This window comes from Cetorhinus maximus, chromosome 5 (assembly GCF_964194155.1).
Source record: "Cetorhinus maximus chromosome 5, sCetMax3.hap1.1, whole genome shotgun sequence".
In the NCBI taxonomy this organism is placed as follows: domain Eukaryota; kingdom Metazoa; phylum Chordata; class Chondrichthyes; order Lamniformes; family Cetorhinidae; genus Cetorhinus; species Cetorhinus maximus.
In genome coordinates, this window is record NC_135883.1 from 159035276 (window position 1) to 159107364 (window position 72089).

The 72089-nt window shown below is 44.5% G+C and overlaps 1 protein-coding gene across 1 annotated transcript; it reads right to left on the reverse strand.

Moving 5' to 3' along the window:
• Positions 1 to 30902: 30902 nt before the first annotated feature.
• LOC144680389 (heme-binding protein 2-like) lies at positions 30903 to 59243 on the reverse strand. Its single transcript, XM_078541358.1, has 4 exons — positions 59121 to 59243; positions 46205 to 46334; positions 37840 to 38014; positions 30903 to 31059 (listed from the first exon to the last, which is right to left on the reverse strand). Exons 1-4 carry the CDS (start codon positions 59241 to 59243, stop codon positions 30903 to 30905), a joined length of 585 nt encoding a protein of 194 aa, XP_078397484.1.
• Between the last annotated feature and the right edge of the window lie 12846 nt (positions 59244 to 72089).

Genomic DNA, 72089 nt, shown 5'->3' on the forward strand with positions numbered 1-72089 from the left:
TCCATGGGGCAGCCGGATATCCTGCTCCATGATGATCATTCCCAGGAAGCAACCACTGAATTCAAGGGTGAATCCCAGAGGTTGGGAACTGGGATTCTGACAATTTTGTTTATAGTGTAGCCTCCGACAGGGTCAAAACTGGGTCAGGATGAAGTGAATTATGATCCTAGCCCCTCTTTGGGCTGTTCCGGATCAGTCGCACTCCTTGGAAGATCACTCTCACTTCAGGTTGAGAGAAACAGGCCTCACAGATATTTAGAGCTGATCTAACTCTCCCTGAAAGAAAGGAACTACCAGAAAATGTTGCTGTCCTCCAGATTGCATTTTTAACAAGTATAAACTAGATTATAAGAACCCAGATATTATTGAGGCTTGGGCATCTCTGCATTATAACTCTCCATTGAAAGCAGTACAGAGATGTGTTTCTGGATTTGGATATAGAAGGTGATATGAGACAATACACTTTCTAAATCATATAAATTTATTCAGGAACTGATCATGGTAAATCCATCACAAATCAATTTTTATGGTAAATCAATCACAAATTGACAGTTTTAGGGAAACAGTATAATCTTCTTTCTAATAGAGAATCCAGTATTATCAATATTACAATATTGGTAGTTGGGAACATGACTATAGCTGAAAACAGAGATATGTCAAAGCTTTTCATCTTACACTCATTCAGGAGACTTGTCAAGAATACCAATATAAGTGGAAGACAATAATTTATACTGTATGAGAAGAGAGTGCTGATTGGTTGGCAAGTGGACTCTGGTGCACGAACAGGGAGAGAGCACATCCTGAGTGGGCACAGCCAGAGTGGGTATTCGGAGTTTGGTGCAAAGCGGGAATTCGGTACATAGGGCTCTTTGCATTTTTTCCTTGCTATCCAACTTCTTAAATCTTCAGAGCATGCTGCAGCAGGAGAGCCTACAAGGGAAAGGAATCATTGGTAAGTAGAGGGTAAGGTAATTACTACTTTAATCGCTGATAGTTTAAGGTTTTGTTGTGGTTTATAGTTTGTATATTCTACAGTAATGAGGATCAGGAAAGAAGGTCCCTAGAGTAATTGACTTAAAACATTTAATTTAAAGGGATAAGTCATGGCAGGAGTGCTCAAAGCCGTGGTGTGCTCCTCGTGCTCCATGTGGGAAGTCGGGGACATTTCCAGTGCCCAGGACCAGCATGTGTACAGGAAGTGTGTCCAGCTGCAGCTCCTGGACGCTTGGGTTTCAGAGCTGGAATGGCGGCTGGAGACACTGTGGAGCATCTGCGAGTCTGAGAGCATCGTGGATAGCAAGTTTAGAGAGGTGGTCACACCACAGATGAAGGGACTTCAGGAAGGAAGGGAATGGGGGACCACCAGGCAGTCCAAGAGAAACAGGCAGGTAATTCAGGAGTCCCTTGGGGCCCCGCTTGCAAATCCATATTTCGATTTGGAGGCTGATGAGGGTGTTGGTTCCTCCAGGGAGTGCGGACAGAGCCAAGCTTCTGGTACCACAAGCAGCCTGTCTGTACAGGAGAGGAGGAGGGGAGGAAGAGCAATGGTAATAGGGTAATAGGGATTCGATAGTCAGGTGAACAGATAGGCTCTACTGTGGCCATCTATGTGACTGCAGGATGGTCTGTTGCCTCCCTGGTGCCAGGCTCTGGGATGTCACTGAATGGCTGCAGGGCATCCTGAAGGAGGAGGGTGATAAGACAGAGGTCATGGTACATGTTAGTACCAATGGCATAGGTAGAAAGAGGGATGAGGTCTTGCATCAAGAATTCAGGGAGTTCGGAAGTAGACTAAAAAGCAAGGCCTCTTGGGTTGTAATGTCTGTATTACTCCCAATGCCACGTACTAGTGAGCTCAGAAACAGGAGAATAGCGCAGATGAATACGTGGCTTAAGGGTTGGTGCAGTAGGTAGGGTTTTAGATTCATGGATCACTGGGATCGTTTCTGGGAAAGGTGGGATCTGTACAAGCGGGACGGTCTACATCTGAACCAGAGTGTGACTAACATCCTTGTGGACGGGTTTGCTAGTGCTGTTGGGAGGAGTTTAAACTTATTCAGCAGGGGGAGGAGACAATGAATGTTAGCAGAATAGGGACACAACATAATGCAGTAAAACAACCAAGTCAGAGGGAGTACAGCTGCGATAAGCTTCAAGGGAGTAAGGGAAGGCTGGTTGGCCTCTACTTTAATGCCAGGGGTATTACAGGTAAAACGGATGAGTTAAGGGTAAGGATTGACACATGGAATTGTGATATAGTAGCCATCACTGAGACGTGGTTGAGGGAAGGGCAGGATTGGCAGCTCAACATTCCAGGATATAGAATCTTCAGGCGAGACAGGGGAGGTAAAAGAGGCGGAGGCATTGCATTATTAGTTAAGGAGTCAGTTACTGCAGTAAGGAGAGATGATATCTTGGAGGGGGCATCAAATGAAGCTTTGTGGGCAGAGCTTGGGAATAAAAAAGGGGCAATCGCATTATTAAGTGTTTATTATAGACCCCCAGATAGTCAGCGGGAAATTGAGGAGCAAATATGTGCACAATTTGTGGAGGTGTGTAAAAACAATAACAATAGGGAAATTATATTAGGTGATTTCAACTTTCCCAACATTATTTGGGATAGACATAGTGTCAAGGGCTTGGATGGAGTGGATTTCTTGAAATATTTACAGGAGATTTTAGTAGGTCAACATCCTGAGGGTCCAACAAGGGGCGATGCATTGCTGGACCTAATTCTGGGGAATGAAGTTGGACTGGTGGCTGAGGTGTTGGTGGGCGAGCATTTTAGCGATAGCGACCACAGCATGGTACAATTTAAAACAAAAATAAAAATAAAAACACCTGGAAAAACTCAGCAGGTCTGGCAGCATCTGCGGAGAGGAAAACAGTTTATGTTTTGGATTTGGAGAAAGTGGATTTTAGTAAAATAAGGCAGGGTCTGGCCAAGGTAGACTGGGAACAGTTATTTGTGGGGAAATCTACAGAGGAACAGTAGGCGGTGTTCAAAAAGGAAATGGGGAAGGTACAGGCTCAACATGTCCCCTCTAGGGTGATAGAAAAGAGTAACATGCCCAGAGAACCATGGATGACCAGAGATATTCAGGTTTCTATGAGAAGGAAAAGAGAGGCTTTTAGCAGGTACAAGGCAAACAAATCAGCAGAGGCATTAGTGGAGTACAGACAGTGTAGGGTGGAGCTTAAGGAAGCAATTAGGAGAGCAAGGAGAAATCTCTGGCTGCTAAAAGTAGGGAAAATTCTAAGATATTCTATTAGTATGTCAAGGGGAAGAGGATATCCAGGGAAAGAGTAGGGTCCAAAACTGACCAAGGGGGCAATCTATGGGTGGAGCCAGAGGACATCGCTAGAGTGTTGAATGATTACTTCGTGTCCATCTTCACCCAAGAGAATGAGGATGAAGGTATGGAACTCGAGGAGGAGAGACTGCGAGGTTCTTAAGCAAATTGCTATAGGGAGTGACAAGGTATTGGAGTTGTTGGAAGTCTTAAAAGTGGACAAATCTCCAGGTCCGGACAATTTGTGTCCCAGACTGCTGAGGGAGACAAAGGGGAAGATCGCAGGGGCTCTGACCCAAATTTTTAATTCCTCTCTGGCCACGGGGAAGGTGCCAGTGGACTGGAGAACAGCTAATGTGGTTATGCTGTTGAAAAAGAGTTGTAGAGATAAGCCAGGGAACTACAGGCCAGTGAGTCTCACATCAGTGGTGGGGAAACTATTGGAGAAAGTTCTGAAGGAGAGAATCGATCTCCACTAAGAGAAGCAAGGTTTGATCAGGGATAGTCAGCATGGCTTTGTCAGAGGGAGGTCATGCCTAACAAATTTGATTGAATTTTATGAGGAGGTGACCAGTTGTGTAGATGAGGGTGGTGGAGTTGACGTAGTTTATATCAATTTCAGCAAAGCCTTTGACAAGTTCCCACATGGGAGACTTATAAAGAAGGCAAATGCACATGGGATACAGGGTAAGTTGATAAGGTGGATTCAAAATTGGCTTAGTTGTAGAAGGCAGAGGATGATGACAGAAGGATGCTTTAGTGGCTGGAAGCCAGTGTCCAGTGGCGAACCACAGGGATCTGTGCTTGGTCCCCTGTTATTTGTCATTTATATAAATGTATTAGATGACTATGTGGGGGGTAGGATTAGTAAGTTTGAGGATGACACAAAGATTGGCCGGGTGGTTAACAGTGAGGTTGAGTGTCTCGGGCTACAGGAAGACATAGACGGGATGGTCAAATGGGCAGATAAGTAGCAGATGGAACTTAACCCTGAAAATTGAGAGGTGATACACTTTGGAAGGAGTAATTTGATAAGGAAGTATTCAATGAAAGGCATGGCACTAGGAAGTTCTGAGGAAAAAAGGGACCTTGGCGTGTGTGTCCTTAGATCTCTGAAGGCGGAAGGGCACATTAGTGTGAGTGGTGAAAAAGGCATATGGGATACTTGACTTTATCAATCATGGTATAGATTACAAAAGTAAGGAGGTCATGTTTGAGTTGTATTTTACCTTGGTGAGGCCACAGCTAGAGTATTGTGTGCAGTTCTGGTCGCCACATTATAGGAAGGATGTGATTGCACTGGAGGGGGTGCAGAGGAGATTCACCGGAATGCTGCCTGGGATGAAACATTTCAGGTATGAAGAGAGGTTGGATCGACTTGGATTGTTTTCGTTGGTGCAGAGAAGACTGAGGGGTAACCTGAGCGAGGTGTTCAAGATTATGAGGGTCATGGACAGGTTGGAAAGGAGCAGCGCATCCCCTTAGTTGAAGGGTCATCACAAGGAGGCATAAGTTCAAGGTGATGGGCAGGAGGTTCTGGGGGGATGTGAGGAAAAACCTTTTTACCCAGAGGGTGGTGACGGACTGGAATGTGCTGCCTGGGAGAGTGGTGGAGGTGGGTTGCCTCACATCCATTAACAAGTACCTGGTGAGCACTTGGCACATCATAACATTCAAGGCTATGGGCCAAGTGTTGGTGAATGGGATTAGGTAGGTAGGTCAGGTGTTTTTCACGTGTCAGTGAAGGCTCGATGGGCTGAAGGGCCTCTTCTGTGCTGTTATTCTGTGATTCTGGTAGAGGCGTTGTTATTACATGAATTATTATTCATTGAACTTATGAATGTGACAACTCGCGCAGTTGAGTTCAGCTTTAATGACACAATGCAAGCCCAAATAGATGGTGTTGCCATGTGCTCCACTTGAGACCCAGCTCTCACAAACATCTTTTTTGGGTTGTATGAAAACCGTGTCCTCGATGGAGTGACACCGAACCTCCTACCACTTGTTAGGAAAATATAATAATTATTATAATGGTATTGGAATTTATTGTAAGGTCGGACTTAATTGAATTAAAGATAGATGTTCTGAAGGCCTTGATGTAACAGAAGAAAAACTGGGTTTGAAATTATAAATAGTTAAACATGACTGAAGTTTTAGAATGTGAGGTGTAAAGGGTAATTTGCATTTTTGGATAAACCAGAGTCGTTTGAATTTCAAAATTGGCGTTAAAATGTTACACTTAGCCAGAAGAAACCAAACAGTGTGTTTATTTTTCCCAAAGCTTACTAATAAAATTGGTACTATGAAAGGTCTTTAAAAAAGATTTTTATTAGAAAATTAGAGTTAAAAGGCATATTGGGGCAATGGGATTTACATTAAAAAGGGAGAAACCTGTACAGAGGAGATGCGGTTATGTGTAAGAGGAGGGCATTCTAAGATCTAACAAGTGTGAAAATCCTCTTAGCCTCAAGTTACTTCTACGCGAACTGAAGTGAAGAAAACTCACTTTGAATTCTACTGTTCAGGGCATCATGTTACTTTGCCTGGGTCATTTAAAATCTGTGTTTTACTGTTGAATTAATGGAAGTGTAACTGGGAGTTAGATTAACCAGAGGATCCAGGAGCTTTCATAGTAGCAATTTGTAAACACATATTTGTGCCTAAAATCATTTTTATTAATAAAGGTTTAATTTAGTTTTGCAAGAAACCTATAAAACTTGGTGGTCCTATAAGTATTGAATTTAAAGCACGCAACTCGAAATAAATAGAAATTGTACAATAGTTGTGACAGTTGTTTCAAGTTTCCCTCTGGGATTTGAAGAGCTCAGCATTTCCCATCCGCTGCGCCATAACACCATTGCAATTTCCTGATATGTGGATGATACTTCTGCTACATTTAAGTCCTCAGCTGCATGTATTAATTTCCTTACATTTCTTAATGGGCTCCATCCTGTCCTCAAATTCACTTGAGAAATGGAGCAGTCAAATTCACTCCCCTTCCTTGATGTGCTCGATTAGAAATCTGCCATGAGTTTCTCTACGAAAGTCTACCACAAGCCTACCTGCACTGGTCAATTATGGCGTTGGGATTCTTACAGTTCCACACGCAATAAGATTGATCTTATCTGCAACCTTCTTAATAGAGCCCGAGCCATTTGCTCCCCATGCAAGCTTGATGCTGAAATAGGGCATATCAAAGATATCCTGCAGGAGAATAACTACCCTGATCAGATCAGTTCATCACGCAAACTCATGAATGGGGCTAAGGCTGTTGCTTACAGCTCTGAAAATTGCCCAGTCTACCTCTGATTACCCTGGATGGGCAAAGTACCCCAATCATTTGTGCAGCAGTAACAAGAGTGGTATTCACTAGTAGCAGGATGCTGGCATCAAGCCAAAATGTCATTCTGCCTATCACACAAACCAGTAATGTGGTATATGAATTTCAGTGCCAGTGTGATGCGAGGTATGTGGGCCGTACATGCCAAAGGCTGTCGGATCGTATCAAACAGTCTGTCCCAAACGCTGCTTAGAACGGGCAAAGTCCAGACCGTACCCGACCAGCCCGTGCTTGTAAAATTCAAAACACCGTGTCCAACATTAGATGTGATTCCGCGATTGGACAACATTTGTTAATTAATCCTCTGTGTGCTAAGAATTACACTGACAACCAATTTAAGGTTGTCAGTCGGGCTCACAGTATGGAGCATTTGTGTGTGCTGGAAGCTACATACATTAATATTAAAGGCCCTGTCCTTTGCAGACAGAAAGAGCATGTACACACATTGCACCTGTTTCAGCTAAACAAGATAAGTGACGCTATTCGCTGACTCATTCGTCAGGACAATGCCTCAACTAATCAGGTTCAAGGTGACTGGATGAGGTTTCAAACAATGTGTGGCAGTTCACTGTCAGGGCAATGTGCGCATGTGTGAAAGATCGCACTCTCCCATTTGGTGGAATCCCCCCCTCCCCCGCCTGCGCAGGAAGCGCATAGCGCTTCCCAGCGGACATCACGCTGGACGGGCCATAATTGGCCCGCTCGCGCAAAATGGCGGCGTGGCCCGTTTTGGTGGCGGTGATCAGCTACCCACCCGCTGCCAAGTCGGTCAGGCCCGCCTGCCCGTGAAGGGCAAAATTCAGCCACTAGTCTTAGACCCGTTCCTGTCATCCTAAACCTGAATGTAAAATTCAATCACATTATGGTCACTGCTATCCAGGGACACCTTCAGTAGGAGGTCGTTAATTAATCCCATCTCATTGCATAATACCAGGTTGACTCCGGAACATGCTGTTCTCAGGAACTATGCCGGAAACATTCTATGAACTCTTCACCTAGGCTCCCTTTGCCCATCTGACTTTTCCAGTCTATATGTAGATTAGAATCTCCCATGATTATCGTTGTGCCCTTCTGACAAGCTCCTATTATTTCTTCCTTTATGCTCCATCCTACCATGTGGTTACTATTAGGGGGCTTGTACCTGGCTCCCACGCCTGACTTCTTGCCTTTACTGTTTCTCATCTCTACCAAAACTATTTCCACATCCTGGTTTCCTGAACTTAGGTCATCTCTCTCTATTGCGCTAATCCCATAATTAAGTAACAGAGGCGCCCTTCCTCCTTTTCATCACTTCCAGTTCTTCCTAAATGTCTTATACCCTTTAATATTCAGGTTCCAATCCATGTCCTCCTGCTGCTATGCCTCTGTAATGGCTATCAAATCATATTTATTTATTTCTATGTGCACTCTTTCTTCATCTGTTCAGTTTCGAAAGCTTCATGCATCAGATACAGAACCTTTGGTTTCATCATTTTATTCTTTTTATAACCTCTCATCTCATCTGTTGATTTACTGTTAGATTTCTACTCTCAATCCCTTCCTGTCACTTCTGTTTTATATTTCCCGTGATAATACCTTTCTCTTTTGTCACGCCTCCACTCTTTGATTTACAACATCTTCCCAAATTTGTACTCTTGCCCCCACTACTTAAGTTAAACCCCTCAGCACCATTCATGACTCTTCAGATACTGAAGCAGTCCCTGTTCAAATGCAGCAAGACCTGGACAACATCCAGGCTTGGCCTGGCAAGTGGAAAGTAACATTCGCACCTCAGGAGTGCCAGGCAATGACCATCTCCAACCAGAGAGAATCTAACCAGCTCCCCTTGACATTCAATGGCATTGTCATTGCTAAATCCCCCACTGTAAACTTCCTGGGGGTGACCATTGTCCAGAAACTGAACTGGATGAGCCATATAAATACTGTGGCGACAAGAGCAGGTCAGAGGCTTTGAATCCGGCACCAATTATCTCACCTTCTGATTCCACAAAGCCTGTCCACCATTCACAAGGCACACGTCAGGAGTGTGGTGGAATACTCTCCACTTGCCTGGATGAGTGCAGCTCCAACAACACTCAAGGAGCTTGACACCATCCAGGAAAAAGCAGCCGCTTAATTGGCACCACATCCACAAACACTCACTCCTGAAACCACCAATGCACAGTAGCAGCAGTGTGTAACATCTACAAGATGCACTGCAGGAATTCACCAAGACTCCTTAGACAGCACCTTCCAAACCCACAACAACTAACACCTGGAAGAACAAGGGCAGCAGACACATAGGAACGTCACCACATGGAATTTCCCCTCCAAGCTACTCACCATCCTGACTTGGAAATATATTGTCGTTTATTCACTGTCGCTGGGTCAAAATCATGGAACTCCCTCCCTAACATCATGGTGGGGGTACCTTCACCAAATGGACTGCAGTGGTTGAAGAAGGCAGCTCACCGCCACCTTCTCAAGGGAAATTAAGGAATGGCAATAAATGCTGGCCTAGACAGCAATGCCCACATCCCATGCATGAATGAACAAACATGTCAAGGTGAACTGCTGGCTGCCGAATGAAGCACAGGAGACACAGCGGCCAGTCCTGTTGTTGGTCCTGAAAGCTAAGAGTCTCTGTTCAAACGTAACACGCGGCAAACAGGGGAAGATGTTCACTGGATGTCCTCGTGTTTCCGAGGATCAAGGAAAGGCGGTTTAAATTCTCCGAGATGCTGGGTGTTTACAGACGCTGTTCGTGAGGATAATTGGAGGTTTCCCATGCAGAAACAGAACAAATTCCATTGTGCTCATCAAAGGACTCACTGGAGAAGGAATTGAGATCCCTTCAGTAAAAGAAAATCACTTAATGAGTGAGCTTGTTATGGGACTGCTAATGGTGAGTGTGATCCCAAGCTTGTCTACTCGGGAATAACCTGGCTGGCTGCCCATTACTACCCAGCACATGTCCACAACAGTCCAGGGATACTGAAAAGCACCAACCGATTCTGCAGAGTTTTTGCTGAGAAAGAATTAGATGGCCTGCAGGGGGCGGCAGAACCTTTGAGGGTTGCAGTGGCTGAGAGAAAGCAAACAGAATGAACCAGGGCCAGGTTAGTGCCTTCTGTTCTGTCAGCCAATATACGATTTACCTTTTTAATGTGCAATCACTTTTCAACATGTAACTGTTACTTTATTTTGTTTACATTAATTGATGTGTGGAGTCTGTCTCATGGTGGTAACAAGGAACATCAAGGTATAAGAAGGACCCAGACTGAAGATATGTAAAGGACTGTACTGAACTGCTCTGTGGGCTCAAAACACAAAGCAAGATGGTTAATTTAATCAAGAGAAAGCCTTGCTAGAATCAGCAAGTTCTGCAAAATGATTTAACCTGTAGAAGTGCTCGGACCAGTGAAGATAAACAGACTGAGCTTCATTAAGGGACAATAAATATGCCACCTTCTCCCAGCTCTGGGGTTTGGTAACAGTGTTGGAGATAACAAAGAGAAGTCAAGCCGGTTATGGTGCCTCAAGTATGACTTTCAAAGCCAAGGGACATCTGGAGAAAGCATGGAGATGAGCAGTGATGTCATTAATAACCAATTAAATGGATGAAAAGCAGGCTTTACCTTATATGGCACAGGAACATAGCAAATAAGTTATGAAGAAAGCACCCACAGAACCATCTCTACTGCAATGGTTAGAGCAATTTGGCCAGTTGGTCAGAAGACACACACGGAGGATTCATCATTGGATTGGCCACTGAGACGGACTCCGGCTCACAGGGAAGCTAAACAACCGGTATTATTGTGAGTGTGTGGACTTGCTTAGTGGTTTAATAAAGGGGACATTTTGGTGAATTTCATCCAAGTTGTTGTGTGCTGTTGATATCCAAGACAAGAACCTTTAGACCAGGAACAGGGTCTTACAGGATTTGGCGAGTTTGCCCAGGAATCGTGAAGATGAAGAAATGGCAGAACATACTATGGATGGATTAATCACAAATTACGTGGCAGGGAAATCACCCCTTGAAAAGTGGCAGCTTCTGGTTAAAAGCAAAATACCGCAGGTGCTGGAAATCTGAAATAAAAACAGATAATGCTGGATAAACATAACGGGTCTGGCAGCATCTGTGGGGAGAGAAACAGAGTTAATGTTTTGAGTCTGTATGACTCTTCTTCAGAACCTGGAGGGGGATGAGGCAGACAAGATGCTTATTAAACAGGTTCAGACACTGCTCCCCGAATGTCTAGAGAAGGAGGAGAGGGTTCCTTTTAAAGAAGTAGCAGTTATCCAAGGACAGATGTATGAGAAAAGAGCGAGAGCTGAAAAGAGTGAAGACTTTTCGGTTCAGACACCTCACTGTCCTGAGAAATGTGACAAGTTTTTTCAGGAGTCAGATAATAAATTAAAACAATCCGTTTCTGTAAATCCCACCACATGGCAAGTAAGGTGGAGATGTAAAAGAATGTTTGGGGTTAAAGAAAATGGTTCGGGGAAAGTAAAAATTAAGCTGATAGACCTACAGTATAGTTAAGATGCTGTGTGAAAAGGCAAAATAAAAAGGAAAGACATAACTGGTGTGTGAGGAAGTATTTGCTTGAGTATTTTGTTGAGGTATAAAGCATTTTACTGCCTGAATGTGATTGACTTGTGTCTGTAAGTGCTGGATTAGTGTCGCCGAACTAAAGGATTAGTAACCCTCTGTGTTCTGCTATGCTTAACGTTTTTTATCCGTGGTTGTTTAATGTGTTTATACATTTATATAATGTTTGAGACTTTAAACTGGCTTCAACTCTAATTTGTTTTTATTCCGCTCCTCCCTGGAGTTCACGATCTGGGGATAATTTATGTTCTTTGAGTTTATCTCATTATAGTAGTTCATATTTCTAGGGGCATATGGAAATATGAAAGTGTGAATGTGACTGTTGAATGAACCTATGTCAATTTAATATAAAGTTTATTTGTGGATTTGTGGGAATTCAGTGACCAGTTAAATATGAGAATTATAAGCTTGGTCTAGAGAAATGTGCAGTTAGTTTTGGAACTTTGTTGCGCTGTCACATCTCTGCCAGATAAACGAGGAGAAATTCTGCAGGAGGTAATGATGTGTTTGGGTGAGAATAAGATTGAGATTCTGGTTCAGTGCAGAATGGGTAATGGGAATCATTTCAGAATTAGAAGTTGATTTAAACAGGAACAGGTAAGTTAAGCGAAAAAGATTGGAGAATTCTCATTTTGTATTTTGATGAAGGCATTGTGAGGTTGTAGTGTTCTGTCTTTGAAAGCCTGTGTGTAGCTGTGAGAGAATGCTGAGACTCGACTGCTTGGATTTTGCGAGCTGCGAGAAACTCTGTGATTGCTTTTCTTTTGTGTGGGAGCTTACAGGTTCCAGGTATTTTAGACTAAGGATGCTGAAAGTTTTCTTGTGAGAATTCACTGTTTCTTTAGTTATTATTAATTAATTGGAAACGCAATTGAAGAAAGAACCACAAGACCGCTGACTTCATTCATTTGTTCTCTTTTTGTTAAAGCATGTATCTTTTGTGTCTGTGTGGGGAATAAACTGATTTTTGTGTGGATGATGTTCGTGTCCCTCAAGCTTTAGTGTTTCTCTTCCCGATATTGTGATTTTTGTGGTAGTAGTTTCAGTACTTTAAGTTTAAAAGCTAACAAAAGGGAAGAGTAATTAAGAAAGTACAATTTTCAAGTTATGAACCTGGAGTCATGGTCACTGACCAGAATCATGATTCCAGAGTATTCTTATAAAATTTGTGGGGATTTTAATCCGGATACAAATTTAAACATTTGAGAACGAATTAGTTCAATCGGGTGGATTTGACTTTGGGATATTTAAAGTGACGATGACCAATACTGAGCTGGATTGATCTAGGGTTAAAAACTCTTTGCAAAGCTTCAAGGTTTGTCCCTGACACAATTGACACAAAGGGAAAGGAACATTTTGTGATTGGACTCTGCAAAGAAACAGCTTTGAGAAGATTCAGGTTTTTCCTTTCGAACACAAATTTAAAAAGGGGCCGTGACATCATTATGTCCATTTGAGAACTTTTGCTTCACCTCTTTCCAAGCCGAGAATTCACTCATTCCTGCTAGCTGCTTAAACTCATCACTGGTTCTACCTTGTTCACTCAAAATGTGTTTATATTTATATGTATTGGGCATTGCAGGTATGTTTGGATGAATTTTGCCACGACCAGAATGAATCTTTTGTGTTTTGTTTACAGGTAAGTGCAAGTGGAACAGGATTTGCAGTAGCTTCAAGGATTTGAGAATTTATCTGCAGACTTTCAATGTCACAGCATAGTCATGGACTAAAGGCTTTGTTTTATAAAAAAAACTAAGAGAAAGTTGTCTTTAACCCATTCAGTCCATCTGTAATTCCCAGAAACAAAGTGCTTGAGTATGGGAAATCTGATGTAAACACGTTGACCAATGAGTATCAGACTTTTAAAAACCACCAAGTCTGGCCACAAGAAACTGGAATTGATGAATTACTTTTAATTTATATGAGCTGGTGTTTCAAACATTTTGAGGAAAAATTACCTGAAATTCAAAGGGATTCGAGGAAAAGAAAAAAAGATATAAACACACAGACTAGGTGGTTATTATGGATAAAGATAAGGTTTCTTTTGAAGAAGTGATAAATTAAATATGAAAGAAAATCTATCAGCCCAATTGTTTGAATTTGGGGCAATTTTGAGATGTGAAAAGTGCCCTCTAATTGAGCAAGTAACTTTTGTAAAACTATGATGTCCTCTAAGATACAGAACAAAGAAGCAAAATATATTAATGCCTTGAATCAAACAGAAATGATTGATTTCTGTTTTAATCACGTTATGAGAATATTTTATTGGACTGCAAAATTTCTCCCGGGCTCATGAATGAGATAGGGTAGTAACTAGTGGGATATGTGGCATAACATTTGGGACACTGCATATGTGTGCAGGAGAAGAAGGACAAAGACAGAAGAACATGTGCGGTCCATGTGGTGTAGGTACACCCATAATGCTGTTTGGAGTGAGTTCCAGGATTTATGACCCAGCGACAGTGTAGGAACAACTGTATACTTCTAAGTAAGGATGTTGTGTGGTTTAGAGGGGAACATCCAGGTGCTGATGTTCCCATGCATCTTCTGCCCTTGTCCTTCTAGGCGAAAGAGGTCGTGGGTTTGGAAGGTACTGTCGAAGAAACCTTGGTGAGTTTCTGCGGTGCAACATATACATGGTACACACTGCTACCACTGTGTGTTGGTGGTGGAGGGAGTGTATGTTGAAGCTGGTGGATGGGGTGCCCATCAAGTGGGCTGCTTTGTCGTGGATGGTGTTGAGCCTCTTGATTGTTGTTGGAGCTGCATTAATCCAGGAAAGTGGAGGGTATTCCATTGTAAGACCCTGTTCCTGGTCTAAGTGCTCTTTTCTTGGATATCAACAGCACACAACAACTAGGATGAAATTTCACCAAAATTTCCCCTTTATTAAACCACTAAGCAAGTCCACACACTCACAATAATACCGGTTGTTTAGCTTCCCTGTGAGCCGGAGTCCGTTTCAGTGGCCAATCCAATGATGAATCCTCCGTGTGTGTCTTCTGACCAACTGGCCAAATTGCTCTAACCATTGCAGTAGAGATGGTTCTGTGGGCTCTTACTTTATATATTTTTTGCTATGTTCCTACGCCAAATAAAGTAAAGCCTGCTTTTCATCTTTTTAATTGGTTATTAATGACATCACTGTACATCTCCATGCTTTCTCCAGATGTTCCTTGGCTACGCTCCCTTTACAGCATCCACCCTTAAGTGTATAATTTCACTAGAGAACATTATTACACTTGTGACAGACTAAGTACAAGATTTGAAGACTAAATACATTACAACTCAAAGCTGTACCACTACCAGAACATACAATATTATATTCATGCAGGAACATATTACAAAAATTGCTCCAGCATCTCACCATGACGTTTCTGGGATATCTTTAATTCTCTGCAAAATCCGATGTTTGACAGGTTATATTTGATAATATGCTTTCCTGGATTTTGTCTATCTCCTCTCATAATCTAGTCAAATGCTCAGCTAGTGGGAGTATGTCATACCCAAACTTCTCCACGTACTATCTCAAAGTCCCCTTTAAATCACTGTTAAGATTTTTCCCTTTTACAACCGGTCTGTACAGTACAGCACAACCCTTGGGGCATCACTGGCTAGGCCAGCATTTCTCGTCCATCTCTAATTGCCCTTGAGAAGGTGAAGAGCCACCATCTTCAACCGCTGCAGTCCCTGTGGTAGAGGTAAATGCACCGTACTGTAGGGAGGGCGATCCAGGATTTTGATCCAGTGACAGTGAAGAAACGGTGATATATTTCCAAATCAGGATGGCGAGTGGCTTGGAGGGGAGCTTCCAGGTGGTGGTGTTCCCATCTATCTGTTGCCGTTGTCCTTCTAGATAATAGTGGTTGTGTGTTTGGAAGTTGCTGTCTAAGAAGCCTTTGTGAGTTTCTACAGTGTATCTTGTTGATGGTACACACTGCTGCTATTGTGGTCGGTGGTGGGGGCAGTGAATGGTGTGGATGTGGTGCCAATCAAGTGCGCTGCTTTGTCCTAGCTGGTGTGAAGCTTTTTGAATGTTGTTGGAGCTGCACTCACCCAGACAAATGGAGAGTATTCCATCACACTCCTGACTTGTGCCTTGTGGATGGTGCACAGGCTTTGGGAAGTCAGGGGGTGAGTTACTTGCCACAGGATTCCAAACCTCTGATCTGCTCGTGTAGCCACCATATTTATATGACTAGTCCAGTTCAGTACCTGGTCACCGGTAACCCCCAGGATGTTGATAGCGGGGGATTGAATGGCAATGCCAGTGAATGTCAGGGGCGATGGTTAGATTCTCTCTTGTTGGAGATGGTCATTACCTGACACTTCTCCGCTGTGAATGTTACTTGCCACTTGTCAGCCCAAGCCTGGATGTTGTCCAGGTCTTGCTGCATTTGAACAGGGACTGCTCCAGTATCTGAAGAGTCATGAATGGTGCTGAGGGCTTTAAACTAAGTAATGGGGGAAAGGGTACAAAATTGGGAAGATGTGGTAAATCAAAGAGTAGAAACAAAACTAAAAAGAAAGGTATTATTACCAGAAATGAAAAGCAGACTATGAGAGAAAGGGAGTTAGAGTACAAATCTAACAATAAATCAAAAGATGAGGCTCGAGCTGATAAAAAGAATAAAAGGATGAATCTAAAGGCTCTGTATCTGAATGCAGGAAGCATTGGGAATAAAACAGATGAACTGAGAGTGCACATAGAAATAAATAAATATGATTTGATAGCCATTACAGAGACATAGCTGCAGGAGGATAAGGATTGGGACCTGAATATCAAAGGGTAAAAGATATTTAGGAAGGAGAGGAAGTGAGGGAAGGTGGAAGGGTGGTTCTGTTAAAAAACAGGAACTGACCATTACATCACCTCAGCAAGGCATTGGTAGATTGTAGGATGCTACAACCTAACAATAGATAACCCTAAAGATTACTCTAAGTAACTTGTTAACTGAATCCTGGAAACTGGGTTTCGTAAAGGAGTGACCATTGTCTGCACCTCTCAGTATCATGTTTGATTTAATGATGTTGACGATAAACAAAGGATGTTGTCCAGCATGAGCGTTCAACAGGCTTCCTGCTGGTTTTGTTCATTTAGGGTATAGGCTTGTCCTGTAGAAAGTGAGTAAGTGAGTCTGGGGAATTGATCATGGAAAACCAGGAGATGGCAGCTGAATTGAACAGGTATTTTGCATCAGTCTTCACTACGAAGGATACAAGTAACATGCAGGAGGCAGCTATAAACCAGGAAATGGAAGTGAGGAAGGAATTTCACCAGAGAAGTGGTACTGAGTAAATTGTTGGAGCTGCGGCTAACAAGAACCAGGATCTTGATGGACTTCAGCCTAGGATCTCCTGAGATAGTTAATGCATTGGTTTTAATTTCCCAAAACTCCCTAGATTCGGGGAAAGTCCCATTAGATTGGAAGATAGTAAGTGTAACCCCTTTATTCAAAAAGGGAGGGATGGAGACAGTAGAGAACTACAGGCCAGGTAGCTCAATATCTGTTGTAGGGAAAATGTTAGAAACTATGCTTTTAAAAAAATGATAGCAGGGCTCTTGGATAAGCTCAAAGTCATCAGGCAGGGTCAACGTGCTTTTATGAAAGGGTAATCATGTTTAACCAACTCATTGGAGTTCTTTATGAAGTAACATGTGCTGTAGATAAAGGGGAATTGGTGATGTACTCTACTTAGATTTCCAGAAGGTATTTGATAAAGTATCACATCAAAAGAAATTGCGGAAAATAAGAGCTCATGGGATAGGGGGTGACACATTGGCATGGATAGAAGAGTGGCTGGCCAATAAGAAGCAGAGAGAAGGCATAAATGAGTCTTTTTCATGTTGGCAGGTTGTAACGAATGGTGTGCCACAGGGACCTCAGTTTACAATTTATATAAATGACTTGGATGAAGGAATTGGAGGGATGGTTGACAAATTTGCTGATGATAAAAAGATAGGTAGGAAAGTAAGCTGTGAAGAGGACATAAGGAGGCTATAAAATAAGATATAGGTAGGTTAAGTGAGTGGGCAAAGATCTGGCCAATCGAGTATAATGTGAGAAAATGTGAAATTGTCCATTTTGACAGGAAGAATAAAACAGAAGCATATTATCTAAATGGCAAGAGATTGCAGAGCTCTGAGATGCAAAGGGATCTGGGTGTCTTCATGCATGAATCGCAAGAGGCTAGAATACAGCTACAGCAAGTAATTAGGAAAGCAATTGAAATGTTATCATTTATTGTGAGGTGGATTGAATGAAAGTAGGGAGGTTATGCTTTAGTTCTACAGGGCACTAGTGAGACTACATTTGGAGCACTGTGTACAATATTGATAACCTTGTTTATGGAAAGATATAAATGTGTTGGAAGCAGTACAGAGAAGGTTTACCAGACTAATTCCTGGGAAGTGTGGGTTGTCTTATGAGGAAAGATTAGGTAAAATAAGCTTGTATCTGCTGGAGTTTGGAAGGGTAAGAGGAGACTTGATTGAAACATATAAGATTCTGAGGGGCCTTGATTGGGTGGATGTGGAGAGGATGTTTCCCCTTGAGGGAGAATCTAGATCTTAGGGTCGCTGATTAAAAAGAAGGGATCACCCATTTAAAACAGAGATGAGACAAAATGTTTTTCACTCAGAGGGTCGTGAGTTTTTGGAACTCTCTTCCTGGAAAAGTGATGGAATCAGAGTCTTTGAATATTTTTAAGGCAGAGATGGATAGATTCTTAATAAGCAAGTGGGTGATAGGTTATCGGCGGTATGTGAGATACTGATTTCAGCTTACTATCAGATCAGCCATGATCTTATTAAATTGCAGAGCAGGCTCAAGGGGCTGAATGGCCTACTCCTGTTCCTTAATTGTATGTTCGTATATATATATTGGAACGACACAGTTGGATATTTAGTTTGTTGGATTCACTCCAGCATCTCTCAAGGTGAAGGTATGCTGCTATAGCGCAGTGATGATAGTTCTCCCTTTAACTTGGATCGAGGCATCTTGTTAAACTTAAAAGCAAAAAACTGCAGATGCTGGAAATCCAAAACAAAAACAAAAATAAATATACCTGGAAAAATGCAGCAGGTCTGACAGCATCTGCTGAGAGGAACACAGTTAACGTTTCGAGTCCGTATGACTCTTCAACAGAACTAAGGAAAAATAGAAGAGAGGTGAAATATAAGCTAGTTTAAGGGGGGGTGGGACAAGTTGAGCTGGATAGAGGGCCAGTGATAGGTGGAGATTTCCAAAAGATGTCACAGACAAAAGGCCAAAGAGGTGTTGACTGTGGTGATATTATCTAAGGAATGTGCTAATAGGTGACATTAAGGGTAGAAAGCAGGACGAGCAAGGTACAGATAACCCTAGGGGGGTGATGAGGTGAGGGGAAGGGATCGAAATAGGCTAAAAGGTAGAGATAAAACAATGGATGGAAATACATTTAAAATAATGGAAATAGGTTGGAAAAGAAAAATCTATACAAATTATTGGAAAAAAGGGGGATCGGAAAGGGGGTGGGGATGGAGGAGAGAGTTCATGATCTAAAATTGTTGAACTCAATATTCAGTCCGGAAGGCTGTAAAGTGCCTAGTCGAAAGATGAGCTGCTGTTCCTCCAGTTTGCGTTGAGCTTCACTGGAAGATTGCAGCAAGCCAAGGATGGACATGTGAGCATGAGAGCAGGGTGGAGTGTTGAAATGGCAAGCGACAGGGAGGTCTGGGTCATGCTTGCGGACAGACCGAAGGTGTTCCGCAAAGTGGTCACCCAGTCTGCCCTTCGGTGTTTCCTCAGCCTGTGCCATTTTTCAGAGGACAATGGAGAGCTTATTACAGGGACTGCCTCAGGTTGTAGTCTACCTGGATGATGTACTGATAACTGGATTCACTGAAAGGGAACACGTGGTTAACTTAAAGGAAATCCTGAAGCGATTTCTAAAAGCAGGAGTGTCCAAGACACAACAGTTGAAAAAGGATATCCTCAGATCAAAATGGAAGGTCTCTCAATTATTTTTCGCATGAAAACATTACACCAATACGTGCACGGGCGACATTTCATGATAGCATCAGAACACAAACCACTTTTGGGTCTGCTTAGCGAGGAAAATCTTATACCACCCATAGCCTCTGCAAGAATACAAAGATGGGACCGAATTTTGGAGGCATATGAATGCACCTTTGTACATTGACCAGGGATTTATAAAGCAAATACCGATGCCCTAAGTCACCTTCCTTTGCAAGAGAATGATGAACATGTCCCAGTCCCACAGGAGCTCAAGTTAGTGATGAATTTTCTAGATTCCTCACCGGTCTGTGCCAGGCAGATAAGAAACTGGGTGAACCATGTTCCCGTCCTGTCTCGAGTGAGAGACCAAATGTTACAGGGATAGTCCCAGGAACCAGTCTCTGATTTTTCAACCGCAGACAGAAGATGAGCAGTCATGATGGTTTTCTATTATGGGGTGCACGGCTAGTAAATCCTGCACAAGGAAGGGAACCATTTTTAGTAGAGCTACACAGTGCCCATCCAGGGATCTCCCGAATGAAGATGAAAGCACGGAGTTATCTTTGGTGGCCATGAATGGATGGTGATATTGAGAAGGTGGTTAAACACTGTGTGCAGTGTCAACGGCTACAAAAGTTGCCCTTGGAAGCCCCATTACACCCATGGGAGTATCCTGGTAGACCCTGGGTGCAATAGCACAATGATTACGTGAGTCCTTTCCTTGGAACCTGCTTCTACAGATTATAGATGCTCATTCCAAGTGTTTAGACATTTATGAGGTAAAGTCACCAACGTCAGGCACTACTATAGAAAAACTACGCCAGAGCTTCACCATCCATGGATTGCCAGAGGTAATCGTCTCAGATAATGGTTCGGCATTTACAAGCACTGAGTTCCAACGATTTATCAGCCTCAACGGTATCAACCAAATGAAGACTGCACTGTACTATCCGTCATCAAACGCACTGGTGGAAAGGGCAGTGCAAACATTTAAGGCGGGAATGAAAGAGTTTACACCGGATTCATTGGAGACCAAACTTGCTTGTTATCTGTTTCACTACAGAACAAATCCCCCACACTACGGCAGGAGTAACACCGACAGGATTACTGATGAGGCGCCGACTTCAGACAAGACTTAGCCTAATACTTCCCAATTTGGAGGGGAAAGTGGGGAAAATCCAAGGGAATCAAAAACCGACTCATGATTTGCATCGTCTTGAGCGACGATTTACGTTTGGAGAAGCAAATTATGTAAAGATTTTTGGTGGACTACTGAAGTGGTTACCTGGTAAAGTGAGTTCTGTTACCGGATCATTGTTGTACCATGTGGAAGTGGAGGGCCGGATCACCCATAAACATGTGGATCATTTAGGAAATAGAGAGATACCCCAACAAAATGATGTTCCACTTGTAACCATTACTGAGCCAGTGTTTCCTGTTGAAGTTGCTCAATCAAGGACAGACATGCCCGAAGTCTCTGTCGGAGTGGAAGACACTGAACTGCAAGTGTCGAATGAGGTACCTGATGTTAATGCGGTTCCAGAGAATGTGTTTCCTACAAAAGAATCTGAAGTTGTGGATCTGCGACTTTCCACACGGATCAGGAAACCAGCTGAAAAACTGAACTTGTAATTTCATAACCTGTGTAAACATTGCAATGTCTTGTGATAAAAATCCTTGTAAATACAAATTGTGCAGAAAAGTTAAAAGGGGGGGAAAGTAGTAATTATAGTTTTGGGGAAATGTTGGACTGTAGCTTTAAGATTACTCCTGTGTTGTAAGATCACATGATCTGTGTAAACCAATATGTTAGCAGCGCGGGGACGCTCTGCAGTAGAGTTCTTCTTTAGTTATGGAGTTTGATGCACACGTGCAGTTGCTGCTGCTGTCTTGTATATAAAGTTAAATGTTTCCACGAAGAAAACTAGTCTGAAGATCAACTCGAAAACAAATACTGTCAAATTGAAAGAAAAAATATACAATGTGGGAAAGATTAGTGGTAAGCCAAAGGATTGGGAGAAATTTAAAACCTAAAAAGATGACCAAAACAAAATAAAGAGGGAGAAAATAAACTTTGAGGGTAAACAAGCAAGTAATATATAAATGGACTGTAAGAGCTTCTTTAAATATATAAAAAGGAAGGAAGAGGCTAAAATGAACATAGGCCCCTTGGAGAACGAGGTTAGGGAAATAATAATGGGGAACCAGGAAATAGCAGAGGAGTTGAATAAATACTTTGCATCAGTCTTCACGTTAGAAGACACTAATAGCGTTCCAAAAATACTAAATGATCAAGGGGAAAAGAGGGGAACAGGGGGAGCAGGGGAGGAAATGAATACAATAACTATCAAATCGTAATAGGAAAACTAATGGTGCTAAAGGCCTGGACCTGATGGGTTTCATCCTAGGATATTAAAGGAAATAGCTACAGAGATAATGGATGCATTGATAGCAATCTTCCAAGAATCCTTAGATTCTGGAAAAGTCCCAGAGGGTTGGAAAACTGCCAATGTAACACACTTATTCAAAAAGGGTCGGAGAGAAAAAACAGGTAACTAAAGGCCAGTTAACTTAACATCTGTCATTGGGAAAATGTTCGAGTTTATTATAAACAATGTAATAGCAGAGCATTTAGAAATGCATAATATAGTTTAGCAGAGGCGACATGGCTTCATGAAGGGGAAACCATGGCTGAAAAATTTATTGGAATTCTTTGAGGTCACAAGCAGGAGAGATAAAGGGGAATCAGTCGATGTAATCTATTTGAAATTCCAAAAGATATTTGATAAGGTACCGCACATAAGGCTGCTTAATAAGATAAGAGCCCATTGTGTTTGGGGTGGTATATTCGCATGGATAGAGGATTGGCTAACGAACAGAAGACAGAGAGTTGGGATAAGGGGGACATTTTCAGGATGACAATCTATAACTGGTGAAGTGCCACAGGGATCAGTGCTGGGGCCACAATTATTTACAATATTAATTAATGACGTGGATGAGAGAAGTGAATGTACTATCACCATGTTTACAGATGACACAATAAAATGTGGGAAGGTAAGTGGTGAGGATGACACAAAGAGTCGACAGAGGGATATGGACAGGTTAAGCGAGTGAGGAAAAACTTGGCAAATGGAATATAATGTGGGAAAATGTGAGGTTGGCAGGAAGAAGAGAGGAGCTGAATATTATTTAAATGAAGAAAGACTGCAGAAAGCTTCAGCACAGAGGGATTTGGGGGTCCTTGTGCATGAATCACAGAAAGCTAGCATACAGGTTCAGCAGGTAATAGGGAAGGCAAATGAAATGTTGGCCTTCATTTCAAAGGGATTGGAGTATAAAAATAAGGAAGTCTTGCTAAAACTATACAAGGCCCTAGTTCGACCACAACTAGAATGCCATGAACAGTTTTGGTCCCCTTATCTAAGGAAAGATATACTGGCATTGGAGGCAGCCCAGAGAAGTTCATTAAGTTGATCCCGCGTATGGAGGGATTTTCTTCTGAGGAGACGTTGAGTAGGTTGGGCCTGTGCTCATTGGAGTTTAGAAGAATGAGAGGCAAACTTATTGAAACAGATAACATTGTTAGGCGGCTTGACAGGGTAGATGCTGAGAGATTGTTTCCCCTTGTGCTAGAGTCTAGCGCCAGAAGGCCTAATCTCAGAGTAAGGGGCCACCCATATAAGAAGAAGAAGAGGAGGAATTTCTTCTCTCAGAGGCTAGTGAATCTGTGGAATTCTTTACCGCAGAGGGCTGTAGAGACTGGGTTGTTAAGTATTTTCAAGACTGAGATACACAGATATTTAATAAGTAAGGGAATCAAGAGTTATGGGGAAGAGGCAGGAACGTGGAGTTAAGGATTATCAGACCAGCCATGATCTCATTAAATGGCAGAGCAGATTCGATGTGCCAAATGGCCAACTTCTGCTCCTAAACCGTATGGTCTTATGGCCGCTTGTATGTCCAAGACTGGATATTGTGCAGGTTTTACTACAATTGGACATGGAACTGCTTCAGTATCTGAGGAGTCGTGAATGGTGATGAACGTTGTGCTATCATCAGCGAACATCCCCACTTCTGACCTTATGATGGAAGGAATGTCATAGATGAAGCAGCTGATGATGGTTGGGCAGAGGACATTACCCTGAGGAACTGCTGCAGTGATGTTCTGGAGCTGAGATTACTGACCTCCAACAACCACAACCACCTTCCTTTGTGTGAGGTAAGAATCCAACCAGTGGAGAACTTTCCCCCTGATTCCCATTGACTTCAGTTTAGCTAGGTCTCCTTGATGCCACACTAATAAAATGCTGACTTGATGTCAAGAGCAGTAATTTCCACCTCATCTCAGCAGTTCAGCTCTTTAGTCCACAACTGAATCAAGGCTCTAATGAGGTCAGGATCTGAGTGGCCCTGGAGGAACACAAACTGGGCATCAATGAGCAGGTTATTACTCGGCACGTGCTGCTTGATAGCACAGTTGAAGATCCCTTCCATTACTTTACTGATGATGGAGAGTAGACTGACGGGGCATTAATTGGCCGGGTTGGATTTGTCTTGCATACCTGGGCAATTTTCCACATTGCTGGTTAGATGCCAGCATTGGAGGTGCACTGGAACATCTTGGCTAGGGGCATGGCATATTCTTGGGCACAAGTCTTTAGTACGATGGCTGGAATATTTTCAGTGCCCACAGCCTTTGCTCTATATAGTACCTTCAGATGTGGAGTGAATCGAATTGGCTGAAGACTGGCATCTGTGAAACTGGGGCCAATAATGATCATTCGTTGGGCACTTTTGGCTGAAGGTTGTTGCAAATGCTTCAGCCTTATCTTTTGCACTGATGTGCTGGGCTCCCCCATCATTGAGGATGGGGATATTTGTGGAACCTCCTCCCCCAATGAGTTGTTGAATTGTCCACCACCATTCATGACTGGATGCACCAAGACTGCAGAGCTTAGATCTGATCCTTTGGTTGTGGGATTGCTTAGCTCTGTCTATCAATTGTTGTTTATGCTGTTTGGCACGCAAGTAGTCCTGTGTTCTAGCTTCACCAGCCTGACACCTCAGTTTTTGGCATTCCTGGTGCTGCTCCTGGCATGCCCACCTGCACAATTCATTGAACCAGGGTTGATCCCCTGTCTTGATGGTAATGGTAGAGTGGGGGATATGCCGGACCATGGAGGTTACAGATTGTGTTCTAACATGTTTCTGCAGCTGCTCTTGGATGCCTCATGGGTGCCCAGTCTTGAGTTGCGAGGTCTTTTCAAAACCTATCCCACTTGGCATTGTGGTAGTGCCACACAACATGATGGAGGGTATCCTCAATGTGAAAATGAGGCTTTGTCTCCAAAAGGTCTGTGCATTGGTCACTATTATCGATACTGTCATGGATGGATGCAGCTGTGCTGGTGAGCATCAAGTGTGTTTTTCCCATTTGTTGGTTCCCTCAACACCTGCTGCAGACCCAGTCTAGTAGGTATGTCCTTTTGGACTCGCCTAGCTCAGTCAATAGTGGTGCAACTGAGCCACTCTTGATGATGGACTTTGAAGTTTCCCACCCAGGTTACGTTCTTATCCTTTGCCACTCTCAGAACTTCCTCCAAGTGGTATTCAACACAGAGGAGCGCTGATTCATCAGCTGACGGAGGGCGGTGGGTGGTTATCAGCAGGAGGTTTCCTTGCCCATGTTTTACCTGATGCCATGAGACTTCATGGGGTCCCGAGTTGAAGTTGAGGACTCCCAGGGCAACTCCCTCCCACCTGTATACCACTGTGCCACCACCTCTGCTGCTGGTGTCTGGCACATTATCTGTAAAGTATGATTCTGTGAGTAAGAATATGTCAGGCTGTTGCTTGGCTGATGGCGACTGGTCCGTTAGTTTTCATTCCATTTTTGAGACTTTTTAGCAGTTCGATACAACTGAGTGTCTCCATTTCAGAGGGCATTTAGGAGTCAACCACATTGCTGTGGGTTTGGAATCACATGTAGGCCAGATCAGGTAAGGACGGCAGATTTCCTTCCCTCAACGGCATTAGTGAACCAGATGGTTTTTTACAACAATCGACAATGGTTTTGTGATCATCTTTAGACATTTAATTCCAGATTGTTTTTGAATTCAATTTCCACCATCTGCGCTGGCAGGTTCAAACCTGGGTCCCCAGAGCATTACCCTGGGTCTCTGGATTACTAGTTCAGTGAAAATACCACAACACCATCACCTCCCCATGTGTACATCTTCTTTCTGTCTGCAATGAGCAGGGCCCTGTGTATTAATATGTGTAGCTTCCAGTTCATGTAAAAGTGCCACACTGTGAGCTCAACTGACAATCTTCAATTGGTTGTCAGCGTCATTCTTAGCACACTGAGGATTAATTAGCAAATGTTGTCCATTCGCCGAATCACATCTAACGTTGGACACTGTGTTTTGATTTTTGCAAGAAAGGGCTGGTTGGATACGGCCTGTACCCTGCCCGTTGTGAACAGCGGCTGGGACATGCTGTTTGATGTGATCCCCTGTCTTTGGCACGTCCGGCCTACATACCTAGCATCGCACTGGCACGAGAAATCATATCCCACATCACTCATTTGTGTGAGAGGCAGAATGTCCTTTTGGCTTGATGGCAGCATCCTGCTACTAGTGAATATCACTCTTATTGCTGCTGCACAAATTATTGGGATAACTTGCCTTTTCAGGGTTATCAGAGCACTGGGTGGAGTCCATTAATATATATATGGAAATTATTATATGCAGCTGAAGATTTAAATATGGCAAACACATCATCCACGTATCAGAAATGTGTGAGAGGTAGATGATTAGGTGTCATTACATCAAAGACACATTTGTCATGGAACCCAACAAAGATGTTCATGAGAGCTGGGCCTAGAGGGGATCCTATGACAACACCATCTATTTGGGTATGCATGGCATGGTTAAAACTGAATTCAACTGCATAAGTTGCCAAGTTCATAGGTTCAATTAATGCAGATTCACATAATATCAATGCCTCTACCAAACAGAGTCCACTTGCCAATCAACCAGCACTCTCTTCTCATACAGTATAAACAGTTGTTTTTCCCTTATATTGGTATTCTTGAGGAGTGTCCTGATGAGTGCAATACGAAAAACTTTGACATGTCTCTGTTTTAGCAATGATCATGTTCTCTACTACAAAACAACTACAAATATTAATAGATATCAATTTTTTTTGTAACATGAATAAGATCTGGATTCTCTATTAGAATCAAGAATATACTTACTTCTCCTAGAACTGTCAATGTTGTGATTGATTTACCATAAAAAGTGAATTGCATTTTCAGTTCCTAAAGCAACTTTAATATAATTTCGAAAGTGTATAGTCTCATATTGTCTTCAGTATCTAACTCGAAATGCTATCTCCATACAATCTACAGTGGAGAGGTATATTGTTGAGGAGAGATGCCCAGACTCCAGTAATATCTAGGTTGTTAGAATCTAGCTTTAAACTTGTTAAAAAGGCTATGTGGAGCACGGTAATAATCTCTGTTAATTCCTTTCCTTTGGGGAGAGATAGATCAGTTCTTCAGGCACAGTTAAGTATCTGTGAGGCCTGTTTTTCTCTACCTTAAGTCAGAGTGATCATCCGAGCAGCGCGTCTGATCCAGAATAGCCCCAAAGAGGGGCTAGGATTATAATCCACTTCAGCCTAACCCAGTTTCGACCCTGTCAGAGGCTACACCATAAACACAATTGTGAGAATCCTAGCTCCCAACCTCTGGGATTCATCCTTGAATTCAGTGGATGCTTCTTGGGAAGGATCATCATGTAGCAGGATATCCAGCTGCCCCATGGATATGCTGCTGCCCCTGCCTGGAATTCCAGGATCAGGACGATTAGAATATATTGGGGCTGTGGCTGTGATTTCCTCACTAACTGGTGTGTCTGTCTGAGTGGGGTTTGGAGGGATTTCACTGTGTGATATTGTTGCTATGTAAGTGGGGCCTCTTCCCTGGAACAAAGACCCTTAAAAAAAAACACGCCTGATTTGTTTTTGCTCATCTGTTTTTGCAGCACGGAAAGTGTCCTTTAGATGGAAAGCAGGTCTCACTTCAGCCAGGATCAGACACTGGAATGCTAGTCTCCCAGTTTCCTACAGGGAGAAGCAGCTTTCACACAATGGAGGTGGAACTGACAGAAATCCCAATTGATGAGATTCTCCCTTCAGTTCAACCTCTTCCTGTCACCCCTGCAATGGAAAGTGTGGAGGGAAGGAGTTCCGGACCCTTCTTGGGTAGAAATTTGAAAAAGTGAGGAAAGGGGAATGAGACCTTTCTAGGTCCCTCCCTAGAATCCTCCCTTACCTGCCCAGATTGGGAGATTTTCCAAGAAAGAAGAATTTCACAACACCCGGCCGATGATTGATCCATGAATTGTTGTGTGTTGGACACTGTCTATCCTGGGAGTTTATCAGTGAAATCCCATTGATAGAGTTTTAAACCCTGTTCAGAGTGGAGTTTGACAGGTTGAAGTGTCAGGCTGCACGGGGTGTGAGCTGTCACCTGGAGAATATGGAGCTCACTCTCCAAGTGTCACATCTCTCAAGAAATTACTCTCTGTCTCTTCAGTCTTTCTTTTTACATCTCAATATTTTGACAGAATCATTTCACCGAAATGTGGAGAGTTTATCTAATATTTTTTATTTATTCTTTCATGGGATGTGGGTGTTGCTGGCAAGGTTCACATATTGTTGCCCATCCCTAATTGCCCTTGATCTAAGAGTCTTGCTGGGACATTTCAGAGGGCAGTAAAGAGTCAGCCACATTGCTGTGGACCTGGAGTCAGATGTAGGCCAAACTAGGTAAGGGCATTCGTGAAGCAGATGGGTTTTTACAACAATCAATGATTTTTTCAGAGTCACTATTACTGAAACTAGTATTCAATTCCAGATTTTATTAACTGAATTTCAAGTTCACCAGCTGCAATGGTGGGATTTGAACACGCGCTCCCAGAGCATTAGCCTGGGTCTCTGTATTACTAGTTCAGTGATATTATCACAAGGCCACTATCTCCTCAGAAATAGCCAATGAGTGACCCAGATTTATTTCTGAGTAAGAATCTAACGTGACACCAAAAGTTGAAATGCATCACCCTCTTTATTTCACAGTGAGAATACATTCCCAGCAGTCTGAAAAATAAAAGTCAAGCAAAGGCAAGAAAACAATGGCTAATTTACACCATGAGAGAAGCCTGTGAATGGGTCACCTGTTAACAGGGGTAATATCTGAGTAGATAATGTTCTCAATCACAGATTCAGCCTGTCGATGTTCCGACTGTGAGCGCCTAGTACGGGTGTGAGGAGATGGGAGTCTGAACTTTATTCCATGTTCAGTCTCTGGAGTCTAAATTTAGATTGGGATTCTTTCTCAGTTTTAAGCAGTTAAGTTTCCACTGAAGGTTCCTCACGATTCTAATGAAAATTTAAAGTGCTGGTGGTGTGCATGGGAGACGTGTGTGATCATGCTACGGGGAAGCTTTTCATTGGTGAATACTGTTGTCAGCTGACAATGTAGCAGGTACAGGCGGGTTATAAAAGAGTCTCCTGGACAAACAGGGACGATCTTCATCGTGACCACAACTTTCCTGCCCAGCTCCATTGCTACTAACAGGAGAATTATTGAGAACACAAAGATGGCATGCGTGTTTTTCAAATTTAAACTTCACTTGTCAGTATTGCACATTCCACCCGTACCCCCACCCCTACCAGAACCAAGATGCCAGGCCCCTCCTATTTCACCCCTCCCTGCCCCAAGTCCACCCTCTGCCCTCCTTGGATCTTTCTGTCTTTGATTACTGTTTTGAAATTGCAATCTGTACATGTTGTTCACTGGAAGCTTCCTTACAGAATTATTCCCACAGAAGGAGTCTGCAGGAAGAAGTAAAGAGTCCGAAGAAGATGTTTTAATACAAGGAGCCATGTTGCTCATGCGCTTTTAATTCTAGGTTTCTCTGGCTGTTTCTACTATCAAGCACCTCACACACTCTAACTCTTGCATGCCCCTGACCCCCGACCTAACTGCACATACCCCATCAAATCTGAGTCTCTCGTGCCGGTCCTGGGCTTCAATGCAAGCTGCCATTCTCTTGCTCTGCTCCCTGAGCTCAGGTACAATGCCAAATCTGACCACTCCATAATTTCATTTGTAACAACTTCAATTGTCTCTGCTCTGAAACACATCCCATTTTCAATGAGATATTTTCACTTCACCTTGAAACATTCTGTTCAGAATGACTGTGATAAACATAAATATAATCCATCGCTGTGTCAAGATAGAACATCCTAGAACTATGTCAGTCACCAGGACCATCTCAATCTCAGTCTGGTCATGATTCAATTAAAGCAAGATTATAGAAAAGGCAAATTACTGCAGTGATTAATCCCTGTTCCCCAGTGGAGGGCCCACTACCCATGTCCAACTGGGATTAGGCCTGTGTATGTGCAGTGCGGTGATGTTAGACTCATTTTACCTTTGCTGCCCACAGAGTTGGTTGGTCAGAAGTGAACCTGAAACATTAGCAAATAGTTTGGAATTGAAGGAGGAAACTAATTATAAACAATATGAAAAGCAATAGCAGCAGTCAGGGCTCCTCTGTCAGGGACAGTCAGATCTGCCAGGGCTGGATCCTCATGTCTGGTTAACGTGTGGGTCGAAGACCATGTGGTTTCTCCATATTTGGTTGGTTAAGTGAATGGGTAAGAATGTGGCTGACAGAATATAATTTGGGGACGTGTGAAGTCAGTCAGACATCGGAAAAATATAAAAGTTGAATATTTTGCAAGGGTGAGTGACTGGAAAATGTTGGTATTCAGAGGGGCTTGGGTGTCTTTACACATGCAGCATAGAAAGGTAATATGCAGTTACAACAAGCAATCAGGAAAACAAATGGTATCTTAGCCTTTAGTACAAAGGGAGCAAAGAGCAATGAAATCTTACTTCAGTTATTTAGGTGGGTAAAACCGTTGTTTTGCTCTCCTTACCTAAGGGATGAACTTTCCTTAGAGAGACTGCAATGCCTGTTTATTAGACAGATTATACACTCGAGGGATAGTGTGGGAAGGTGGAGTTAAGGTAGACGATCAGCTATGATCTTAATGAATGGCGGAGCAAGATTGAAAATACCCTGTTTTTAGTCGAATTTGATGAGAAACAAGAACTGTCTGTCACAGGACAATGTGGAGAGACATTGAACTGGACACCTGGAAAGATCCGTTGTTTGTAATGATGGAACTAAACAACTAAAGTAACCAGCGTATTTAAATGGGGAAGATCTGCTCACTTTTGATGCTCATGTGTTGGTATAATTTTGAATAAAGATTAAATGCAGCAGTGTGTGTGAGTCAGAATTAACTGTCACTAGAGGGCAATATTTCTAAACAGGGTCTCAGTGCTGAATGTGTCATTGGTGGAATTGTTCAAAACCCCAATACCAGCACATATATGTAATCTGTCTAATGAACAGTCATTGCATTCCCTCCAAGGTAAATATATCCTTCCTTAGGAAAGGAGACCAGAACTTTGCACAGTACTCCAGCTTAAACCCATTGTGTAATTAGTGGAAGCTTCAATCAGTTTAAGAATAGAGTTAAGCACATCTCACTGTTGATGTCTACAGAGGTGACAAAACCTACCCAAGAGGATTTTATTTCTTTCTGAAACCTATTTGCATGAGCCCACGTGTGTTATAGAAAGCAATAATAAATCTTGGATCAAATTGTCGATTGTCTTGTTGCAAGTCCTGCTGGAGTTTATTCACGAGTTCTTCATATTGTTGCTCATCAACTTTCTTGTCAAAAGTCCTGCAACAGAATTAAGAATATATAATTTTCATTTTTATTCCTCCTGACAAATCCTGTCCGAAATCCAAGTCGATTGTGAGGACAATAGGAACTGGAGTTGGTCATTCAGCCCACTGAGGACCCTCCACCATTCAGTTCATCCACAGCTGTAGTAACATAATAGATAAGCTAGCTGAATGGGCAGACAATTGCCAGATTGGATTTAATACAGAGAAATGACATTCAATGGCATTACCATCACTGAATCCCCCACTATTAGCATCGTAGCGGTCACTTTTGACCTGAAACAGTACTGGATTGGCAATATAAATATGGTGGCTACAAGAGCAGGTCAGAGGTTAGAAATCCTGCAATGAGTTACTAACCTCCTTACTCCTCAAAGCCTGTCCACCATCTACAAGGCCCACGTCAGGAGTGTGATGGAACACTCTCCACTTGCCTGCATGAGAACAGCTCCTACAACACTCAAGATGTTTGACATCATACTGGACAAAGCAGCCCACTTAATTGACACCACATCCACAAAATTTCACTCCCTCCACCACTGACACACAGTGGCAGCAGTATGTACCATCCACAAGATGCACTGCAGGAACTCACCAAGACTCCTTGGACAGTCCAAACCCACAACTACCACCAACTAGAAGGACAAGGGCAGCAGATACCTGGGAACACCAACGCCTGGAAGTTCCCCTCCAAGCCACTCACCATTCTGACGCGGAAATATAAGGCAGTTTCTTCACTATAGCTGGGTCAAAATCCTGGAACTCCCTCCCAAACAGCACTGTGGGTGTACCTACACCACATAGAGTGCCGCGGTTCAAGAAGGCAGCTCACCATCACTTTCTCAAGGTTAATTAGGAATGGGCAATAAATGCAGGCCTAGCCAGCAGCACCCACACTCCATGAATGAAACAAAAACAAAGTGAGCTGATGAATTTTGCACAAGGTGTAGAGAGAGGTAATAGAGACGGCATGGCACAATTCTAAAGAGTGTGCAGGGACAGAAGGACCTTGGGGTGCATGGATCTTTGAAGGTGAAAACACATATTGAGAAAATGTTTCGCAAACTACATAGAAACTTGGGTTTCATGGATAGAGGTGTTGAATACAAAAGCAAGGAAGTGATGCTGAACCTTTATTAAGCTATGGAGAGGCCACAACTAGAGTATTGCATCCAGTGATGGTCATCACACTTTAGGAGGGATGTGAGTCACCTTGAGGATATGCAGAGGAGACTTACTCGAATGGTTCCCCGGGTGGGGGATTTTAGCGACAGGGTTGGGTTGGAGAAGCTGGGGTTGTTCTCCTTGGGGTAAAGGAGTTTGAGGGGTGATTGGATAGAGCTGTACAAGATCCTGACTGGGTTGATGAGGTAGAAAAGGAAAAGCTGCTCTCATGAGCTGATGGTACAAGAACTAGGGGAGACAGATAGAAGACTTTGGGCAAGAGATTCAGGGGGTATCTGAGGAAAAACCTTTTTATGCAGTGTGTGGTAATGATCTGGAACTCACTGTTAATTAGGGCGGAGGAAGCAGAGATGATGAATGATTTCAGAATGGAAATTGGATGGGCATTTGAGGGGAATAAAATTGCAGGGTCACAGGGTAAAAGGGAGGGTATGGCACTGATTGGATTGCTGTATATAGCCAGCATGGTCTCAAAGGGCTGAATAGCCTCCTTATGTGCAGTCATGTTTTTATAGGCCAAATTTAATATGCTCCCTTCAGGCAAGTTTGGTCATGGACAGGGCATTTAATTGTATGTGAGGGTGGCAGGCGGGCACCCTGCTGCCCTGCTGCCTCCACCAAGGTTAAATCCAGTGCGGGGAAGCTTGTGGGCGGCCATCCCAACCCTTCCCAACCCACCATCAATGGAGGCACTTAAGTGGACAATTCATGTCAACCTAAGAGCCTTTTATCGCAGCCAAAGGCATTAACCCAGAGGCAGGAGGGCCTATCACTACTCGGGTTGTTTTCTGTGGGAGGGAGCACCTTGTTGTCGAGGGACTGGCATCGGGAAGGTGAGCAGAGCTGCAGGAAGCCTCCACGCTGCCATTTTCTCCTACACACCTCACCCCCTACCCCGTGACCCCTTTTGCTGCGATCCTCTTCCTGCCATCGGTCACCTGTTATCCTGGGATCCAGCACTAATCCGAGGCCTCTCAGGAACAGAGCCAACAGCAGCCACTACACATTCTTGATGCTGACAAGCGCTGAGAGCTGCTGGCCTCTGATTGTCCAGCAGCTTTTGGAGAGTGAGGCCTTTGCCCCGTGGGGTCTTTGGTCCCAGGGAAGGCCTGTCATTGGCCGCCTGAAAGGCACTTAATGCAGCAGGCCCTCCCTAAAGGAGGTGACGCAGGGCCCTCACTGACTATTGAGCTGAGATCCCCATCGCCTCCATTGAAATAGCGCCTTATAAGTCTATAATCCACACCTCTACTCTATTTAAATAATTTAGCACCACCTTTGGGAAAAAACCCCAGTCACATCTTTCCATCTCCAACGTCTGATTTGCAAATGTGAATCTTGGAACAGCAATTTTTAAAAAAAGTTTCCTGAAGGAATCACAAGTTTATTCCCAGTTTTCGAAGAAGTTTTGTACTTTCAAGAAATTGAGAGAATGCCCCTTGTGGGAATTCTCGTGGGATCTACGTGTTGCAATTGCAGAATGCGGTAGCTCGTGGACACGTGTGTGATCCAGGGCAAACATGTCTGCAGTAAGTGCCAGAGACTCGAGGAGCTTCGGCTCAGAGTCTTTGAGCTGGAGGCCGAGCTGCAGACACTACGAGGCATCAGGGAGGGGGAAAGTTACTTTGACTCTTCATTCCAGGAGACGATCACATCCCTTAGGATAGGGTCAGCTGATTTGGTCAGTGGTCAGGGACAGGAGGGTGTCGCTGTGAGTGAGGCAGATAAGGGATCGAGAAGGTAGAAGTGAAGGAGCCTCAGCCCTTGCAGTTGTTCAACAGATTTGAGTTCCTGCAGTTTGTAGGGATGAAAGTGGGGACTGCAGCATGGCTGAGCGAACTGACCATGGCACCATCGTACAGGAAGCCAGTCAAATAGGGGCAGTGAATAGGAATGTAGTGGTTGTAGGGGACAGAATAGTCAGGGGCACAGGCACAGTTTCCTGCAGCTGAGAGTGAAACCCAGAAGGCTGGATTGCTGCCTGGTGCCAGGGTTCGGGACACCTGATCAGGGCTGGGGGGGAACTTGCAGTGGGAGGTGGAGGATCCAGCGGTTCTGGTCCATGTGTGTACCTTCCTCAGACGAGCTTCCGCCTCGGGCCGGGTGAGAAATATGCATCGCAGCGAGTTCCCGAGGCCTTCAGTCAAGGGCAGCAGAGTCAGGTGAGAGGAGGCCACACCCCTGTTTATGGCACTAGCTGCCATAAAGCAGCTAAGTTTAAAATGCCCAGCCACTTTGAGAAGCCAGGGGGAAGGTAATTGTGCAATGCAAGTGGGTAGAATAGGGAGTTGTCGAGTGGTCAGTGGGGAGGCATTGTGGTGGTAGAATGGGCCTGGGGTTGGTGGGGGAATGGGAGGAGAGTTGAGGGGGTTGGGGTTTGGTCATGGGATGAGGAGGGTAGTAGAGAGTGTTGGGTGGGTAGTTGGTGGGGTGGGGGATATTCGGGAGGTCAGGGGTGTAGTTGTGGGTGTGGTGGGAGGTTGTTGGCAGCTCCGAAGGGTAATTGTGGAGGCTAGGGTTTAGTTGGTGGGTCAGGATAGTCGTCAGGGTGCTGGATGGGGTTGTCAGGTGTTTGGGAGTGGGTTGTGGTCTTAGGTTCGGGGGGAATTCGGGGAATGGGAAGGTGGCTGGTGGTCAGAGAGTGAGGTAGTAGTTTGGGGGGGGGATTGGGAGGTAGTCAGAACTTTGAGGGGCTAGTTGGGGGATGGGTGTGGGTGTTGGAAGAGGCCACTGGGTGGTCAGGCGGAAGTGGACAGTACGATCGTTATCCAGGATTTATATGTGGTTTCAATTCTTCTAATTTTTCCTGGGTAACTAGTTTGGAACCTTCTGAAGTCTCCGATTTAAAGTGGAGTAAGGAATGGTTTCCAGTGCAGGGTAATTGCCAAAGGGAATTTTCAACTTCCTGGGGAATTCCCATACAGTCCTTGCATGGGGAGATCCAAGGGCATCTTACAGATACGATGCCCCGGAGATTGGAAGTTATGGGCCAGTGGGTCTAAGACTAATGTTTTAAACTTAAATAAGGGCAACTATGAGGGCATGACGACAGAGCGGGCTAAAGTGAACTGGGGAAATAGGTTTAGAGATAGGTCTGTAGGGATGCAGTGGCAGATATTTCAGGAGATATTCCATAACCCTCAGCAAAGATACATTCCAGTGAGATAGAGAAATTCTCTGGGAGGAACACACCATCCGTGGCTAACTAAGGAAGTTAAAGATAGCATCAAATTGAAAGAAAGAACATAGAATTCCATGAAGATCAGAAAATTAAACTTTGTATATATAAAAAAAACAAATAATGACCAAAAGAATAATAAGGAGGGAAAATTAAAATATGAGAGAAAGTTTGCTGGGAATATAAAAATATATAGTAAGGGTTTCGACAAGTATTCAAAAAGGGAATAGAATAACTAAAGTGAGCATTTGTCTTCTAGAGAGTGATTCTGGAATTAATAATGGAAAATGAGGACCAGGCAGGTGAATTTAACAGATGTTATTTTAGCATCTGTCTTAACTATAGAGGAAAAAGTAACATCCCAGGAATAATTGTGAATCAAGAGGTGAAAGGTAGGGAGCAACTTCAAACAATTACAATCACCAGGGAAAGAGTACTGAGGAAATTATTGGAATTAAAGGCTGACAAGTCCCCAGGCCCTGTGGACTTCATCCTAGAGTCTTAGAAGAAATGGCTGCTGAGATAGTAGATGCATTGGTTTTAGTTTTCTAAAATTCCCTAGATTCTGGATGGGTCCCATCAGATTGGAAAATAGTGAATGTAATTCCTCTTGTCCACTTTGGCAGGAAGAATAGAAAAGCAGCAGATTGTTTAACTGGAGAGAGATTGCAGAACTCTGAGGTACAGAGGGATCTGGGTGTCTGGGTAGATGTATCACAAGAAGTTAGTATGCAGATACAGCAAGTGATTAGGAAGGGAAATGTTATCATTATTGCAAGGTGACTGGAATATAAAATTAGGGATCTTTGCTACAGTTCTACAGGACATTGGTGAGACCACATCTGGAGTACTGTGCACAGTTTTGGTCTCCTTATTTAGGAAGGGACATAATTGCCTTCGAAGCAGTTCAGAGAAGGTTCACTCTACTGATTCCTAGGACAAGTTATCTTATGAGGAAAGGTTGGGCATGTTGGGCCAATTGGAGTTTAGAAGAATGAGGTGATCTTATTGAGAAATGAAAGATGCTGGAGAGACATGACAGAGTGGATGCTGAGAGGATTTTTCGCCTTGTTGGAGAGACCTGAACCTGGGGCCAAAGTTTAAAAATAAGAGCTCTCCTATTTAAGATGGAGATGAGGAGAATTTTTTTTTTCTCTCTGAAGGCCTTGACTCAGTGGAACTGTCTTGCACAGAGAGTAAAAGAGGGTCATTCAATAGTTTTAATGTCGAGGGAGATAGATTCTTGACGATTAAGGGAGTGAAATGTGCAGATGGTTGGCAGGAAAGTGAAATTGAGGCCGCAATAAGATCAGCCATGATCCTCGTGAATGGCAGAGGAGGCTCCAGGATCTGATGGCCTACTCCTGCTCCTAATTTGTATGTTTGTATGATCTGGCTGTGCACCAATTGCCTGCAGAATTTCCTGCTCTCTACAGCTACCACAGACTGCCAGCCCATATAAAGGATGACCCACACCCAGCTGATAACCCAGAAACTCCTCCCACCCCAACTTCTGCTCTTTGAAGGGAGCACTTCCACTTTTTGATTGTTTAAAATATGAGGACAGAATCCCTAATCGTGTGTTCCTGGAGTGAATTGTTGTTCACAGGGGTGACTTGTTGGGAATTCACAGGCCCCAACTCGCTGATTTCTGTCAAGAATTTAAACAGAGTGAAAACTGGACAGTACTTTTCCTAAACAGCAATCTCTGTGATCACAATTGCTCACTGAGAAAGCTCAATGTGCAAACTCTACAGATGACTAAATAGCATCACAGTTCATTACACCAAGAGGACAATGTCCACATTGGAGAGCGTCCTGTGTAGTGACCCTCACTGATAGTGTGAGTCAGTGAATGTTGAGTGAGGAATGGACTGGGCCAAGCTTGATCCTCTCTGAGGTCAGCAAATCACACTGTCATTCATCGTCCAGACACCTATGAGGAAAATGACCTCTCCAAAGGGTATGGGAGGGGGACCAGTAACATTGGAACTATGTAAATTATGACTACGCACAGAAAGAGCAGATAAAGAGACATTTAAACTAATTACAGTAGAAAGAACATCAAACATCTCAATGAGCTGATGTTTTATTTTGGCTGAGGCACTGATTAAAAGATGTGAAAGTGGTCTATCAAAAATGCACAAGGTGGTGGTGTGAGAATGTCGGAAAAACAGGAACCAACTCCATATGAACCTGACTAATGTGAATGGGGAGGTCTCGCTGTGTTCTCAGAAGAAGGAACTGCAGATTGTGAGATATGAATCACTCCATTATACAATTAATATTGACCAATGTTCCCCTGTACCCGGATGAGCCCAATAATCACAGTCCGACTCCAGGTTGAGTGATATTGCCACAAGAGCTGACGTAAAGAAATGTCAAACACAATATATCAGTAACTAAAGTTACCTGGCATAGTACGAACTAGTAGGTTCTTTTTTTAATTTGATCGTTTTATCCGTTGGTTCCGGTGGACTGATGACTTCAGGAACTATTACAATAGATACTCTGAATGCCTGCTGTATTTTGCCATTTGCTAACTGTCCAATAACTCCCCAAGGTGCAGAGATGGGAACAACTGTACCTGTAGACAAAGAAACACATTGTTACAGCATTGCTCATGGTGAATCAGAAATTACAGGTGAGGGGACAGGGTGACTTTGCTTTTCTTTTATTCATTCACAGGATGTGGCCTTCACTGGCTGGGCCAGCATTTACTACCCATCCCTAATTGCCCTTGAGAAGATGGTGGCAAGTTGCCTTGAACCGCTGCAGTTCATGTGGTGTAGGTACACCCACAGTGCTGTTAGGAAGGTAGTTCCAAGATTTTGACCCAGCAACTTTGAAGGAATGGCGATATATTTCCAAGTCAGGACGGTGAGTGGCTTGGAGGGGAACTTCCAGTTGGTGGCATTCCCATCTATCTGCTGCTCGTGTCCTTCTAGATGGGAGTGGTCATGGGCTTGGAAGGTGAAAGCTGAGATGAATAAACTGAGATGTGGAAAACACTGATGTGGGCATTGAATTATAGACACAGAATGGAACAGCCTAGAGGAAGGCTGCTCCTGTGTTGTTTGGTGGACTTATCCCACTAATCACCCTGACCTCCTCTCTTCCCACAGACAGACAAAAATGTTTCCCATTATCTCAACAGTTGTCTTTTGAATTTTACTATTGAATTTGCTTCACCACCAGTTCAGGCAGTGCTCTCCAGATCACAGCGACTCATTGTTTAAATAAATGTTGCATCTGGTTCTGTTGCCAATTATCTTAATTCTATGTCCTCCGGTTATCGACTGCTCTGCCAATGGAAACAGTTTCTCCTTATTTACTCTGTCAAATCCATTCCTGGTTCTGCACACCTTGGATCTCTCAAATCTCCTGGCAAATTTCTCTGCTCTAAGGAAATGACCTCCGACCTCTCCAGTCTCTCCATGTAACTGAGACCCATCCACACTCCTATCATTCTAGTAAATCTCTTCTGCACCCTCTCCAAGACCTTGATCTCCTTCCTTGTGTAAAGAAACAAAAGATGTGTCTGGAGGTGGTGTGATTGATAGAATCTGAACAGCTACCGCCTGAAAACAAAAAGAGCAAAACAAGAGAGAGAAAAGGAAACCAGCAAAGAGAAAGGAAAGGAAATGGAGGCAGAGGCTCTGATGAGAGTCATTGGAACATGGCAGGAGACTGTGGACAGGAAGATCAGCATGGAAGCAAGATGGAGAATTAAAATGACAGGTGACAAGAGGCTTGAAGACCGAAGGGACGTGTTTAGCAAAGAAATAGCCTTATCTTACTTACATTCATACATACAAATTAGGAGATGGAGTAAATCGTTTGGCTGCTCGAGCCTGCTCCACCATTCAGTAAGATGGCTGATCTGATTTTGGCCTCAACTCCACATTCCTTCCTACTCCCTGCACACTTTGACTCCCTTGTTAGTAAAGAATTTGTCTATTTCTGCCTTAGAAATATTTAATCACCTGCATCTACCGGTCTCAGGGGAAGAGGGTTCCATAGACTCACGGCCCTCTGAGAGAAAAAACTTCTCCTCATCTCTCTCTTAAATGGGAGACACATTAATTTTAAACAATGTCCCCTCGTGCTGGTCTCTCCAACAAGGGGAAATATCCTCTCAATATCCACCCTGTCAAGCTTCCTCAGGGTCTTATATGTTTCAATAAAATCACCTCAGTCTAAACTTCAATGGACACAGTCCCAACTTGTCCCACCTTTCCTCATAAGATAAACCCTCATCCCAGGAATCAGTCGTCTGAACCTTCTTTGAACTACTTCTAATGCAATGATATCATTTCTTAAATAAGTAGAACAAAACTGTACACTGTATTCGAGATGTGATCTCACTAAAGCTCTGTAAAACTATATGGACAGGATTTTACACGTCGGCACGCGGGGGCAGGGCCCACACACACGGGTAAAATGACATGCGGTGACATCGGGGGGAACTCCCGAACTCGCTGCACCCCATTTAAATTTTCAGGAAGACGAGGGCGCAAAGAAATCAGCTGCACGACCACTGGCCTGTCAATGGCCAATTGAGGCCTTTGACAGAGGCTATTAAATAATTAAAGAACCTGCCCTTCCAACCTTCATGTTGGCGGGCAGACCAGGAGCCCCGGCGCGAATTGGAAAAAGCACAAAACCTCATCCACGGGTGGGATGAGGTTTCATGTAGCTTTTAAAATATTTTAATAAAGTTTTTCTGAAAATGATGGACACGTCCCAATACATGTGACATTGTCACATGAGGACATGTTAGGGTAATTTTATTTTTCTTTTATCTTTTTGACATTTACAGTTGATCTCCCTGAGGCAGCACTTAGCCTCAGGGAGATGAGTGCGCTCTTTTGTGCGTGAAAGAGCGCACTCACGATTTTGGGATTTCCCCTCCCTGCTCGGACAGGGAGCACATAGCGATTCCATGCCGATGTCATGCTGGGTGGGCCTCAATTGGCCTGCACACATAAAATGGCGGCACGCTCTTGTTCGCGGGCACTGACCGGAAGCGCAGCTTTGCGCACCCGCCATTCAACTTCCCCTCTGACAGGGTTAAAAAGCATGAAGCCTCATCCACGGGCGGGATGAGGTTTCATGTACCTTTTAAATGTATTAATAAAGTTTTTCTGAAAATTATGGACATGTCCCAACTCATGTGACATTGTCACATGAGGGATCATGTTAGGGAAACTTTATGTTTCTATCTTTATCTTTTTGACATTTACAGCCGATCTCCCTGAGGCAGCAATAAGCGGGAAAGAGCGCTCTCTCGATTTTGGGGTTCCCTCCTCAGCCTGTACAGGGAGCGCATAGCGCTGCCATGCCGATGTCATGCTGGGCAGGGCCTTAAATAGCCTGCACACATAAAATGGTGGCGCGCTCCTGTTCGCGGGCGCCGACCGGAAACGCAGCTGTGCGCCCCCACCATTCAACTTCCCCTCTGACAGGGGTAAAATTCAGCCCCATGAAAAACATCACTACTTTTATATTCCATTCCATTTCTCATGGAGAGTCTGGTCAGGAGCAGTGGAGCTGGGCATGCTGGAGTTTGAAAAAATAAATCAAAATATCACATCACTGGAAATTATGAATTGATTGCCTGGCGAGTGCTGTAGCTTGTTTCCCTATCTCCAAAGTTAAGAAGATGGTTTAAGCAGCTGGGAAATTAATAACTGCAATAAAAAAAAATTACGAAAGGCAATTAGGTTTAAATAAAACATTTGGTCACCTTCCTTATGTTTAAATGACAACAGCAGATGGGAATTGAGTAGCTGGTGAGTCTTTATTTTTTTAAGTAGTAAGTTTTATTAGTGGTTGTAGGTTTTCTTACCTAATAGATAGAGGAATAGCAGGGCAGATCTGACCTTTCGAATGCACATCCTGCGCTACGTAGGAACTCCAGGATGCTTGTGCAGGAATTGTTATCAGTTGCAGCAGCTCGAGCTCCAGGTTTCAGAGCTTAAGCATCAGCTGTTATCACTATGGCACATCTGTAAGTTAGAGAGCTTTGCGATAGCATGTTTATAGATGTGGTCATTCCCACAGCTTCAGAGTATGCAGGGAGAGAGGGAATGGGTGACCACCAGGCAATCAAGAAATAAAAGAGGCAGGAGTCCCCTGAGCGCACCTCACTCTCCAACCAGTATTCAATTCTGAATATTGATGAAAGTGATGGTTTAACTGGGGAGTACAGTCAGGTCCATAGCACCACCAGCAGCTCAGCTGTACAGGGGCACACGAAGAAGACTGGAAGTAATAGGAAATTCAATAGTTAGGGGAAAGATAAGTGTTTCTATGAATGCAGACATGAATTTGGATGTTAAATTGCCTCTTTGGTGCCAGGGTCAATGATGTCACTGGCCACTGCTGAGCACCCTGATGGGGAAGAGTGAACAGCCAGCAGTCTGGCCCATAGCAGTGGGTTAATGCAAGCGGGGTCAATGAAGGAAAGCTACCACAGATTTGTTAAGCACTAATTGTGTTTAACTAACTTACTTGAGTATTTCGATGAAGTAACAGAAAGTGTTGATGAAGATAATGGTTTTGGTGTTGTGCACATAGGCTTCCAAAAGGCATTTGACAGAGTGCCACACACCAGACTGCTGAGCAAAGCTTTAGCTTCTGGAATAAAAGGGACAATAGCAACATGGATAGAAAATTGTCTGAGTGACAGGAAACAGAAACTAGAGGAAGGTGCATAGTAGAGTTTCCCAGTGGAGTCATCCAACAGGTACAAGGTGTTTGCGATCTATGTGGATGAGCAGGAGGACTGCAAGTTGGATGAGCAGACTGACCATGGCACCATGGTGAAGGATGTCATTCAAGTGGGTGAGCAGAGAGGAATGTGGTAGTGATAGGAGACAGGATCGTCAGGGGGATAGATACAGTTCTCAGCAGTTGAGAGCATGAATCCAGATGGCTGTGTTGCCTGCCTGGGCTGGAGAACTTGCAGTGGGAGGGTGATGACCCAGTGGTTGTGAGCCATATAGGTACCAATGAAAAAGATCTGTATGACAGAACATACAGGAAGAAATAAATGGGTTATTTAAGAAAGGTACTGCAATAATCATGGGTGACTTTAATCTACATGTAGATTGGGGAAATCAGATTGGCAAAGGTAGCCTGGAACCAGGAGTTTTTGGGACACTTTCTTAGAGGAGCAGATTCTAGAGCCAACCAGGGAACAGGCAAGATCTGTGACACAGTAGAAGTGAATAGGAACAGCGATCACATTGTAGAATTTCATGTTCAGTTTGAAGTGGAGAAGTGTGGGTCCATGACTGGTGTTTTAAAGCTAAATAAATGTAACTATGAGAGTATGAAGTCAGAGTTAGCTAAGGTGAACTGGGAAACTAGGTTAAAATGTAGTACAGTAAAGTTGCACTGACAAATTCTTAACAAGATATTTAAAGGATAGTTTTACATTGAAAGAAAAACTATACAAATCTGCAATGATTAGCTGTAGGTCAGAGGATTGGACAGATTTTAAGAACCAGCAAAGAATGAATTAATAATAAATTATGATCAGCTGAGGCGGGTTTCAATCTGAGATCTGGTTTGCTGAGCATCAACATCAGCTGCAGCTGAAACAAGACCTAAAGGTTGAGGAGTCCCCAGGACCAGATGGCCTACATCCAGAGGTCTGAAAAGAAGTGTTGGCGCAGATAACAGATGCATTGGTTATAATCTTGTAAACTTCCTCAGGGCAGAATTTTCCTCCCGTCGGGTGGCCGCACACCCAACCTGAACCAGGGTAAAATGACGCGTGATGATGTTGGGCGATCGTCCTCACTATTTCGGTCACAGGGTGGGTGTGGTAGTCGGAAGTGCGTCCGCCGACATTTAACAGGCCTATTAAGGCCATTGAAGATCTAATTAAATGAAAGCTTTTGCTGTCCATCCAACCTCAGTTAGCGGGCGGGCAGGCGAAAAGGCAAAGTGGCCTTTGGGTTTCTTGCAAAACCTCATCCACGGGCGGGATGAATTTTTGATCAGTCATCAAAAAAAATTAAAATGTTTAAACTAATTCCTAACATGTCCTAGTTCATGAGGTGACATGTTGTTAATATTTTAAAATCTTCATTTTTTTATTTTCAAAAATCTTCATCTCTCTGAGACAGCTCTGTGCTTCAGGGAGCTTTTCCTGTGCACACCAGCACGAACTTCCACGCTCGCCCTCCTCCCCCACCCAGGCAGGGCAGCTGTCGCTTTCGTGGCTGCTCCTCTCGCCCAGGCTGAGCCCACCCGACGAGAGCCAAATCCTGGCCTTAGATTGTGAAAGAATCCAGCAGATTGGAAAACAACTCAAATATCATTTTTATTCAAGAAAGGAGGGAGGCAGAAAGCAGAAAACTACAGGCCAGTTATCCTAACATCTGTCATAGGGAAAGTGCTCAAATCTATTATTAAGGATGTTGATCAGGCAGTGCCAACATGGCTTTGTGCAAGCAAAATTGTTTTTAATGAATCTGTTCGAATTTTTTGACGAAGTGACATTCAAGGTGGATAAAGGAGAACCTGTGGATGTGGTGTACTTGGATTTGCAAAAAGCATTTGATAAGGTACCACATCAAATGTCACTACACAATATAACAGCACATACTGTAAGGGGTAATATATTAGCGTGGATAAAAGATTGGATGGCTAACAGGAAGCAGAGGGTAGGAAAAATGGGTCTTTATCAGGTTGGCAAGCTGCGACTAGTGGAGTGCCAGAGGTTTCAGTGCTAGGGCCGCAACTGTTTATAATCTATATCAATGACTTGCTTGAAGGAAATGCAAACCCAGTTCCTTCACTGTCTCTGGGACAAAATGTGGGAACTCCCTCCCTAACAGCACTGTGGGTGTACCTACACCACAGGGACTGTAGCAGTTCAAAAAGGCAGCTCACCACCACCTTCTCAAAGGCAATTAGGGATGTACAATAAATGCAGGCATCGCTGGCAATTCCCATATCCTGTAAATGAAAAAGAAAACAAATGTATAGTAACTAAATTTGCCAATGACACCAAGGTATGTAGGAAAGTAAGTTGTCTGGAGGAGGTTGTACGTCTGCAAAGAGAAATAGACAGATTAAGTGAGTGGGAAAAGTTTGGCAGATTGAGGGTAACATGGGTAAATGTGAGCATACATGAATCACATAAGGTTAGTGTGCAGGTACAGCAAGTGATTAGGAAGGCAAATGGAATGTTGGTGTTTATTGCAAGAGGAATGGAATATAAAAGTCAGAAAGTTTTACTACAGCTGTACTGGGCCTTGGTGAGACCATATCTGGAGCACTGGGCAGCTTTGGTCTTCTTATTTAAAAAAAAATATATATAATTTTTTGGAAGCAGTTCAGAGAAGGTTCACTGATCTCCTTCATTCCAGAAATGAGTTGTCATTGAAGAATGAGAGGTGATCTTATTGAAACATACAAGATCCTGAGAGGACATGATAGGTGGAAACCCAGAGAATGTTTCCTGTTTTGGGGTGACTAAAACTGGGGGATACAGTTTAAAAATAAGGGGTCTCCCTATGAAGGCAGAGATGAGGAGAAACCTTTTCTCCCAAAGGATCGTTGGTGTGTGGAATTCTCTTCCCCAGAAAGTCGTGGAGGCTGGATCTTTGAATTGATTTAAGGTAGGGTCAGAAGATTTCTGTTAGTCAAGGGTTATGGAGGGGCAGACAGGAAAGTGGAGCTGAGACCACAACCAGATCAGCCATGATCCTATTGAATGGTGGAGCAGGCTCAAAGTGCCAAATTCCTCCCCTATTCCTGCTCCTATGTTCCTATTGGATGTCCTGTTAGAATCCTCCATATTTTTTTCTGCATTTCCCAAAATAGTTACCATTTGCAAATGTTGGTATTCTGCCTTGCATACCCAATTCCAAATCATTGATATTTATTAAAGTGTAATAGTCCTCGATTCCAAAAGTGTAATAGCCCCTGACCCCTGGAGAACACCACTGTATACTTCCTTCCAGCCTGAAAAACAACTGTCCACCACTACTCCCTGTGTTCTGTCTGTTAACCAATTCTGTATCTACGGTGCCAAACCCTTTAATCTCATGGGCTTTAATTTGCTAACAGTCTATTATACAGTAATTTGTCAAACATCTTTTGAAAGTGTGTATACATAATATCAACTGTAACCTCATCCACCTTTAACCATTAAATATCTCAATGAAGCTAGTCAAACACGATTTATCTGTAACAAGACAGAATTTCCTGCCACTGAGCCTCAGTCTGGACCCAGCATTCCAGCAGCATCCAGTAACCTGAGAGAGATGCAATGTATCAGCTTCCACAAGGGTACATGTCGACTCCAGTATTGGGATTCATGCCTGGCATATGGAGCATTTATTATACTAGGAAAATTCAGCAGCCACTGCTGGAGTAGGAACATGAGTTTGGAATCCTACTCCCACTACATGTGCTGTTGTCAAACACTTTCCAGCCAACATGGGCGGACGATCCAGCGGGGGAGGATGATACCGGCCGGCTGGGCTTATAAACATCTGCTGATCTATCACAATGAGGTTCCCGACGTCCAATGGCAGGGAACACGGCCCGCCATGGGTGGGCTGAGCGGACAATCGCAAACGGGTTTCATGCGGTTGTGAAACCAATCGCGCCATATTGTCTGGTCACGCCACCAAACACGCCCGATACCAGCGGGCACGGAAAATCCCGGCCAAAGTTTTAAACATGAGATATCAAAGATTGAAGAGTTGTTTTCTACTCTGTTGTTACCTTCATGGAACATTTAATGTACCTGCAGCATTAGAGAAATGTGAATAACTGAAAAGTTTTTTCAGGCCGGTCTCTATTGCACGATTCATATCCATTCCAGCAACCGTTGTGTAAATCCAATGGAAAGGTTGGTATTTTCTCTCTTCATAATTCTAAAACAAAAAGAGCAGAATGTATTATCATATGACACAACTGAACTACGCCTGTAAAGCACCAGTGTTGATAGGACATCCTGGTTCCCAGATGCGGTAGCAGCATTCATGTCCTGGATGGCTGGGATTGAAAAAGAGTTAGAAGGTTTGATGGAATTCTTGGCATTAACCCTTCCTGGTTCATTTTCCTTTCCCATTTAGTCTTTCAACTTTGGCGTTGTCCTGCACCATTGGCCTTGCTCCTCCCCTTGGGTATTCAATAAAAAAAGAGAATGTTATTGACAGCCTTCTACACTGAGTCACTTCCATCTGAGTGTTCTCAGGGCCAGGGAGAGAAGCCATGAGCACTATTTCTCCTCCTGTCTCTGGGCCCCTTAATCCCACCCCCATCTACAACACACGTGCTTCCCCTCCAACGACACTCTCCCCACTCAATCATGCAGGTCATTTATCCCCATTCAACATTCACCAAACAGTTACAGAAAGGTCGCAGGAAAATTATAACTCATATTTCCAGCCAGATGCCAACATCAACTGATATTTATGCAGCATGGGTCAATAGTGTTAAGAGCTACAATGATACAATGCATTGTTAGTTTGTGCGCAGCTGAAAGGTGATCCCACCATGACCATTAAACAGACCAGAGACTACAAATTTTACTGTAACAGCATCATGTAATATATCCCATTAGTTATTTATAACACTGCGGACGATAACACTGATTTTGTTCAGTGCCTCAGACCTCATTAACATATTCTGCACTTTGGGTCCTATGGAAGCAGTGACAGTAAATTAATATTTAGGGGAATGATTCAAAACTTGCAACCCAGATAAAGTGTACAAGATCTTCCCCATTCCATAGAAGATGTAGAAGACTTTATCCTGCCTTGGGTGCATGATATTATTCAATATAATTACTGCCCACAAGAAGTGTAACTGGATTCTACTTTACCAGTGATCTCACAGGCTAGAAATGTCAAATAACTCCTGAGGAGCAAAGTGAAATGATTGAACAACATAAGTCTTCACCGTCAGTGATAAGCATTGGTGCCCTAATGTGTCTCTTTGTAACACAACTTTTAAGAGGCCAGGGGACAAAGACTGAATGGTTCACATTTGTATTGGGTTTCTTGATCATCAAGTCTGAAGACTCTTCTGATTGCTGTTTCTTATTACTCTTTATTTTTAATATCTGGTATGCAACACAACTTTATCACAATATTTCAATGCCTCCAGGAAGTCATAAAAGCACCAGGATAGAGTGAGCTAATAGGTGAGTAGACAAAATGGAAAAGAACCTTGAGAATTATGTAGAGCGTAAAACAAGTTAATGATTCACGATGAGCTCATTGTCCACTTGTGTCCATGTAATTTCACCCCACAAAACTTGCTAACAGTAAAGAACCATTAGCAAAAAAATAAACAGATCTCCAGCAATTATTCAATACTCTGAAAGCAAGATAATTATGGATGACAAATGTCATCTAGACTAGCTCATCTGATCTGTCCAGAATGGCACACAAACATACTGTTAGCAGTGGGAGTGAGCCATTTGGCCTGTTGAGCCTGCTCTGCCATTTAATAACATTCCCTAAATCATCACAGTGACTACAATGAAAAAGCATTTAATTGTCAATAAGGAGATTTGAGACATTGTGCAAGGTGCTGTGTAAATGCAGCTTTTGTCTTTCTTTCATTACACCAGCATGCAGTAGGCAGAGAACTGGAGCAATAGTGATATTGGAGGTCCAATGCTGATTCTCTAAGGATAATTAATCACAGAGCAATCAACTGGTGTCAGGAAAGTGGCTACAAAAAAAATCACTACATTTACAAAGCAATTCAACTCTGTAACTAATACAACCTTACCATTCTGACTTCTCTGGCACCAAATCACAGCAAACCTTAAATGACATCTGCCCATTTTATGCTAATGAAACTATCCAAGGATTTGTCAGTCAGACATATGAACATACGAGCTTATGAATTAGGAACAGCAGTAGGCCACTCAGCCCCTCAAAACTGTCCCATCATTCAATAAGATCACGGCTGATCTGTATGTAACTTCAGCTGCACATTCCTGCCCACCCCTAATAACCTTTCACCCCCATATCAATCAAGAATCTATCTAGTTCTGCCTTTAAAATATTCAAAGACTTTGCTTCCACCACTTCCTTAGGAAGACAGTTCCAAAGACACACAACCCTCAGACAAATAATTCTCCTCATCTGCGTCTTAAATGAGTGACTCCTTATTTTTAAATACTGGCCCCAATTCCAGATTCTCCACAAGAGGAAACATCCTCTCCACATAAACCCTGTCTGGACCCCTCAGGATCTTAAAGGTTCCAATAAATTTGCTTCTTACTCATGTAAATACCAGTGGATACAAGCCTAGCCTGTCCAGCCTTTCCTCATAAGACAAGCTGCCCATTCCTGCCATTAGTCTAGTAAATGTTCTCTGAACTGCTTGTAACGCATTTACATCTTTTTTTTTTATACAAGGAGACCAATATTGTACACAGTACTCCAGATGTGGTCTCACCAATGCCCTGTACAACTGAATCATAACCTCCCTACTTATGTTATCAACTCCCCTCACAATAAATGATAACATTCGTTTATGTTTCCTAATTACCTGCTCTACCTGCAAACTAAACTTTAATGATTCATGTGCTAGAACACCCAAATCCCTCTGAATCTCAGAACCCTGCAATCTCTCACCATTTAGGTAAAAGTATTCCAACCAAGTGAATGATTTCACTTTTTCCCACACTATACTCCATTTGCCAGATCCTTGCCCACCCACTTAACCTATCCATGTCACTGCGTAGCCTCCTTACATCCTCTTCACAATTGACTTTCCTGCCTATCTTTGTGCCACCACCAAATTTATCAATCATTCCTTCGGCCTCTTCATCCAAGTCATTTACATCATTTGTAAAAAGTTGAGCCCCAGCACTGATCCCTGTGGCACACCACTTGTCACACCCTGCTAACCAGTAAAAGATTCATTTATGCCAACTCTCTGCTTCCTGTTAGCTTCTTCTAGCCATGCCAATATGTTATCCCCTACATCAGGAGCTTTTATTTTCTCCAATACTTTTGTCATGGTACTTTATCAAATGCCTTCTGAAAATATAAGTACAGTACATTTACTCTTTATCCACAGCACATGTGACTCCTTCAAACAACACCAATAAATTGGTTAAATATGATTTCCCTTTTACAAATCCATGTTGACTCTGCCTGATTGCCTTGAATTTTTCTAAGTGCGCTGCTATTATATCTTTCCTAATAACTTCTCATGTTCCTCTGACAGATGTTAGGCTAACTGGCCAAAAGTTCCCTGCTTTCTGTTTCCCTCCCTCTTTGCATAAAGGAGTTATATTTGTTATTTTCCAATCTACTGGAACCTTCCCGAATCTAGGGAATTTTGGAAAATTAAAATGAAGGCATAAACTATCTCATAAGCCACTTCTTTCAAGGCCTCAGGATGAGGTCCATCCAGACCTGAGGATTGGTCAGCCCACAGCCCCAACAATTTGCTCAATCCCACTTCCCTGGTGATGGTAATTTTTCCGGGTTCCTCTCTCCCTTCCATTTCCTGATAAACAGCCATTTTTGGAATGTCACTTGTGTCCTCTACAGTGAAGACCAAAGCAAAATATCTGTTTAATTCATCCGAAATTACCCAACTTGCCATTATCAATTCCCCAGACACACTCTTGAACGGACCAATGCTCACTTTGTTAACCCTTTTCTTACTTAAATATCGAAAGAAGCTCTTACTATCTGTCTTCATATTATGAGCAAGTTTGCTCTCATACTCTAATTTTCCCTCCTTAAACTTTTTGTGATACTTTGATGTTCTTTATATTCTTTCCAATCTCCTGACCTGCCACCCATCTTTGCATACTTATATGCTTTTTCTTTAAGTTTGATACTGTTTTAGTTAACCACAGATGGTGGGCCATCCCCTTGGAATTTTTCTCTCATTGGAATGTATATATTCTGTGTTTCTGAAATATCCATTTAAATGTCTGCCACTGAACTTCTATTGACCTATCCCATAACCTCATTTGCCAGTTCACTTTAGCTACCTTTGCTTTCATGCCCCCAGAATTGCTGTTATTTTAGATTGAAATACTCATCTTGTTCGCACTCGTTTCTCCCTCACAATGAATGTAAATGTCAATCATATTATGATTGCTGCTACCCGGGGTGCCTTCACTAGGAGATTATCAATTAATCCAATCTTGTTTCTCAATATCAGGTCTAGTATCGCCTGCTCTCTGGTTGGCTCCAGAATGCACGGTTCTAACAAACTACCCTGAAAACATTCTATCAACTCTCATCTACGCTACCTGGGCCCATCTGATTTTTCCAGTCTTTATGCAGATTAAAATCCCCCATGATTATTGCTGTACCTTTCTGACAAGCCCCCATTACTGTACCTTCCTGACAAGTCCCCATTACCTCTTCTTTTATGCTCTGTCCGAGTGTGTAGTTACAATTAAGAGGCACTGTACACCACATCCACTAGTGACTTCTTGCCTTTAACATTCCTCATCTTAACCCAAACTACTACTACATCCTGGTTTCCTGAACTTAGGTCATCCCTCTCTAAAGTGTTAACACCATCATTATTTAACAGAGCCAGCCATCCACCTTTTCCTACCTTCCTGTCCTTCCTAAATGTCACATACCCTTCAACATTCAGTTGCCATTCTTTGACATCCCATAGCCATGTCTCTGTAATGGCTATCTGATTGTACTTACTTATTTCGATTTGTGCTATCAGTTCATCTGCTTTGCTTTGAATGCCTAAGTTGTTGGTATCTACATGGACCATGAGCACTGGATCCTCCCCCTCCCATTGCAAGTTTATCTCTAGCCCTGAGCAGATGTCCCGAACCCTGGTACAAGGCAGGCAACAAAGCTGTCTGGACTCTCACTCTTTGCTACAGAGAACAGTGTCAATCCCCCTCACTATACTGTCCCTACTAGCACTACATTCCTTTTTGCTCCCCCACTTGAATGGCTCCCTGTACCACGGTGCCATGGTCAGTTTGCTCATCCACCTGAAGCCTCCACTCTCATCCAAACAAATTGAGAGAACTGAAATCTTATTGGACGATTGCAGAGATTCACATTGCTGCCCTCTGGGTCCGCTTGCCTGCCTCACAGTCATACCCTCCTGTCCCTGGCCACTGACCAAAACACAAGACCCTATCCGAAGTGGTGTGACTGCCTCCTGGGTATAATGCATCCAGGTAAATTTCCCCCTCCCTGATGTGTCGCAAAGTCTGCAGCTCAGCCTCCAGATCAATGACTCTGAGCGGAATTTCCTCAAGGCGCAAACACTCACCTCAGACGTGTGTCGTGGATCACAATGTTATCCAGGAGCTCCCACATACTGCATCCTTAAGATGTTTTAAATAATTACATTAATCACTTGTTTAATATGGCTTTCTTACTTATTTGATTAACTTTACCAACAAATTATGTATTATTTTAAAAGTTAGCAATAGAATAGAACTTACCCACTTACCAGATACTCACCAAACAGCTCGCTCCTCTCCCTGTAGTAGGGCAAGAACCAATTTCTATGGGCTGAGAATGGTAGAAAGAGGAAATGAACAACTCCTTCCTCCAACCAAACTCCAAGTCTTCACTCAATTTGTCAGCTGCATGAAAGAATCCTGAATTTATAGTAAACTGAACAGGGGCAACAGTAACCAGATTGAAGCAGTTAGCGAATTAACTACTCAGCTCCTACAGCCGAGAGTGAGTTTACCCTGTCTAAACTGCAAGAAAGAACTTAGCCTGCTTACACAGCACTTTCCAGTTACTGCTAATTACCGACTAGATTCGATTCTCAGAGCAAAATTTAAGAACAAAATTAAAACTTAAAACTCCCCTCTCACCAAACTCCAAGGGCAGAATGTTTCCCTCCTGGGCGAGCCTCCCTACGTCACCGTGCACTCTCGCGATTATTCACCCGGTGGGTGCGTGCGGGTGCCAGAGCGGTGCCCACCATTAGTTAACAAGCAACTCAAGGCCCTGAACAATGCAATTGTCAGAGGTTTTTCATTGCCCGAGCGATTTTCTGCTCATTGCACGGGCAAAACAGGCAGGTGGCCAGCTGACATTTCCTCAAACCTCATCTAAGGGTGGGATAAAAAGGGTCAGCAGCATTGCCAGTGTGGGTAGTGAGGAGTTTTGGAGATAGTTTGCAGCTGGTTGTTTATTGGTATTTGGCAGCATCATTTCTGTTCAGGGCCTCATTCTTAGCATTTCCTGGCCTCATTTCAGGACTCATTGCTGTCTGCCAGGAGCGTTCAAACCATGTGGACCTTTCCAGGTATCAGACAGCCTTCCTTTACTCTGCTAATGGGGACTGTGGTTTGGCACTAGCAAGGGGGGGACACACTGAAGGAAAGGGATCTTGATGCAGCTGCATTAGCCACAGATGATGGGTCCAATGGTGAGTTGGAAGATGAGCACAGAGAGGAGAATGCTGTGGGTGTGGAGCCTGACCTCGGTAACCTCCAGGAAGGCAGAGACAGCAGGGATGCCTTGATCCAACGCTCCTTCAGCGAGGCTACCAAAGATCAGCTTCAAATTCATGCCAGGGCTGCCTCCTCCAACCCAGATGTCTGAAAGGACCCTTTCATTTCAACACAAAGAACACCCAGCAATAAAGTTCTCAGCCACCTACGTCCAGAATTACATCCTGGCGTTCCCCACGCCAATGAATTAAATAGGTGAAGATTCTAAGGCCATGATGACAAAACCAGATTTATATCATTTTGACAAGTGCAGGCTACTTACATCAAACCCTCTGGTCTTAAGTCCCAGACCAGGATACATTAACTAAACATAAATGAACATAAAATCACCCATGACCTGTCCCTCTTGTGCTCATGCTGCCTTTAACTTACACTTGTGAGTGCTCACTCTCGGTGCTCCCCCCTCATTGGCACTGGTATCGGAGACAGCCTGCTGACCCTGCTGCCCTGTTGGGCTTGATGACCTTGTCGGTTGTCCTCAGGCCAGTGGCGCCCGTGCTGGCCCCGCCTGGGATGGAGCAGCCAGTGCCACAGCTGGCACCCCTCCAATCGCCACAGCCTCACCTGGTGCCATGGTCACTGGTGGAGGGGCGGAGAAGCTGCTGTTGTCACCTTGACCGCCCTGAGAGGGGTTCACAGAGATGGCTGGCAGCTCGTGCTCCAATGTAAGGTCTCTGTGGACCTCCCTGCACAACATTAATGGACATGCGCCTGGATGGGATACTGGGTGCCTCATCCTTCTCCCACACTGACATTGACCCCCTGAGGTCAGTTCCTGTGTGAGGGCTTGCAGGTCCGAGCGCAACCCCAGGAAACCCTCATTCTGTCCCTCAGCTGCCTCTCGATGAGAGACACCACTGTCTCAATGGAGGGGGCAGTGCGCTCGCCCATGACGGTCAATGCAGTGCTCACGCTCCAAATGGACTCCTCCATCGCGGAGAGCATGGTGCGCATATCCTCACTGATCTCCACTCGATGCTCTCGTACATCTCACTGAACATCCAGCATCTGCTGCCTAATGGATGATTGCAGAGGCTCATTTTCAGCCTTTGACTAAGCATTGTCCTAGCCCCCGGCAATCCTCCGACTGCCAGTGCCCTGGGCACTCTCTGCCTCCACATGCACCTCAATCGAGTGTGAAGTGCCCTCAACAAAGTGCACCGAATTACTAACCACTGAACTAATGCCCACCAACGTGCTGGTATCTTCACTGGTGCCTGCTTCAGAGAGCGGGTGTGATGCAGGTGACAGTGATGCCCGGAGGTTTTCTGCCGTTAGGGGGAGGCCCTTCGGGGTCTACAGATCGGACGTCAGCTGGCGAACCTAAAAAGGAAAAGAAGGACATTTCATTAGTTAAAGTCATCACTCTGTCACTGTGCATGCCAGGCACCCTGGTGAGACACCAGAGATCTGCATCATGGTGCCATTGTCTTCCAATGATCAATGGGGACACCAGGTTCGAGACTCCCATCAATGAGGAGACTGCACTAGAATGGCTGCACAATCCGAGAGTGTCACGTCTGTGCACTGAGCTCTTACCTTCATCTGGCACCCTCGCCTCTCCATGCCCGGTTGCACGGGTGCGTGCTGGCTCTCCAGCTCAAGGGTGTCCTGCTCGAACCGGGAGGGCAGCAGCAGGTTGGACGGCCCTCCTCCTGTACGTGACCTCTCTGGTTGGTAATGGATTGTCTTCTCTTGAACGGACAAAGGAGCATTGATCAGTCCACTCTCTACCTGCAGCTCCGAGTCATGGCTCTCCAGCCGCAAGGCACTCAGTCCAAGCAGCTAGGGCTCACCCCCTTTGCCAGTTCTGGCATCATTGACAATTGGCACTCAGGCTCTAGCACCGCTGTGGCCCAGGGGGGAAAGGCATCCCTTAAAACAACGGCACACTGACCCAAGCCAACATGGTACCCACCCTTCCTGAGCGCTTCAGGCCATTGAAGAGCTTGTGGCACTGCACCCGTGTGCGCTGCACCACATCATGGCTGCTCACGCGGGCTACCACCTCCTCCCATGCCCTCTTTGTGAAGTGCGGTGGCCTCCCCCTCCGATCTCTGGGGACAAGGGTGTCTATCCTGGGAGTCACCTCCTCCAGCAGGATGGTGAGGCGCTCATCGGAAAAGCTGCCGGCCGATTTCCCACCCGACCTGCCCTCCCGCCTGCCGTGTCCAGCCACACTCAACTTCATAACTTCCATACTGACACCACAGAACAGACATCCTTCCATAGCCAGCCTTCCAGGGGCTGCCTGGGCTGTTTTTAAACAGGTTTCCGGGTCACCATTGGACCCAGCAGCCGGCAGGACCCCGCCCCCGCTCGGCCCTTCCTGACCAGTGCAGAGCCGCGTTTCATGCTGGACGGGTCTTAATTAGGCCACCTGCGTGAAATCACAGTCGGGGCCTGGTAGCGGGTGGCGGTCGGTTTCATGGACACTCCTGGGCCTGCCCGCCATGCCCGCCCAACGAGGGCAAAATTGAGGCCCAAGTCTTCACTCAGTTAGTCGATTGCACCTGTTTGTCCAGCAGCTCAGAAATAATGTAGAGAGAATCGTTGTTCTGAATGTTTCAGAGTAGAATGATACATGGTACAAACATCCAGTACGGCCATCACTCAAGAACTGGATTTATTCCCCTGCCCCCAGAAGCTGTCGTACAAGTTGTGTTGAGCACTGAATTTACAGCCTATCCACAGGTTCAATGTGATGTTGCATTTTATTTCTACTAAATAAATGTGCAAATAGTATTTTTTTAAATCGCTTTTGAGCTGTGACAGAACTAGGCATATTAAGTGGAAAAATGTAATTAATAAAGAAGAATCTCCAAAAGCAAAAAAAACTGACAACAATTATAAGGGTGACCTTGCACTGGAGTGCGACTTCAACAGAGCGCTGAGAGTTTGGTGAGTTGAGGGAACATTAAGTCTCTTTCTAAATGTCTAATAGCGTTTGATTTTAACATTTAACATTCTAAATCTCATCCAGGGACCTGAACAGTGAGAGAGCAGCTATCCACTGGGGTGCAGCTGTAGATAGTTAATTAAGGAAATTAGCTTGACACTTGTCATGGGGAAGGTGTTAGAATTGATCATTATGGAGGTTATATCTGGGCACTTAGAGAAAATCAAGGTAAGTGGGAAAGAGTCAGCATGGTTTTGAGGAAAGGAAATCATGTTTAACCAATTTTTTGGAGCTCTTTGAAGGAGTAAACTCTTTCGAGTTATCAACAGTCACAGACTGCAACTCTTTCGAGTACAACCACAGTTTCCGGGAGTGGGACATGAATCCACAACCCTCTGATTCAAAGGCGAGGGTGCTATGAACTGAGCCACAGCTGACACGCACTGTAGATAAAGGCCTTCAAATGCCCCTTTCAAATACCCCTTCAAATGTCAGCCACTCTTCTCTATTGATTTAGCCCATAGTCGAGTATCCCAGTTCACTTCAGCTTGCTCAGCTTTCATGCCCATGTAGTTGCCCTTATTTAAGTTAAAATATTGGTCTTAGGCCCACTCTTCTCCCTTTCAAACTGAGTGTAAAATTCAATCAAACTGTGGTTACTGCTACCTAGGGACACTTTCCACTCTGTAGACGCACTTTTATTTATTCGTTCATGGGATGTGGGTGTCGCTGGCTAGGCCAGCATTTATTGCTTTCGGGGCAGTTCAGAGTCAACCACTTTGCGTTGGTCTGTAGCCAGGCAGATTTTCTTTAATAAAGAAGGGGTAAAACAATGAATAAATGAATAATAAACTTTTGAAATATAAATACAGTTTTTAAAATGGATTAAAAAGGGGGTAAAAATGGAGGAGAGATTTCTTGGTTTGAAGTTGTTAAACTCAATATTCAGTCCGGAAGGCTGTAAAGTGCCTAATTGGAAGATGAGCTGCTGTTACTCCAGATTGTGTTGGGCTTCACTGGAACATTGCAGTAGGCCAAGGACGAATATGTGGGCCTGAGAGCAGGGTGGGGTATTGAAATGGCAAGCGACAGGAAGGTCTGGGTCATGCTTGCAGACAGACCGAAGGTGTTCCGCAAAGCAGTCACCCAGTCGGCCTTTGGTCTCCCCAGTGGAGAAGAGACCGCATTGGGAGCAGCGAATGGAGTGGACCAAATTGAAGGAGGTGCAAGTGAAGTGCTGCTTCACCAGAAAAGAGTGTTTGGACATTTGGACAGTGAGGAGGGAGGAGGGAAAGGGGCAGGTGTTGCACCTTCTGCGATTGCATGAGAAGATTCTATGGCTAGGGGATGGGGTGTTGGGGGTGATGGAGAAGTGGGCCAGGGTGTCACTGAGGGAATGGACCCAACAGAATGCTGATGGCGAGGGGTGAGGAGAAGATGTGTTTGGCGGTGGCATCATGCTGGAGTTGACAGAAATGGCAGAGGATGATCCTTTGAATGTGGTGGCTGGTGGGTGAAAGATGAGGACAAAAGGTCCCTATCATGGTTCTAGGAGGGAGGGAAAGGGGTGAGGGCAGAGGCACAGGAAACAGGTCGGACGCAGTTGAGGTCCTATCACTCACAATGGGGGTGGGGTAACCCTCGGTTAAGGAGGATAGAAGGCATGTCAGAAGTGCCACTTTGGAAGGTGACATCATGAGGACCCTTTCCACAATTCTTTTCTCGGTACACCGATGACTGTATTGGGGCTGCTTCATGCTCTCGTCCAGACCTGGAAAAATTTATCAATTTTGCTTTCAATTTCCACCCCTCTATCACCTTCACATGATGCATCTCTGACACTTCCCTTCCCTTCCTTGACCTCTGTCTCCGCTCCTGTTGATAGACTGTCCACCAATATTTAGTACAAGCCCACCCACTCCCACAGCTACTTCGACTACAGCTCCTCACACCCTGCTTCCTGTGAGGGCTCCATCCCATTCTCTCAGTTCCTTCGCCTCCGTCGCATCTGTTCTGTTGATGCCACCTTCCAAATTGGCGCTTCTGACATGTCTCCCATCTGCCTTCCCCGAGGACTCCCCCCTGACTGTACCCCAGTCACCCCGAATATCACCTGAACACCCCCAGCACCCCAGCTACCCCCATCCCCAACCCCTATCTAGTCACCCACCTGACTAACCCTCCCTTCCCATGTCTATCCCCACCCCACCAATTATCACCACTGACTAACCTCACTACCCCCAACCACCACCCCCACCCCCAACTACCTCCATCTCTCCAATGACTGCCACAATTTACCCCCCACCCCTATCTACCCCCTACACCCCAATTACCATTCAAACCCCCCATACCTCACTATCCTGTACCCCAAACTACCCCACCACCTCGACTACCCCCAACTCCTGACTTCACCCCAACCCCACCACCCAAAACCCAGATCCTCTCCGGGCAACACAGCCACCTGACCCCACCCATGCTACTCCCCATACCCCCTTACCCTCCCCTGACCCTCCCACTCCCTGATTACCCCACAACAGCCCCGACTAACCCCCACATCCTGACTAGCCCCCACCAATGGACACTCCCAGCCCTCCTCCAATCCCTGACTAACCCAAAACACTCCGAGTGCTCCCCACCCCCCGACTATTGCCCAAACAAGGCCCAAGAATACCCCCACACCGACCCATCTACCCCAGCTGTACCCCCGACTACCACATGACACCCCATTCCCCCCCGCCGAATACCCCCACCTACCCTCACTACTCCCTACCCTTTCTGACATCCTGACCCTCCCCCACACCTGGGTGAGTGAAAAGGAGCAGAGTGGAAATCCGAAGGTGATTGTCACTCCCCGGATGTTGTGAGCCATTAACATGAATAGGGAATTGGATAATGGACAGAAAGAGCTTCTTACAGATATAACATAGTGATCTTAAATCTGTTATAAATTTTAGAAATTGGGTTAAATTCAGTGAATACAGGAGTAACAGGAATGTGTCCCGACTCTACAGTCCTTCGCATTGTCCCTCTAACCTCTCTGTTTCCACACCAACCCCACTTTAGACCCGCTGCTGGAGACGGAAACCCTGATATTCTCACTACACAAGCTGGCAGTGGAGACCAATCAGCCGACAGCAGCTCATGTATAAAATGTTACCGAGACCCAAGGACCAATTTCAGTCCAGTCTCATGTTTCAGGGCTGAGGTGTGCGCTGTCGGTCCACCACAGGTTCTTTACCCCAAAAACAGGCATTGTATAATTTCCCCTGGTACAAACATGACTGAATGCAGTAAACTCTGAACAATACTTACCTTGTGTTGAATGACTTCTGTGGGCTCAATGCAGTGCTTTTGATGGCAGAAGTTATTCACTTCATCAAGTGCAGCAAGTTGATGCCAGAAGAGGACAGACACAGTTAGGAAGAGTCTCAGCATCCTGGTGTCTGCTCAGATCACTGGTGAACGCACTGAATGACTCTCAGCACCTTCAGGTGGATCTGCAGATTGAGCAGAGAGCTCAGGTCTTTTTATACTGTTTTATGAAGATGATTTTGAATAATGTTTAGCTGCAGGCAGGAACATCATGTATTGAAGAAATGCACTTGCTGATTCCATTAGAAACCATTAACTCTCTGAGTGCCGGTTCCCGGGAAGTCTGAACACTCGGGAAGCTATTTCACAATTGATTCCAGTTCACACACTCAGGATTGTCAACCCTCCCTGTTTGGGAGTCGCCTGGAATGGAAGATTGATCTGCCGGTCGCTGGTGTTAGTGACCCGGGAGAAAAGAATTTCACATTCGGGTTTCATGTCTGCACAGTTTCATTTCTTGGGTTTCCTGCACTGGCGGAAAGTGGGAACCCAGTGGCCATGCTGCACTCCAACCGTGGGACAGACCACCATTTCCTCACTGAGTAGGTGAAGCTGGTGTGGGTCTCACTGCCCAATGACTTGAGCATTTCACACCGTTCCTGTTTGTTTCTTCCCCTCCTCTCCTGAGGTAACTGAGACTGGCTGAGGTACATAACCCTTGGTAACAACTCCCACTGAAGTCCAGTTTCTGACTTGGGTTCAGTTTTCCTGGCACTGCCTGTCACTGGGTTTCTATTTTCCTGGACACTGCCTCTCACTGGGTTTCTGCTTTCCTGGCTCTGCCTCTCACTGGGTTTCTGCTTTCCTGGCTCTGCCTCTCACTGGGTTCCTGCTTTCCTGGCACTGCCTCTCACTGGGTTTCTGCTTTCCTGGCACTGCCTCTCACTGGGTTCCTGCTTTCCTGGCACTGCCTCTCACTGGGTTTCTGTTTCCGGGACATTGACTCTCACTGGGTTTCTGTTTTCCTGGCACTGCCTGTCACTGGGTTTCTGTTTGCCTGGCACTGCCTCTCACTGGGGTGCAATTCCCCTGACACGGACTGACAGGGGTGAAAGCGAATCTGGAACAAGGGGGCAGAGTGTTAAAATAAGCAGGAGTCGTGACATGTCCATCTTTTTAATGTTTTGAAGACTCCCTAGTGGGCAAAGGGGGCAGGAAATGATAGCGCAACCCCTCAAGATTGTCCTTCCATTCAGGCCCTCCGGTCTATATGAGTGTCACCCCAGGATCCACTCAAAACCTTTGTCCACCCTCTGGTACAGGTATCCCTTCACCTTCGTGAATTCTAATCACTTCTGGACCTTTTCCCTTACCACTTTCCAAATGCCAGGCAATTCTTTCCAGTCTCAAGTGGTGGCCTTTTTTATGGTTCTATCATATTTAGCTCCCGGCAAGGTAAGCTAATTCTCTTCAACTTATTGCTAGCTTAAAGTTCTGCCGAAGGGCCATGAAGGCTCGAAACGTTAACTGATTTCTTCTCTGCCGATGCTGCCAGACCTGCTGAGTTTTTCCAGGTAATTCTGTTTTCCCTTCAACTTATTGCTAGCTTAAAGTCCCAACTAAAAGAGATTCTAAGCATTAATGGAATAAAATCTTGGATTGGGTCTTCAAATGCAAGCCCTCTCCTTCAGAACTCTCAAAGCCCACATGATTATCTTGGGACGGGACTTACATTGAGACATGTCTTAGTGGACCAACTTCTTTGAAAATTTACCAATATCAGCTCTTGGAAATCGTCCTAAGACTTCAGGAGTGGTGTATTTATGTGAATTGCCGAGATAATAAATATTTCAGACAACACATTCTATATGCTTCAAAAGCAAATACATTTTACTGAAGCTCATTATAAGTTGTAGCTTATACATGAAGTTATAAATGATAACTAAAGCTAACATAACATGTAAATAATGTGGTCTTAAATACATGGAATGTATGAATATACCTTATCAGCAAATATTGCTGGATAACTCAAACAAACAACAACAATTAATAAAAGTAGTTACTCACAAATTCAATATGGTTACATCGAATTTTGATATATCTCTGTCTCAACCCAGGGAAATTCTCCAAAGGGAACTCTGACCCTTTATGTTCCAATGATGGCTGACTGACCTAACGCTAATGGTGTGTACTTTAAAAGACAGTGGGTGAAATCGTCCGTACCCTCTGGCGTTGTGAAACCAGTTTGCGATTGTCTGCTCAGCCCGTCGATGGCGGCTGCATTTCCTTCCATTGGACGTTGGGAACCTCATTGTGGTCCATCTGCACATCATCATAAGGCTCACCCGCCGGACTCATTCCCCCCGCTGCTGGACTGGCCGCCCACGCCGATGTGTTTCATAACAGCAGATAAAAGGCGTGCACTTGGCGGGCTGCACTTTGAGGGGAACTCGGAGGTGAGTGCACAGAAACATTGCAGAGCACTCGTGAGGGATGCCTCTTAGTCTTCAAGCATGAATTTATTTATTGTTACAGTGTAAAAGGAGACCAATTAGCCCATCGTGTCTGCACTGGCTCTCTGAGCATTTTAACTTAGGGCCAGTCTCCTGCCTTTTCCTGGTAACCCTGCACATTGTTTCTATTTAAATAATCAACCAATAACCTCATGAATGCCTCAATCGAATCTGCCTCCACCAAACTTCCAGGCAGTGCATTCCAAACCCTAACCACTCGCTTTGTGAAAAAGTTTTTTCTCACCTCGCATTTGCTTATTTTGCAAAACACTTTTAAACTGTCCCTCTGGCTCTCAGCCTATTTACCAGCAGGAACAATTTCTCTCCATCTGCTCTGTCCAGACCACTCATAATTTTGAAAACTTTCATCAAGTCTCGTCTTAGACTTCTCCTTTCATAGGAAAACAGTCCCAACTTCTCCAATATAACTGAAGTGTCTCATCTCTGAAATCATTCTTATAAACCTCTTCTACAGTCTTCCAATGCATTTATATCCTTCCTATAGTGTGGTGCCCTGAGCTGTACACAGTACTCCAGCTGAGTCTAACCAGTACCTTATATAAGTTCATCACTAGCCCCCTGCTCTTGTGCTCTATGCACTTGTTAATGAAGCCTAGAATACTGTCTGCTTTAGAAACAGCTCTCTCTACCGGTCATCCGGGTGCCTTCGTCAACAGGAAGGGATTTCACTCCTGAGACACTCCCAGGTACCGAGGATCTTCAGTGCTCCAGCCCAGCTGGATGAATGGCACCTGGGCGGCAAGAGCTCTCCCCTCAAAAGATGGCACATGATGCCCCTCCGTCACCCAAGAACAGAGGCCGAGCAGCCGTACAATAGGAGCCATGCCTCCACAAGGGCGGTGTAGATTAAACCATTGATCTTCTCAAGATGCGATTCCGATACCTGGACCGTTCAGCCCTCTCCTCCAGGAGTCTCAAAGCCCACAAAATTATCTCAGGACGGGATACACATTGAGGAATTTCTTAGTTCACCAATTTCTTTGAAAGTTAACCAATTTCAGCTCTTAGAAAACTTACTAAGAATTCTAGAATATTGTATTTATGTAGATTGGCGAGATAATAAATATTTCAGACTGCACATTCTATATGCTTCAAAAACATATACATTTTATTGAAGCCCATTGTAGATTATAGCTTATACATTAAGTTATAAATGATAACTAAAGCTAAGCATAACATGTAAATAATGTAGTCCTAAATACATGGAATTTATAAATCTACCTTATCAGCAAATGTTGTTGGATTACTCAAGCATACAGTAACAATTAAGAAAGATATATACTCAGAAATTCACAATGGTCATATCGACTTTTGATATATCTCTGTCTCAACCCAAGGGAATTCTCAAAAGACTGCCCTCTGACCCTTTATGTTCCAAAGATGGCTGACTGACTGAAAGCTAATGGTGTGTACTTTTTATAGACAGTCAGCTGAGACGATACAAGCTCCTATTGTCTATTTTATTAATAAATCTTATCAATTTAAGAGTTAGCGGAGGCTAAATGTTTTCTTTCCAGCCTGTGTAATGGGGTGTTTTAAAATGGCTGGTTGGTTGGCTACCTTCCAAAAGTAATTTCGCTTCAAGGTTTAGCTGTACTTTTAAAAAATGTTTGTTTATCTGAAGTGATTTCATGTTCAGACTGACTCTGAGCGTAGATGTCTACTTTGGCTATATTCTAATTTCTCACCATCTGAAGCTTCCTTTGTCTGATGAGGAAAGGTTGGACAGACTGGGCTTGTTTCCACTGGAGTTTAGTAGATTGAGGGCTAATATGATTGAAGTATACAAGATCCTGAATGGCCTTTGCAAGGTGGGTGTGGAAAGGATGTTTCCTCTTGTGGGTGAGTCCAGAACTAGGAGGCACTGTTTTAAAATTAGGGGGTGCCGTTTTAGGACAGAGATGAGGAGGATTTTTTTTCTCTCAGAGTGTAGTGCAATTTTGGAATTCTTTGCCTCAGAAAGTGGTGGAGGCGGGGTCATTGAATATTTTTAAGGCAGATGTAGGTAGATTCTTGTTCGGCAAGGGAAACAAAGTGTTTCGGGGGGAGATGCGAATGTGGAATTCGAAACACAAGAAAATCAGCCATGACCTTATTGAATGGCGGAGCAGGCTTGAGGAGCCGAATGGTCTACTCCTGTTCCTATTTCTTTTGTTCTTATATTCTTCTGTTACATTGGCAACAATTCAAGTTATCAACCATCTTAAGTTGTTAAAGTCAATTCTGACTTTTTATGTTGCTAACCTGATGCTGCTAATCTGGTGCTGCTAATCCTGGGATTAACAGCTTCAAATTTTAAATTTGCCAACTGATCTGTAACTGAATTTACAGCCTCATGCCGTGTGCAATCGCACTGCTACCCACCGCCCACCTCCTCATGTCTGCTAGATTCGGGTTTGACTACAAGCTTTGTAACTAATCCAGGGAATAAAGAGTCAGAGAGAATTACAGGTACATTTTGTGTCTCAGGTTGGAAAATCTCCAGTTATTAAAATTTAAGTATTTATTTTGTCCAGGTGCAGATGAAGTCACTTTATGTCTTGTGATACTGTTTTTCTTCATATCTCATTAGTTCTACATAAAAAGATGCAAAGCACATTGTAAATGTTACTGAGAAGAGAGGCCAAGAAATGACTTATTGCTCTCTCAATGCAAAGTAATAAAATCAGCTGAATACCTCACTCAAAAACAGGGTCATTGTAAATGTGGGTAAGATCTGGACCACCCAATGATCACTGAAGTAAAGCTGCCTCCAAAGACAGATCTGAAATCAAATCCCAATTGTCCTTCCGGACATTTACAGGGCCGACATTTCAGAGCAATAACTGGAGCTGATTTTTATATTTGAAATTGTTCAAGTGCTCTTCAATCGCTCGCACAGGTAGCCCTGAGCACTTCTGGGTGTGCGTCACGCTGGGCTCACCCACGCAAAATGGTGGCGCCCGGCCGATTGCGGGTGGTGATCGGCTGTGCGCCCGCCCGTGCCCGCTCCCACCCAGCTCGCCAAAGGGGAGAAAATTCTCCCCATAGTAAAATGAAGCTGTAAAAAACTTTAACCAGGGACATATTTGTTCGAGTCATTGCACATTGTGGTCACATGGTATTTATTATTGCTTCTTGGGATGTGAGAGTTGCCGACAAGGTTGGTATTTATTACCCTTCCCTTGGTGCCCTAAGATGGTGGTGAGGCCTCTTTTTGAACGGCTGCATTCCATGTGGTGCAGGTAAACCAACATTGTTAAACTGGGAATTCCAGGGATTAATCCAGCGACAGTGAGAAAATGGAGATTGAGATCTTGGAGGGGAACTTGGAGGTGAAGGTGTTCCATTGACCTGCTGCTCTTGTCCTTCTAGCTGGTGAAGGTTGTGGGATTGGGAGGTGCTGCAGAGGAAGTTTTAGGGCAGAATTTTGCCCTTGACGGGCAGGCTCGACGGGGTTGGGCAGGGGCAGTCGGGGAGCCGGCTGCCGCCCGCGATCGGAGCCAGACAGCAACTTCACGATGGCTGCCAAATGAAGGCCGGCCCAGCGTGAAACAGGAGCGGCAGCAGCAGCGCTGCCTCTGCGGGCAGGGGAGGAGGGTGAGCGGGGCGAGCGCTAACTTCACACATGTGCACGAGTGAGTGATTCAAAATCTCCCTGAGGCACAGAGCTGTCTCAGGAACATGAAGCGTTTTGTTGTGGTCACTTTGACAAACGGACCACAGGAGTCTCAGGTACAGGTCACAATCGTTTATTCGAGTAATTGCAAGGGGAGAACCATCTCAATGCAGCTTGAGATAGCACTCTGCTAAATTACAAGTGTTCAGTATATTTATACATTATTGGTCATGTACAAGAACAGATTCCGATCTCGTCAACATCTAGGTTTACTTTAAACAGACATCTCTGGTAACAGGTACATGCACCGAATGTCTCTATTTGTTTTCAACCAGGCAGAGACGTTCCCTCCTATCTAAACTAGGACTATATGTTCTTCCCCTATCTGTTGAAGAGCACATTTAATCTATGTTATTGCCATCCTCTGACTCCAGTCTGGTTCCCAAAGCCTTTGTGTTGTTTGCAGGCCCTAAGGCTGTGCAAGGTTCATCTGGTAAACTTTAACTGTTAATGTGCTTGGTAGCACTGGTTGCTTGGAGATTTTAAATAATTCATTCCCTTTCAATAAATTCTTACTCTACCCCTATATTAACCCCTTACAGATTTTAAAAAAAATAAAGATTTGAAAAATGTAATTAAAAAGGCCCCTCTTGTGACTCTGTCACATGAGCAGGAACATGTTATTGATTAAAATTTATTTATGTTATGTTATTGATTAAAACTTTTATTTTTTATTTGCTTTTGGAAACCTCATCCTGCACGTGGATGAGGTTTCCAAAAAGTGCAAAGGCCGCTTGGCCTTTCTGCCTCCCCGCCAACCATAAGGTTCGATGGTCAGTGAAAAATGTAAGTTAATAGATTCTTTAACAGCTTTTTCATTGTCGGCGGGCGTGCTGCCGACTCCGCTGACCAAACCATCGCGTAACTGTGTGTTGACATCGGCACGTTTGGCTGAAATCAATGAGTGTCGTTTCACGTTCGAGCGGGTGGGGCTCGCACCCACCCACCAAACTAAAAATTTTAGTAACACTCTGCAGTGAATCTTGTAGAGATTACAGCCTGTAGCTACAACATACCGATGGTGGAAGGTGTGGTTATTTAAGCTAATAGATGTGGTGCTGGTTAAAGGGATTGATTTGTTGTGGACGGTTGTGTCAGCTCCTGGAGTGTTGCTGGACCTTCACCCATCCAGGAAAGTGGTGAGGATTACATTACAACCAGACATCTGCCTTGCAGTGAGGATTGGGTGTGCAGGAGGTGATCCAATATGAAGTCTCTAATCTGGGCGGATAGAAACAGTGTTTGTGAGGTTGGTCACTTCAGTTGCTGCTCAATGGTGACACCCAGGAGGTTGATGCTTGGGTCTCAGCAATGGTGATGCCATCGTTCATGGTCACTGCCTGGCACTTGGGTGGCATGAAATTTCTTTACCCCTCATCAGACAATCCAGGGTGTTGTCCAGGTCTGCTGTATGCAGCTCTGAACTGCAACGGCTGTCCTGGAGGTGTAAGACGCTAGAAATAGGGAGTCTCACTACCCTACAAGGTTCGGGACCTATTCTCTGGGTATCAACAACATGAAACCAGTCTTGGATGCAATTTCTACTTCAGGTGGGAAACCTTTATTCATTCACTAGTGACAGCTCGTACTCACTGTACCGGGTGCTTGGTGACTCCCCGTGCACGGGGTCATCCTTCAGGTAGTCGGCCCACTGGACGATGTCTCCCCATGTCTCCCAGTGAGTGACCAGGCCCCTATCCTCCACCTGCAGTGCTGATGTCTTCTTGGGCTCTGACGTTTATACACTTTTTCTGACTCTGAACCCTTCCCCTTTGGCATATAAGACAAAACCTCAAAACAGGTCATCCGATTGGCCTTCTGTACCCTCGTGATTCTCTCTGGCACCTCACCACCCCCTAAGGGATTGGCCAATAGAGGTTCAGTAGCAGATATTTAAAGGGATATTTCAGAATATACAGAATATATACATTCCAATGGGAAAGAAAAATTCCAATGGGAAGGCCCAGCATCTGTGGTTAACGAAAAAAGTTAAAGACAGCATCAAACTTAAAGTAAAAACAGATAATTACACGTGGATGGCTGGAGGGTTAGAAGATTGGAAAAAATATAAGGAACAGCAAAGGATGTAAAAAAGATTAATAAGGAAGGAAAAATGAGAGAATGAGAGAAAGCTAGCTCGTAATATAAAGATGGGTAGTAAGTGTTTCTATGGATATTTAAATAAGAAGAGTTAACAAAGTGAGTGTTGGTCCTTTAGAGAGTGTGTCGGGGGAATTGATAATTGAAAGTCGGGTGGTAGCGGAAGAATTAAACAGATATTTTGCTTCGATCTTCACTATAGAGGACACAAGTAATATCCTGGGCTTAGCTGTAAATCAGGAAATGGAAGGGAGGAAAAACTCGGGAAAATTACAATCCCCAGAAAAGTGGTATTGAGCAAATTGTTGGGGCTGCGGGCTGACAAACCCCCAGGTACAGATGGAATTCGCTGTGAGGCCTTGACAGATGTGGTTAGTGAGATAGCTGATGCATTGGCTTTAATTTTCCAAAATTCCCTAGATTTGGGGAAAGTTACATTAGTTTGGAAAATAACAAATATAACTCCTTTATTCCAAAAGGGAGGCAGACAGAAAGCAGGAACCTAAAGGCCAGTTAGCCTAGCCTCTGTCATAGGGAAAATGTTAGAAGCTGTTATTAAAGATGCTATAGCAGGGCACTTAGAAAAATTCAAGGCAAACAGACAGAGTCAACATGGTTTTGTAAAAGGGAAATCATGTTTAACCAATTTATTGGCGTTATTTGAAGGAGTCACATGTGCTGTGGAAAAGGGGAACCGGTGGATGTTCTGTACTTAGATTTCCAGAAGGCATTTGATGAAGTGTCACATCAAAGGATAATGCAGAAAATAAAAGCTCATGGTGTAGGGAGTAACATACTGGCATGGATAGAAGATTGACTAGCTAACAGGAAGCAGAGAGTTTGCATAAATGGGTCTTTTCCTGGTTGGCAGGATGTGACGAGTGGTCTTTTGTCTGCACTGGAGTGCTGTGTTTGGCTGCAGTAGAGAGCTTCAGTTGGCGATTGGTGACTGAGGGAGTATAAGGGTTAACTTAAGGGTAAAATTCTATCTAAAGTCTAGTCTTTCTTTAATTTAACAATTAATTAAAAGTTGCTGTTAGGGTTAGAGGAAGGTGAGTTTTAGACAGGAGAGGAGAGGCCAGCGAAATCGTTATAAAAGGGCATAAGAAACAGAGGCCGAGACCGGAGAGGAGAGCTGTACTCTCAGGACCTTCAGGTGGTGGATTTCGAAGTGACGTCACAATTCAAAAAGTGACACGACACAGCGGAGGCAGCTGATTGGTAAGTAGGGTCAGGTGAGCACTTCTACTTCTATTTTTTCTACTAATTAAACTGCTGCAGTTCATTAGCTTAAACAAAATAAGGTGAGGACTTTGGACTGTAGTGGGAGTTATTGGGTAGAATAAGCTCCCTAGCATAGTTAGTATTCTTTAAAGGGAGTAACTAACGAGCTTAATTGAAATGGAAGTCATGGCAGCAGAGCTCACACCCGTGATATGCTCCTCCTGCACTAGGTGGGAAGACATCAATGCTTCCAGTGTCCTTGGTGACCATGTGTGAGGAAGTGTGTCCAGTTGCATTTACTGGCTAACTGCATTATGGAGCTGGAGCTGCAGGCGGATTCATTGTGGCGAATGCACGATGCTGATATTGTGTGGACAGCACATTCATTGAGGTGGTCACACCGCAGATAAAGACTTAACAAGCAGAAAGGGGATAGGTCACCACAAGGCAGAGTAGAGGAAGGCAGGTAGTGCAGGAGACCCCCATGTCCATCCACATCTCTAACAGATATATTGTTTTGGATACTGTTGCGGGAGACATCATTGAAAGAAACACAGAGTACAGCTAAACCCCGAGGCTAAATTATTTTTGGAGTGTAGCCAACCAGCCAGTCACTTGAAAACAGCCCATTACACAGGTTGGAAAGAAAAAATTTAGCCTTTATTAATAAAATAGACAATAGGAACTTGTTTTGTCTCTGCAGGCACTGGGGGAATTCGTCCCAGATTTGCTTTAAGTGCGGTAGCGAGTGGGTAAAACGACATTTTACCCATCGGCCGGAAAACAGCTTATTGTCCGAAACCCACCGTGTTAATTATGCATTCCCAGGAAACACACCATTTCCATGCCAGGCGGCCTCCCATTTGCCCTCCACACCATCATCTCACCGCTTCACACTGGGCACCATATTTAAAGTGTAGCTGCGGCAAAACCTCTCAGTGCTTCCAGCCCACGGCTGCTGCACGGAAGACATAGTCCTGAATGGAAAAAAGACTGCAGCCCTCCCAGTTCAATGACATGTCTCTCGAGCACCTTTTGGACGTAGTGGAGACTCGCCATGATGTCCTCTAACCCCGCTCTGGCTGCAGAATGGGCAGCAACATCGCCAACCCGGCTTGGCAGGCTGTGGCAGCATGGTTAGTTCCAATGCCCTGCACAAGAGGACTGCCACCCTGTGCCACAAGAGGATGAATGACCTCCCCCATTCCACCAGGGTAAGTCTACCCTTTCTCCTCACGGGGCCAGCCAGGGGCCCTTGGGCATCCATAGTGGGGAGGATCAGCAGGTCCACACCCTGAGGCCATCCATCCAGGTGACTCTGGGAGTGTACGGCACATTTAATCCACTCTTCCTGTGGCCTCAGCAGCTCCAGCTGCACAGGTCAATGGGGGTGCCAAAAGCACACAGCAGGACCCCGAAAGCAGACAGGGCCCTCAAGGACTCATCCTCCAATGGATGCCCATACTGTGTCTCCCTGTTATGACGAGCACTGTTCATGTCACTCAGGTATGAAACCTTTCTGCACAAGATAAAGGCAGGAGTCTCAGTCCATGGCCTCTCCCCTGTGCTCTGTGCAGCCTTCAGACCAAAGTAATGGTGTGTCCTCACGCTCCCTGGACACATTCCTGATGCCTGCACCTCGGCTGTGCTTGTTATTGCTGCCGGAATGTCGTGGGCAGACATCCCAGAGATCTGTCATTCTCTCTGTGTGTTCTCAGCATCTTTAAGGTGGTGCTGGCCCCCATCTCCTCAGCATCTGTGACCAGTGACGCTGTACTCCTGAAGGGCTCAGTTGCTGAAGGCGGACAAAGGATCAGATGCTCCTTAAGTTTCAGGGCTTTGTCTCTTTGATTTGACCCTGAACACAGAGCGGAAGCGAGCTGCCCTTAGCCAGACAGGAGTCAGACATTCTCAGAGGCTATGTAAAGATATTAGGCGAGTCCTCACTGCATGTCGTCATTATCCTCCTGCAATCAAGTGACTATTAGGGCCTCCACTGCATCTCCATGACAGGAGCATTATCACCGAGGGTATGTGTCCTGCCATAATCCAGACTGGATTCAAATATTCATAGATGCAATGTGAGGATCTTATGATGTCTCTCCACTGCATGTTGTCATCATCCTCCACAAGTCTAGAGGCAATGAGGGCCTCCCAATCACGTCTGCCTCGTCTGGCCAGTGCGAGGGCCTCATCCTAGTCATGGTTGCCTTCAAGGCCCTCCTCACCCTCATCACAGTTGATGTCCTCAGAGGTGATGGAGGAGGAGGAGACCTCCAGCTCCTCCAACACCTCCTCAGCCAGCTCCTCTCCTGTTTGCAGCACCAGGTTGTATAGGGTGCAGCAGGCGACGATGATGGGAGACACCCACTGGGGACTGTATTGCAGGGCTCCTCCAGACCGTTCCAGGCACCGGAACCTCATTTTCAGCATCCCGATGGTTTGCTCCACCAGGTTGCAGCATGAGCCTCACTATAGTGTTGCTCTGCTACAGTCTGAGGCCGCCGCACGGGTGTCATCAGCCACGTCCTCTGTGGGTAGCCCTAGTCCCCGAGGAGCCATCCCTGCAGCCTCTGTGGACCCTGGAAGACATCAGAGATCTGTGACTGATTGAGAATCTAGGAGTTGTGAACACTCCCTGGAAACGGTGCACGGAGCTGCAGGATGTGTTTGTGGTGGTTGCACATCAGCTGCACATTCAGTGAATTGAATCCCTTATGGTTCACATAGTGGACCATGTGTAGCGACGGAGATCTGATCTCCACATGAGTGCAGTCGATGGCAACCTGCACCTGTGGGAAACCTGAGACCTGGACAAATCTAATCACTCTTGCATCCTGGCTCTCGTATAGTCCCTTGGTCTAGCTAGGTGCCGACCAGTGATGGCTCACTGTGTCCCTTCAGCGGCGTGAGCGGGAATCCCAGTCGCCCCTTCTTCCTGAGGGTGCTACTCCTCCATCTGCACAGCCAGTGCCTCAGTCACTCTCTTCTCCATTGTCTTTACACTCTGTAAGCCATGAGACATACAGCTAGTTCACCAGGCTCCATGATCCTGATGTACTCCTCCTGCAGGATAAAAGAGAGAGAGGCGTGGGTCAGCATGGGTGTACTAAGAACCTCTCTTTGGTTTAATTTGAAGTCCCCTTAACACATCCTGGAGGAAGCTGGCCACCACTTGGATGGCCAGAGATTATTGCACTGCATGGCTGCCCGAAACCCCACCTTCCGCCACCCCACTCCACCCGGCCGATTGGCGGCAGTTTTGCCCATTGGACTGCATGCTGTGCTCTCAGCTCAGGGCAGGTATTCTCATAACCTGCGCTATAATAAGCTCTGGAGCACTTGGTGGCACTTTAATGCCTCTGTGTTGCTTGAGTGGGCAGATAAGCTTGAGGCCCGACTCCAATCATATCAATGTGGCTGCTCCTGAACTGCCTCAGCTGCAGAGTAAGG

What these genes read in the sequence shown, in the direction of transcription:
- LOC144680389 (XM_078541358.1), bottom strand. Translation starts at nt 59,243, where the DNA reads ATGCTGAGACTCTTCCTAACTGTGTCTGTCCTCTTCTGGCATCAACTT. An exon ending in CAGAAGTCATTCAACACAAG is followed by an intron (nt 46,335 to 59,120) that starts GTAAGTATTGTT and finishes TTTTTGTTTTAG; the next exon opens with AATTATGAAGAGAGAAAATA. An exon ending in ACTAGTTCGTACTATGCCAG is followed by an intron (nt 31,060 to 37,839) that starts GTAACTTTAGTT and finishes ATTCTGTTGCAG; the next exon opens with GACTTTTGACAAGAAAGTTG.